We start from the raw sequence: 72,089 nt of genomic DNA, 5'->3' as shown, positions 1-72,089 counted from the left end.
CACTTAGGGTTAGATTACAAGTAGAGTGGTAATTATCGCTCCCGCTTATGCGCTTATTGTGCTCGATTTCAGATTTCTTTCATGTAATTAGCAAGAGTCCATGAGCTAGTGACGTATGGGATATACATTCCTACCAGGAGGGGCAAAGTTTCCCAAACCTTAAAATGCCTATAAATACACCCCTCACCACACCCACAATTCAGTTTTACAAACTTTGCCTCCGATGGAGGTGGTGAAGTAAGTTTGTGCTAGATTCTACGTTGATATGCGCTCCGCAGCAAGTTGGAGCCCGGTTTTCCTCTCAGCGTGCAGTGAATGTCAGAGGGATGTGAGGAGAGTATTGCCTATTTGAATGCAGTGATCTCCTTCTACGGGGTCTATTTCATAGGTTCTCTGTTATCGGTCGTAGAGATTCATCTCTTACCTCCCTTTTCAGATCGACGATATACTCTTATATATACCATTACCTCTGCTGATTCTCGTTTCAGTACTGGTTTGGCTTTCTACAAACATGTAGATGAGTGTCCTGGGGTAAGTAAATCTTATTTTCTGTGACACTCTAAGCTATGGTTGGGCACTTTATTTATAAAGTTCTAAATATATGTATTCAAACATTTATTTGCCTTGACTCAGAATGTTCAACTTTCCTTATTTTTCAGACAGTCAGTTTCATATTTGGGATAAATGCATTTGTTTCAATCATTTTTTCTTACCTTAAAAAATTTGACTTTTTCCCTGTGGGCTGTTAGGCTCGCGGGGGCAGAAAATGCTTCATTTTATTGCGTCATTCTTGGCGCGGACTTTTTTGGCGCAAATTTTTTTTTCTGTTTCCGGCGTCATACGTGTCGCCGGAAGTTGCGTCATTTTTTGACTTTTTTTGCGTCAAAAATGTCGGCGTTCCGGATGTGGCGTCATTTTTGGCGGCAAAAGCATTTAGGCGCCAAATAATGTGGGCGTCTTTTTTGGCGCTAAAAAATATGGGCGTCATTTTTGTCTCCACATTATTTAAGTCTCATTATTTATTGCTTCTGGTTGCTAGAAGCTTGTTCACTGGCATTTTTTTTCCCATTCCTGAAACTGTCATTTAAGGAATTTGATCAATTTTGCTTTATATGTTGTTTTTTTCTTTTACATATTGCAAGATGTTCCACGTTGCAACTGAGTCAGAAGATACTTCAGGAAAATCACTGCACAGTGCTGGAGCTACCAAGCTAAGTGTATCTGCTATAAACTTTTGGTATCTGTTTCTCCAGCTGTTATTTGTATTGCATGTCATGTCAAACTTATTAATGCAGATAAAATTTCCTTTAGTACTGTTACATTACCTGTTGCTGTTCCGTCAACATCTAATTTTCAGAGTGTTCCTGATAACATAAGAGATTTTATTTTTTAAATCCATTAAGAAGGCTATGTCTGTTATTTCTCCTTCTAGTATACATAAAAGTCTTTTAAAACTTCTCTTTTTTCAGATGAATTTTTAAATGAACATCATCATTCTGATACTGATAATGGTTCTTCTGGTTCAGAGGTTTCTGTCTCAGAGGTTGATGCTGATAAATCTTTGTATTTGTTCAAGATGGAATTTATTCGTTCTTTACTTAAAGAAGTGTTATTTGCATTAGAAATAGAGGATTCTGGTCCTCTTGATACTAAATGTAAACGTTTAAATAAGGTTTTTAAATCTCCTGTAGTTATTCCAGAAGTGTTTTATCTCCCTGATACTATTTCTGAAGTAATTTCCAGGGAATGGAATAATTTGGGTAATTTATTTACTCCTTCTAGACGTTTAAGCAAATTATATCCTGTGCCATCTGACAGATTAGAGTTTTTTGGGACAAAAATCCCTAAGGTTATGGGGCTGTCTCTACTCCTACTAATGTACTACTATTCCTACGGCAGATAGTACTTAATTTAAGGATCCTTTAGATAGGAAAATTGAATCCTTTCTAAGAAAAGCTTCCTTATGTTCAGGTAATCTTCTTAGACCTGCTATATTTTTTAGCGGATGTTGCTGCAGCTTCAACTTTTTGGTTAGAAGCTTTAGCGCAACAAGTAACAGATCATAATTTTATAGCATTATTTTTATTCTATAACATGCTAATAATTTTATTGGTGATACCATCTTTTGATATCATTAGAGTTGATGTCAGGTATATGTCTCTAGCTATTTTAGCTAGAAAAGCTTTATGGATTAAACTTGGAATGCTGACATGTCTTCTAAGTCAACTTTGCTTTCCCTTTCTTTCCAGGGTAAATAATCATTTTCGTTCCTTTCCTCACAACAAGGAACAAAAGCCTGATCCTTCATCCTCAGGAGCGGTATCAGTTTGGAAACTATTTCCAGTTTGGAATATATCCAAGCCTTATAGAAACCTATAGCCAGCTCCTAAGTACCTATGAAGGTGCGGCCCTTATTCCAGCTCAGCTGGTATGGGGCAGATTACGTTTTCTTCAAAGAAATTTGGATCAATTCCGTTCTTAATCTCTGGTTTCAGAAACATTGTTTCAGAAAGGTACAGAATTGGCTTCAAGTTAAGGCCTCGTGCTAAGAGATTCTTTTCTTTCCCGTGTCCCAGTTAACACAGCAAAGGCTCAGCATTTCTGAAATGTGTTTCAGATCTAGAGTTGGCTAGAGTATTTATGCCAGTTCCAGTTCTGGAACAGGGGCTGGGGTTTTATTTTATCTCTTCATTGTACCAAAGAAGGTCAATTCCTTCAGACCAGTTCCGGATCTTTCATTATTGAATTGTTATGTTAGGATACCAACATTCAAGATGGTTACTGTAGGACTATCCTGCCTTTTGTTTAGCAAGGGCATTATATGTCTACAATAGATTTACAGGATGTGTATCTGCATATTCCGATTCATCCAGATCACTTTTAGTGTCTGAGATTCTCTTTTTAGACAAGCATTACCAGTTTTGTGGCTCTACCGTTTGGCCTAGCCTCAGTTCCAAGAATTTTTTTCAAAGGTTCTCGGTGCCCTTCTTTCTGTAATCAGAGAATAGGGTTTTGGTTTTTCCTTATTTGGACGATATCTTGGTACTTGCTCAGTCTTCTCATTTTCGAAGAATCTCATACGAATCGACTTGTGTTGTTTCTTCAAGTTCATGGTTGGAGGATCAATTTACCAATCAGTTCATTGATTCCTCAGACAAGGGTAACCTTTTTAGGTTTCTAGATAAATTCAGTGTCTATGACTGTGTCCTTGTCAGACAGGAGAAGTTTAACATTGATATCAGCTTGTCAAAACCTTCAGTCACAATCATTCCCTTTGGTAGCTTTATGCATGGAAATGTTGGGTCTTAGGACTGCCGCATCAGATGCGATCTCCTTTGCTCGTTTTCACATGCGACCTCTTCAGCTCTGTATGCTGAACCTATGGTGCAGGGATTACTCAAAGATATCTCAATTAATATCTTTAAACCGATTTTACGACACTCTCTGACATGGTGGACAGATCACCATCGTTTAGTTCAGGGGGCTTCTTTGTTCGTCCGACCTGGACTATAATCTCAACAGATGCAAGTCTTACAGGTTGGGGAGCTGTGTGGGGGTATCTGATGGCACAAGGGGTTTGGGAATCTCAGGAGGTGAGATTTCCGATCAATATTTTGGAACTCCGTGCAATTTTCAGAGCTCTTCAGTCTTGGCCTCTTCTGAAGAGAGAGTTGTTCATTTGTTTTCAGATAGACAATGTCACAACTGTGGCATACATCAATCATCAAGGAGGGACTCACAGTCCTCTGGCTATGAAAGAAGTATCTCGAATTTTGGTTTGGGCGGCATCCAGCTCCTGTCTAATCTCTGCGGTTCATATCCCAGGTATGGACAATTGGAAAGCGGATGATCTCAGTCGCCAAACGTTGCATCCGGGCGAATGGTCTCTTCACCCAGAGGTATTTCTTCAGATTGTTCAAATGTGGGAACTTCCAGAAATAGATCTGATGGCTTCTCATCTAAACAAGAAACTTCCCAGGTATCTGTCCAGATCCCGGGATCCTCAGGCGGAGGCAGTGGATGCATTATCTCTTCCTTGGAAGTATCATCCTGCCTATATCTTTCCGCCTCTAGTTCTTCTTCCAAGAGTAATCTCCAAGATTCTGAAGGAATGCTCGTTTGTTCTGCTGGTAGCTCCGGCATGGCCTCACAGGTTTTGGTATGCGGATCTTGTCCGGATGGCCTCTTGCCAACCGTGGACTCTTCCGTTAAGACCAGACCTTTTGTCTCAAGGTCCTTTTTTCCATCAGGATCTGAAATCCTTAAATTTAAAGGTATGGAGTAAAGGTATGGAGATTGAACGCTTGATTCTTGGTCAAAGAGGTTTCTCTGACTCTGTGATTAATACTATGTTACAGGCTCGTAAATCTGTATCCAGAGAGATATATTATAGAGTCTGGAAGACTTGTATTTCTTGGTGTCTTTCTCATCATTTTTCTTGGCATTCTTTTAGAATACCGAGAATATTTCAGTTTCTTCAGGATGGTTTAGATAAGGGTTTGTCCGCAAGTTCCTTGAAAGGTCAAATCTCTGCTCTTTCTGTTCTTTTTCACAGAAAGATTGCTATTCTTCCTGATATTCATTGTTTTGTACAAGCTTTGGTTCGTATACAGCCTGTCATTAAATCAATTTCTCCTCCTTGGAGTTTGAATTTGGTTCTGGGGGCTCTTCAAGCTCCTCCATTTGAACCTATGCATTCATTGGATATTAAATTACTTTCTTGGAAAGTTTTGTTCCTTTTGGCCATCTCTTCTGCCAGAAGAGTTTCTGAATTATCTGCTCTTTCTTGTGAGTCTCCTTTTCTGATTTTTCATCAGGATAAGGCGGTGTTGCGAACTTCTTTTGAATTTTTACCTAAGTTGTGAATTCCAACAACATTAGTAGAGACATTGTGGTTCCTTCATTATGTCCTAATCCTAAGAATTCTAAGGAGAAATCGTTGCATTCTTTGGATGTTATTAGAGCTTTGAAATATTATGTTGAAGCTACTAAGTCTTTCCGAAAGACTTCTAGTTTATTTGTTATCTTTTCCGGTTTTAGAAAGGCCAGAAAACTTCTGCCATTTCTTTGGCATCTTGGTTGAAATCTTTAATTCATCTTGCCTATGTTGAGTCGGGTAAGACTCCGCCTCATAGGATTACAGCTCATTCTACTAGGTCAGTTTTTACTTCCTGGGCGTTTAGGAATGAAGCTTCGGTTGATCAGATTTGCAAAGCGGCAACTTGGTCCTCTTTGCATACTTTTACCAAATTCTACCATTTTGTTGTATTTTCTTCTTCTGAAGCAGTTTTTGGTAGAAAAGTACTTCAGGCAGCGGTTTCAGTTTGAATCTTCTGCTTATGTTTTTCATTAAACTTTATTTTGGGTGTGGATTATTTTCAGCAGGAATTGGCTGTCTTTATTTTATCCCTCCCTCTCTAGTGACTCTTGTGTGGAAAGATCCACATCTTGGGTAGTCATTATCCCATACGTCACTAGCTCATGGACTCTTGCTAATTACATGAAAGAAAACATAATTTATGTAAGAACTTACCTGATAAATTCATTTCTTTCATATTAGCAAGAGTCCATGAGGCCCGCCCTTTTTTGTGGTGGTTATGATTTTTTTGTATAAAGCACAATTATTCCAATTCCTTATTTTATATGCTTTCGCACTTTTTTCTTATCACCCCACTTCTTGGCTATTCGTTAAACTGAATTGTGGGTGTGGTGAGGGGTGTATTTATAGGCATTTTAAGGTTTGGGAAACTTTGCCCCTCCTGGTAGGAATGTATATCCCATACGTCACTAGCTCATGGACTCTTGCTAATATGAAAGAAATGAATTTATCAGGTAAGTTCTTACATAAATTATGTTTTTTACGTGCATCGGATAAGGTGCGTATTAGAAATAAAGAAGTTTTCGCTCATGCCCTTACTCCAAGTGTGCAAAAAGCAGAAGTTACAATATCTCGATCACGTTATTGTATTCTTCCTTAGACTTTAATGGAGCACAAAAAGCGGGAATGTTTCACAGTATGGTTGATTATTTTTAATAATTAAAAAAAATGAATTTTTTTTATATGTAATATTTCAATAACGTGCCTTAAGAATACTGTTTTCATTAACAGTAACCTGATCGCGTTAAGATCTAAATTGAGAAACACGATCCGCAAAACTCATATGTTCTTCACATTGAAAATAATGTAATTTTTATGATAAAATATATATTTATATATATATCTGATACTGTTCATGTAAAATACCTAGCTATACCTATATATCTAAAGGAATAGATATATACTGTATATATATATATATATATATATATATATATATATATATATATATATATATCTGTGTGTGTGAAGAACATTGGACTGTGAAATATGTACAGTAAATTTACAGTAAAACATAAATACACACATATACAGTATATATATAGAAAGAAAAACAAAATGCCAGCTCTACCTAATTTAATATTATATTGATTAACCTCTGATATATAAGTAGATGTATCAGGGGGTGCACAGGGGCATACAAATTAATATTGTATGGGTATCAGAAATATAAAGAAGGGGACAGACAGAATAAGATAGAAGAAAGTATGCCCTATGCCAGCACAAATCCTAAAAATAAAAAATTATATTGATAAGTCAGGAAAGCTGGATATCAAACCTGCAGGCACAGAAAGGATAAGCCCCTCTCCTATAAACATGTAAAAAATACTACTAATGCCATAGTACAGAAATATCAATTTATTACCTTATCATACTGAATTTTTAAACATCCTAAGAACAAGTAAATTAGTAGCAAAAAAGCTAAAACCTGACTATCATAAAAACCTGGTTACCAATGGCCATTGGAAAAAACATATATACAGTATATATAAAGAGAATGTGCACAATTCACAATGAGGCATTAATTTGATGTAAAGACAAGGGGACTATGTTCCAAGTTCAGAGTTAATACAAGTCTCAAAGGAAAAGCAGTCTCAAGATGTAAACAATCTCCAGGTAGTGACCAAGCAATAGTAGCAGTTAGCAAATAGCAGCAGTTCATGTAAGTAAAGCCAAGCAAGGGAGAGAGGTAGTTATACAGTAGTATTTTAGCGGTCAAGTAGTTAGCGGGGATACAGTCTATTAATATAGAAGCTGTTAGTCAATACTTCCAGGGATTCCTGGGAATGATCGTTATGGGGTACAACCTGCTGCTATTTGCTAACCGCTACTATTGCTTGGTCACTACCTGGAGATTGTTTACATCTTGAGACTGCTTTTCCTTTGAGACTTGCATTAACTCTGAACTTGGAACATAGTCCCCTTGTCTTTACATCAAATTAATGCCTCATTGTGAATTGTGCACATTCTCTTTATATATATATATATATGTTTTTTCCAATGGCCATTGGTAACCAGGTTTTTATGATAGTCAGGTTTTAGCTTTTTTTTGCTACTAATTTACTCGTTCTTAGGATGTTTAATATATCAGTATGATAAGGTAATAAATTGATAATTCTGTACTATGGCATTAGTAGTATTTTTTACATGTTTATAGGAGAGGGGCTTATCCTTTCTGTGCCTGCAGGTTTGATATCCAGCTTTCCTGACTTATCAATATAATTTTTTATTTTTATGATTTGTGCTGGCATAGGTCATACTTTCTTCTATCTTATTCTGTCTGTCCCCTTCTTTATATTTCTGATACCCATACAATATATATATATATATATATATATATATATATATATATATATATATATATATATATATATATGATAGATAGATAGATAGATATAGATATTAGGGTTGCATCAATACTTTTTATTTAAGACCGAGTACAAGTACCGATACTTTTTTCAAATACTCACTGATACCAATTACCGATATTTTTGACAGTTTACCAAGCACAATACAGACTAATTATTTAAGATCGCTTCTTTATAATTATGAACTGTATCTCAAAAGACATTTTGAAATTATAAAACAGTTTTATATGCTTGTTGTCACAAAGTTCACAGAACATGTTTATAAATAAAAATATTACAATAAAATATATTAATAATAACAACAATAAATAACAGCTGCAGCTGTATTGGCAGAACAGAAGTGAACAATTTTTAGTTAAGTCTCCACTCCAGCTTAAAATGAAATGGGAACATGAAGTTTGAAAAAAACGCCACAAGATGGGGTATGGGTAGGAATTGGAGGTATCGGTTTAAGTATCGGTGCATTTGCACAAGTACAAGTACTTATGCAAATACTTGGTATCGGCACCGATACCCATACTAGTATCAGTATCGGTGCAACCCTAATATATATATATATATATATATATATATATATACACACACATACATATACAAATCTGAGGACACACTAACCCTTACCCGTGTTAAACTTAATTGCACTCAAGTGAACGGCACGCGTTTACTTTTAAACTTGCAATAAACAGGCTACTTTCCACGCAGGCAAACATGATATGCCCAATATCGCTCGCACACAACAATTAGCGTGCCACTCGTAATCTAGCCCTTAATATTTCCTGCTTTTCTTTTTTCCTCTTCTACTTGGCTGCTGTTAATGTTGTATGGTTTTGAACTTACTTACACTTACCTCCCAACATTTCCAATTTGTCAGATAGGGTGATTTCTACTCCTGTACTCAGTAGCATTATGTAGAATTGCAATTGATATAGGAAAAAAAAGCCTCCCCTGCAAATTTTTAAGAAGCATTAAATAGAGTGTATGTGCATAATCAAAAAATGCATAATAAAATACACAATGTATTGGCCGTCTGAATTTTAAAAGAACAGTAATTATTTTTTCTGAAAATTTTCAAAATTGACTTTAATTTGCAGTCCCTTGTATCATGTGACAGCTATCAACCAATCACACACATATATGCATACACAATAAATTCTTGCACATGCTCGCTCAGTAGGAGCTGGTGCCTCAGAAAATATGCATATAAATAGACTGCATACTCTGTCTGATTCATCAAAATTAGATTTTGGGTTTAATGTTCCTTTCCAATTCAACTTATAGAGCATGGCTATCCAAACTTCATCCCACAGGCCACATCTGGCACTGTTAGTTTTGTAAATGTTTAATGTTTCTTATTCAGCAATTAACTCTGTGTATTTGTACCAAATTTTGTAAATGTAGGTTGTAAATCATCAAATGAATTAACAGAAGCTAATTTCCTGTACAATGTTAAACTAAAAATATTATCATAATCTAAAGTTATTTTGAGGCATTATCATTACCATCAGTGTGAGTAATATGGGCTCATAGTCAATCCCTCCATTAGTGGCCACTGATCAGCTATCTATAAAAAGTTTGGGTGCCCCTGCTATAGTGTATATATAATAGTAGATACTGTATATTGGATTCTAAAAATGCTATAGGAAATTCCCTACTTAAAGGGACATGAAACCCAAAAATTTTCTTTCATGATTTGGGTAGAAAATTCAATTTTAAACAACTTTCTAATTTACTTCTATTATCTAATTTGTTTCATTGTCTGGTTATCATTTGTTGAACTACTGGTTTCTAACTGAATACATGGGTGAGCCAATGACAATCGGTATATGTATGCATCCACCAATCAGCAGCTAGAACCTAGGTTCTTTGCTGCTCCAGAACTTACCTAGATAAACCTTTTAGCAAAGGATAACAAGAGAAGGAAGCAAGTTAAATAATAGAAGTAAATTGGAAAGTTGTTCAAAATTGTATTCTCTGAATTCTGAAAGTACATTTTTGGGTTTCATGTCCCTTACCTGATGATCAGAAGTATAGCAGAGGTTCGGGGTCGCGTCAAGAAGAGGACTGGATCCCAGGGCTGTGCTAAGAAGAAGTTTAGAGCAGCCGAGAATCCCCGGGTGCACTGTGTGCATTCTGATGTCAGATCTGCCTACAGAGGATTTTAGCGCACAGAGTCTTCAGGCTTCCTTTGCTAACTATGCAGATTGTCTGCCCTATACTAAAGGTAGCACTATTTGTGCCCTTTGTGTCAGAAGGGATATTGCGGCAGATTTGGCACCAAAGCTCACAAAGGAAGTGTTTAAAAGACCCCGTTAACTTTAATTGCTGCTTGGTTATTATGTATGGAATTCCTGACATTCTATAATTTGCAAGGCTTCTTTGGGCCTAGGGAAAACTCCCCCTGAGCACTTTGCTGCTCGGTCCACTTGAGCAGTTGCTACTTGGGCTTCTATTGATTAGACCACAAAGTGCATTCCGGGTTATGTCTCTTACAGGAATCCAAAGAATAAATACTCCCAAACTGTTATAGTACAGGTAAGTATGAGGCAAGAGACATTGGGTCTCTCTGTCTGAGAAATGTGTTGCTGACTTCTGACACAGTACTTTTGACTGCTCTTTTGCTTGCCCTTTTTCTGTAATGCCTGGCTGTTTTCGGATATCCTGGTATAGGACCCAAACTTCTTTGCTGATCATTCTTACAGACATTCTTTGGCTGCTGAGGTCCAGTTTTGCATTTCTGGTGAAGACCTTGGCCTGTTCCTGACTTCAGTCTTCAGCACATCTCCTGCAGATTTGTTTGCAGCTTTAAACCGAGGTAACCTTCTAATTACCTTATTTAATAACAAAGCCCATATGCATCCTGTGAAGATGCCAAACATCATTAGCACCCAGTCACAGCAGCTTACAGCTCTGGCCCACTCTGTGCAACAGAGTTACAGGCCTCCCACTTGAATTTACTACAAAGAGTTAAAGGACTCCAGGTTCAGTCACAGACCTAGTTTGCCTGTTGTCTCTGAAATGTAGCACAGGGACATCTGGCCTCCCAAGAGCCAAATATGCCACTAGCTGAGAGGTTTAGTGATGATAGATAACAGTTTCAAACTTTTATCAAGGCCTGACAAACCTTGTTTTCAGTCAAGCCTGAGACTTTTACGCTGCAGACTTTGTTAAAGTTTGCACTGCTATAGCGTCACTCACAGGCAAACCTCAGATTTGGACACATAATCTGATTCATTGGAATAGTAAATTACAGTTCTTATTACCTGAGACTCTTTAGTTAAAGTACTGAGTATACTTTATGATGATTCTCAGCAAACTTCCTTTGCTCCAGTTGCTTTAAGGGCTCTACGTCAAGCAACGAGGCCTGTAGACAAAAAGTTTGTGATTTTCGTTGCAATGCCAGTGATACAAACTGGAATGCTCCTACTCTACTGGATCAGTTTCATTTAGGCCAATCCGAACAACTAAAAGATTAATTTGCTAATGTGGCTCTGCCAGCAGACTTAGGAATGAAGATCTCATTAGTTATCCAAAAAGACAGGATATTTCCTTGCTAAACAGTTTGCTCCTTCTTCTCAAGTCTACCCTACTTCTACACTTACTGCCACTGCTAAAACTATATTGGAGAAGGAATCTATGTAGATCAGAGCTATCAAGAGACTAATTTCTTCCTCAGAAAGTTTGAAAAGGAAGGACTCTGAACTTTGTTATGCACCTCTTCTGTTCCTGTTACATCATACTTATCCATATATTTTTCTTTACAGTGGTCCACAAATATAATTATAACGAATATGATTGTTGATTCTGGCACAAGCAGGGCCAGTGCTAGGATTTTTTGCCACACAGGCGAGGATACATTTTGCCATCCTAGTTAAAGGGATATGAAACCCAACTTTTTTAGAGCATGACATTTTAAGAATCTTTCTAATTAACTCCTATTATCAATTTTTATTTGTTCTCTTGGTATCTGTATTTAAAGGGCCACTAAACCCAAAATTTTTCTTTCATGATTCAGATAGAGAATAGAAATTTAAACAACATTACAATTTACTTCATTATTTATTTTGCTTCATTTTTTAAATATCCTCAGTTGAAGAAAAAGCAATGCACATGGGTGAGCCAATCACACTGTGCTTCTATGTGCAGCAACCAATCAGCAGCTGGTGAGCATATCTAGATATGCTTTTCATCAAAGAATATCAAGAGAATAAAACAAATTAGATAATATAAGTAAATTAGAAAGATGTTTAAAATTGCATTCTCTTTCTAAATCTAAAAGCAGGAATGTAAAGGTTGGGCAGCGCTTGCTTATTGGTGGCTAAATTCAAATCAAACAGTGGTTGTGCTGCATAGCAAATCAGACAGTAGTTGTGCTGCATAGCTAATCAGACAGTAGTTGTGCTGCATAACAATTATATATATATTGGATTTGTAGCACTGGGGAAATAGAGAAATTTTACATTGAGAAAGTTAATATCCCAACAAAAGAAGGAAAGTTATGGATTACTGTTGTCGGTGAAAATTCACACACACACTTATACATACACACACACACACCCTCACTTACAGACACATTCACACACTTACACACTCAAACACTTACACACTAACACACTCACTTACACACACACACACACACACTCACTTATACACACTCACTTACACACTCAAACACACACAGACACTTACACACTCACACACTTATACACTCACACACTTACACACACACTCACTTACACACACTCACTTACACACTCAAACATTTACACACTCACACACACTTACACACACACTCACTTACACACACACTCATGTACCCACACTCACTTAAACACACACACTCACTTGCACACACACTTACACACACATATTCATAAACATATTTAGAGAAGGGCACTAGGACCATGTTACTTTAGCAGAAGGTAAAACTTACTTTCAGCAGCAATCATGTTTGGATGCCATAGTTTGACCCTGCTTATCAGACAGGTCCGGGGTCCCTGACTGACAAGCAATTATTTCTCCACTACATCTGTTTCCTCTGGCACATGTCTTATTGCAGGCTGTTTTGAACAAATTTGGCGAGTCTGGTTTCTACAATGTAAACTCAGATCAATAGAACTCAATAGTCACTCAATGATGTGTTTCAGTCAGATTATCATTTTACCCACCTGATCTGGACAACCACTACACCGGCTGGCATCCTCAGAGACACACTGCCCACAGACTTAAGTCCTGAATCCTAGATGACGAAATTGTGTTTGCCAAAATTGCCGCTCCAAAAACTTGCAAATGAGTCACGTGACTGCACTGACTGTGCAGGTATTGGGGGAAATTGAAGTCACATGATGACCAAGTGGTAAGGAGGGCGCCATAAGATGAAACAATTAAAAAACAAAAACAACAATGCAGCACCCCTAAATTCGAGCGCACATAAATGATTTTTCACTCTGACTTTGACTCATGCAGCATCACGCTGCTTCAATGCCGGCAGTCAGACAGATCCGGCGCCCCCCAGCTGAGGGTGCACTAAGGCGGCTGCCAAGCCTGCCTTACACAAAAACCGGCCCTGGGCACAAGTGGCTACTACCTTGACTCTACTATGGCAAATATGAGTAGAATTCCTCTGCCATCAAAATGTTCCCTAATTCAGTTGTTTGCTGTCAATTGCAGTCTTATGAAATTTGGTTAGGTTAAAAAGGAACTGTGCCATATTTTGTTGTTATGTTGTTCTGGTGGACATAAAGAGACTTTGTAATTTGATGTTGTGGTTCCCCTTTTAATTTGAGTCTTCCCTAGCGGAGACTGCATAGTACTTCAATAAACTGGGATACTGATAGCATAACTTTTGCTTCTGTCCTTACCTGTGACAGAGAAAAAGGGAGCAGATAAGCATTCTTCCTAGGCATCCTCATAACTGTCCAATTGATTTAGTCCTGAGAGCCTCAGTTTGATTTGGAATATTTCCTCTGTCTGTGCCCCATGATATAAATCATCTTAACAAATATATTGATAAAAAATTGGCTAAGGCATTTATCAGGACTTTTACTTCTGGAATATCATTTGTAGAAAAGAAGAATGAAGGTTTAAAACCCTGTGTGCAACTAGAGAGCCCTTAAAGAGATATAAAAGTGCAAAAATAAAATGGTGTAATATGTTAGAGCATTTTATTATTGCACTATTGTTTGTATATGACTGTGTTTAACCTATGCAAAGGGATTAAACGCATAGTTAAAGTCACTTCAGAGCAGCAATACTTTACTGGGAGCTAGCTGAGCACATTTCCTGCGGTACACTCCCTCTCTGAACCAAATTAAAGTTTCTACAATCCTATAATGTTCTTGTTCCCACTGATAAGAAGGCAGTACAGATGTTGATTGTATTGACTTATTTCTACATAAGTTTTATCAGAGCTTGTGCCCCCATTACTAATCTTACTAGGATTCAAGCTTCTTTTTTGGGGGGCACCAGAAGCACAATTGGCTTTCAACAACTCAAGGGGCACATCAGCAACTATTTTTAGTCAGCTGGAAGTTCAGAAGCCCCTCCTTCTAGAGGTGGATGCCTTAAATGTGGGTATTGATGATATATTGTCTCAGCGGATGGAACCTATGGATCGGATGTATACAGTTGCCTTTTTCTCTTTACATTTGTCATCTGCCAAAGAGTATTATGATGTGGGAGACCAAGAATTGAAGTGTGCATTGGAAGGGCGGAGGCACCTGTTGGAGGGTGCTCTTAATCCTATTATTATTTTCACAGATCACAGTAACTTTTAGTATCTTCATTCTGCAAAGAGACTTTAACACAGACAAGCTTGTTGGAAAAGATTTAACTTTATGATTACTTATAAGCCAGGGTCCAAGAATAAGTAAGCAGATGTTTTATCCAGAATCCCTGATGTTCTTCCAGATATGTCTATTCAGTCTGACACTATTCTGCAAAGTTGGCATTTTTTCTGACGCATCTCTCCTTTTCCTTTGTGGAAGAACTCTTTCAAGAAACAACAAATTAATAACTGTGAATAATATATCAGGGAAATGTCACTATGGAACTCCAGAACGGCTCATCTTACACTTTTGGTAACTAAGTATCACAAAACACACTCTTCAGTCAATTCATTTGCAACCTGCAATTTTCTCAAATTTTCCATATCTCTGTGCATCCTATGTGCCATTAAGTTCTGATCCCAAAGATCAGCCAGTTAGGCACGCTAGTAATATTATTCTTAGTTCCTCTGTGTGCAGTAGGAATAAGTTCCTTATTTTGCCAAACCTTAATGGTATCTCGACCCCTTGTAAAAAGGTGATCAATAATCACAAGTGGAAAGAAGGAGTAAGAAAAAATTAATTGCCACAGCATGTAAGGCTGATTAGCTTTCTTCTCTAGCTTTAATTATGTCAGTGTAATTCCATTTTACTTGGATCTCCTTGACTTGCTAGACAAAGTATTATTCAAATAGACTACTGAACTAATTATTCAGAACAATATATATATATATATTTTTTTTTAAACAGCTTTATTGTGATAATAAAATGGATATACAGTTAGTCGGAGATGCAGCTCCGGTAATGCATAATAGGACAATGGCTGTAGGTTTTATAATTAACAGTAGTAGAGCCCATGGCTCTTAAATATTGAGTAGCAGTTGCCTTTTTCAAAGTTTAAGCTTGACTTAATGTTCAATGGTACAGGCATACTGGTATGAAAGGTGAGTTGTTCTCTCCTGGTAAAGTGCTTTCAAGCAGTCGGTGGAGTAAACAAAACAAAGAAAACAAAGAAAACAGAAACAAAAACAGTTACAAAAACAATTGGTCCCGGTCCACCCCCACCCCAATAATAGGTAGTTGTGTCATCTGTTCTAGCTCCCATGTCTGTGTCTTATTTTATCTGAGTTATTGGTGTTACTCAGCAATTTCAGTTTTGTGTTGGAGATAGTTGAGCGGCGTATGTGTCCATTGCGTCGTGCTTAAGATAGTAATATTCTTCTAAGTCTACGATCTCAGAGACCTTCCGAACCCACATCTCTAGAGATGGTGCTTCTCTGTGTTTCCAGTTTTTGGCTATTTGGAATTTAATTCCATTGGTCATAATACTAAATAGTCAAATGTGTGGTTTAAATTTAATTGTGGGGGGAGATTTGTGTAGTAGCCACACCAAGGGGTCTAGCGGGAGCGAGGTTTCTATTATAGCCTCTATTTCGGTAATGACCTCCCTCCAAAAGTTTTGGATGGTGTTGCACCAACTCCACATGTGTGCAGTATCGCTGTTCACATGGCCACATCGCCAACATTTGTTATTTTGTGTATGGAAGCGATGTAGTTTTCTCAGGGTGAGGTACCATCTGTGTAACAATTTGAGGTTGATCTCTAGTATAGAGGATGAGATTGAGGATCTCAATGCGCTATAAAACATCTGGGCACTGGTTTGCGGTAAAATTATGACTCCTAAGTCCTGTTCCCAGCTTTCTAAGTATGAGGGAATGTGCCCTGGAAGGGGGGGGGGTGTTAAAATCTTGTATATGGTTGAAAGTGTGTGTCTCAAAGGTGGGGTTTGGGTGCATAGTGCTTCGAATCTGGTTAGTGGTCTAATCATATTGTTGTGGCCCTTGTGTGTTAATATGTAGTGGATTGCCTGTCGGTAGGTAAAACAGTTTTGAAAGCATACGTGTCCCTTCGAGATTAAGTCTGGTTGTGAGAGGATAGATTCGTTACTAGTCATTGCATTAATTGTGAAGTCCCTATTGGTTGTTTCCGCTGTATCTCGATGGGTAAAGGGTCTTACTGTGAATTCCCCATTTTCGATCATGGACGTCAATGGGGATGGAATAGATGAAATATAGTGTGTAGTATTTATAGTGTACTCCCATATTTGAAAGGTCTCCTGGATTATTGGGTTCTCCGTTCTATTTCTTTTGAGTAGGATTGGGTCACCCCAGCACAGTCTCCCCAGGTGTGCCTTGTTCATTATTAGGTGTTCCAGTGGGACCCACCTTTTGTGATCAAAGTGAATATTCCAGTCTACCAGCCTCTGGAGAAAGATAGCCTGGTGGTACGTGGTAAGGTTAGGAACTCCCAAGCCCCCCTGTATTTTAGGTAGCTGCATTATTGATTTATTTATTCTAGGTGGTTTTCTGCGCCAAATGAAGTCGCTAAATGCCTTTTGTAGAGAGGGTAAATAGGGTCTGGGTAGTGGGAATGGGAGGGTTTGGAGGAGGTATAGTATCCTGGAGAACACGTTCATCTTAATGACTTCTATGCGCCCCAACCAGGATAACTCCTTTGAGCCCCATGATGAAAGGTCTCTTATTATAGTTTGTTTAATGGGTACATAATTCTGTTGGTATATATCATCTAATGAAGGCGTGAGGTAGATTCCTAGATATTTCAGGGAACTGGGACACCAGGAAAATGGAGTTACTCTCTGGGTGGGTATTAATAAAGGATCTGGTAAGTTTATGTTTAATATTTCTGAGTTTGTCATGTTAACTACAAAGTTTGATAGGAGTTGGAATTTGAAGAATTCGGCTAGGAGATGAGGGATTGAATTGGCCGGGTTGGTGAGGGTAAAAAGCATGTCCTTCTATATCAACACCCGTTATTTGGGGATTCTTCCTAATTTTTACTGCCAGGGCTTCAATGACGCATGCGAAAAGGAGTGGGGATAAGGGGCAACCCTGGCGGGTTCCGTTAGAAATGGGGAATGGAGAGGAGAGAGTGCCATTGACTAAGATTCTTGCGGTTGGATGGGATTATAAGGAAAAAATTCTAGTAAGCATTTTCGTTCCCAGGCCCATTTGGGTCAGTGTTGCCCACATAAAATCCCAGGCAACACGGTCAAAGGCCTTTTCTGCGTCCGTGGATAATAGGACCGAGGGGATATTTTTAGATTTGACATAGTAAATTAAATTTAAGGCCCTGACCGTGTTGTCTTTCGCCTCCCAGCCAGGCACAAAACCGACCTGGTCGAGATGAACTAAGTCTGGGAGAATCTTGTTCATTCTCATTGCCAAAATTCTGGCGTAAAGTTTGACATCGGTATTTAGCAGCGAAATAGGGCAGTAGCTGTTAGGGAGATCTTGTGGTTTGTTAGGTTTAGGGATTAATATTATGTGGGCTTCCAACGCCCTGGAGGGGAAGGATTTGCTTTCATCCATTGATTGAATGTAGTTTAACATGTATGGATTCAGGATGTCTTGAAACGTTGTATAATATTTATGACTGAAGCCGTCCGGTCCTGGGGCTCTGCCAGTTGGCAGGTTCTTTAAGGCTAACTTTAACTCGGGTAAGGAGTTAGGGTCCTCTAATTGCTCTTGTTGGGAGTCTGTTAAATGTGGCAGTTGGAGTTCCCTAAGATAGCCCTCTATTTGTCGGGTTCTCGTCTCTTCCTGGTTTGTATGGTGACTATGTGGTTTTTGAATGTTGTATAGTTTGTGAAAGAAGGTTTGGAAGGTGTGTAAAATTTGTTTGGTTGAGCTCTGTGTGTGGCCTGAGCCATCCTTAACTTGCATAATGTACTTATTCAGAAGAATATTTGTTGTGTGAATATATAAAATGATGCCTGTACAAGGCTGCCATAATATAAACTGTAAATAACTGGCCAACTGACTAAAGCCTTTGCTAGGTTTGTACACTAACAAAAACATTTTGATCAAAATATTTCTATTCACTTTTACTAGCCTACCAGTTTTGCAATTTGTGTGCAAATTTTATTTATAGATATGTATTAGCAAGGTTTTTTTTCAGACCATACTTTATAGAATTTCAAATTAGTAATGGAGGCACAACAAGTATAAAAACCACATGTGGGCTAATGAAACAAATGTTTGTGTAGTCATGTGTGTAGTCATGTTCCCAGTTTTCTTAACTAATATTCCACAATAGTAAAGAAATCTTTGCAACAAGTTATAAGCTGTTACAGTAAAGCATTATAAATAATCTGTCTAGTAAAAAATTCTAATCAGTCTAAAATGCCCTAATCCTATTTAAACTTCTGAACAAATATTTCATTCGCTGTTATCTGCTCATGCATCTCTCTTATGGTTCATAGACTTTGTCACAATATAACAAGGAGGGCATATCGATTAATTCAGGCGATGGCTCCCTACTGTTCTCTTGATGCACTTGAAATATGTGACTGTACTTAAAAATGGATTTAGATTTATTAATCATGACCAGTGTGGTACATTTACCTTCCAACCACCTGAGTTCAGTTGGTCTTTTGCTGCGAGTCCAGATTTTGCAGACTTGCAGGGAATTAATATTGCATGATACAATTAGATGGATGTGCACTGCTATACTGCAGCAAGAAATAGCTGTGAAACAATGATGGGCTGTACTCCTTGATAAACGAGCCCCTCAGTATTTATAATCACTATGTCATCCATTTCCTGGAACTGAGTACATTATTTAGAGTAGAGGAAGTTTGGGAGGAATCTTTTTAATGTTTCTGTGCTATATTTTATAGTAGCTACAATTTTCCAAAAATATATTTCCTAACCAAATAATGATTTCTGCTAGACAATGCATCCACATATTTTTTGGTAAGCAAAATAAACCTAAATGTCCCTTCTAATTTTATTTAACAGTTTGCACAAAAGATTTTACTTGTGCAATTTTTGGGCAAGTGACTAAAATGTGCGCACACTTTATTCTTGAATGTAGTAAAACCTAAAAATGTTGTAAAGATAATAACACATACAGAAACACACACATAGACATTCACACACACATAAACACACATAATCTCTCCCATACACACCCTCTCACTCCCCCACACACACACCTCTCTCACACAACTCTCTCGCTCTCTCACACACAAACACCTCACACCTCTCTCACACACAGCCCTCTAACTCTCACAAACTACACCTCCCTCACACACACCTCTCTCACACAACTCTCTCGCTCTCTCACACACAAACACCTCACACCTCTCTCACACACAGCCCTCTAACTCTCACACACTACACCTCTCTCACACAACTCTCTTGCTTTCTCACACACAAACACCTCACATCTCTCTCACACACACCGGTCTCTCTCTCTCTCACACACACACACACACACCTCTCTCACACACATGCCTGTCTCACACAACTCTCTCGCTCTCTCAAACACAACAAACACCTCACACCTCTCTCACACACAGCCCTCTAACTCTCACACACACACACCTCTCTCACACACACACACCTCTCACACACGCCTGTCTCACACAACTCTCTCGCTCTCTCACACACAAACACCTCACACCTCTCTCACACACACACCTCTACCTCTCTCTCTCTCACAGTCACACACACACCAGTCTCTCTCTCTCTCACACACACACACACACACCTCTACCTCTCTCTCACACACACACACCGGTCTCTCTCTCACACACACACATCTACCTCTCTTTCACACACACACACACACCGGTCTCTCTCTCTCTCACACACACACCTCTACCTCTCTCTCACACACACACCGGTCTCTCTCTCTCTCTCTCTCTCTCTCTCTCTCACATGCCTCTCTCTTGCTCTATCACACAAACAAACACCTCACACAAACCTCTCGCTTTCTCACACACACATGCCTCTCTATCACACACCTATCTCTCTCTCTCTCTCTCTCTCTCTCTCTCTCTCTCACACACACACACACACACTTCTCTCTCACACAAACACCTCACACATCCCCACATCACCTCTCTCTTACACACACCTCTCAAACACACCCACATCACCTCTCTCTCACACACACAACTTTCTGACACACACTCCTCTCTCACACACACATACACAACTCTCACACACACACTCACCTTTCTCTCACACATACCTTTCACACTCTCATATACACACTTCCCATACACGCACATACCTCTCACCTCTATCACACACCCCTCTCTCACACACACATACACACCTTCATATACACACCTCACAAACAAATAAACCTCACATACCTCTAACACACCCTCATATACACACCTCCTAAGACACACACACACATGCACACACACACACACCTCCTCATACACACACACACATGCTCATACACACACACCTCCTCATACACACACACAGGCTCATACACACACACCTCCTCATACACACACACATGCTCATATCCACACTACACACACTCCCTCATATACACACCTCACACACAAATACACACACACACACCTCCTCATACACACACACATGCTCATATCCACACCAGACACACACCCTCATATACACACCTCACACACAAATACACGCACACACACCTCCTCATACACACACACACATGCTCATATCCACACCACACACACACCCTCCTATACACACCTCACACACATACCTCTTGAAAACACACACACAGCTCTCACACACACAAACACACTGATTTGTATATGATTGCCATAAGAATTTTAAATACAGACACTCGTTGTAAGACGATTTGGACGTAAGTCGGTCAATATATATGGCATGTAAATAATATGGTTTATTGTAGGGTGTGGGGCAGATATTTCATGATTAATAATAGCAATAACACCAGAGTTGATTTAAATACCTTTACTAATACAGTATCATCACAGTAGGAATAATAAAATAACATTTACTGTACTCTACCTGTACTGTGAAAATAATAAAATAACAATTACTGTACTGTACCTGTACTGTGCAAATACTATTATAAAATAACATTTACTGTACTGTACCTGTACTGTGCAAATACTATTATAAAATAACATTTACTGTACTCCTGTAGTACTGTGCAAATAATAAAATAACAATTACTGTACTGTACCTGTACTGTGCAAATACTGTTATAAAATAACATTTACTGTACTCTACCTGTAGTACTGTGCAAATAATAAAATAACATTTACTGTACTGTATCTGTACTGTGCAAATATTGTTATAAAATAACATATACTGTACTCTACCTGTAGTACTGTGCAAATAATAAAATAACAATTACTGTACTGTACCTGTACTGTGCAAATATTGTTATAAAATAACATATACTGTACTCTACCTGTAGTACTGTTTCTAATAATAAAATAACATTTACTGTACTGTATCTGTACTGTGCAAATATTGTTATAAAATAACATTTACTGTACTCTACCTGTAGTACTGTGCAAACAATAACATAACATTACTGTACCGGTAGTACTGTGCAAATACTGTTATAAAATAACATTTACTGTACTCTACCTGTAGTACTGTGCAAATAATAACATAACATTTACTGTACTGTATCTGTACTGTGCAAATATTGTTATAAAATAACATATACTGTACTCTACCTGTAGTACTGTGCAAATAATAAAATAACAATTACTGTACTGTACCTGTACTGTGCAAATATTGTTATAAAATAACATATACTGTACTCTACCTGTAGTACTGTTTCTAATAATAAAATAACATTTACTGTACTGTATCTGTACTGTGCAAATATTGTTATAAAATAACATTTACTGTACTCTACCTGTAGTACTGTGCAAACAATAACATAACATTACTGTACCGGTAGTACTGTGCAAATACTGTTATAAAATAACATTTACTGTACTCTACCTGTAGTACTGTGCAAATAATAACATAACATTTACTGTACTGTACCTGTACTGTGCAAATACTGTTATAAAATAACATTTACTGTACTTTACCTGTAGTACTGTGCAAATAATAGCATAACATTTACTGTACTGTATCTGTAGTATGCAAATACTTTTATAAAATAACATTTACTGTACTCTACCTGTAGTACTGTGCAAATAATAACATAACATTTACTATACTCTACCTGTACTGTGCAAATACTGTTATAAAATAACATTTACTGTACTCTACCTGTAGTACTGTGCAAATAATAACATAACATTTACTGTACTGTACCTGTACTGTGCAAATACTGTTATAAAATAACATTTACTGTACTCTACCTGTAGTACTGTGCAAACAATAACATAACATTACTGTACCTGTAGTACTGTGCAAACAATAACATAACATTACTGTACCTGTAGTACTGTGCAAACAATAACATAACATTACTGTACCTGTACAGAAGTTTGCAGGAACACTTATTTTACTTTAAACTTTTCAGAAAAAAAAGTAACTGAACTTAAAATTCTTGTAAACTTTTGCAGTTATATGTAGTGTACAGTAATGATCACTCTTGATTCATACTTGACTGCAAGTCATCAGAGTTATCATCTTGGTGGGTTGAGGCTGGAGAGGTTTCAGATGCAGTGTTCTTTTCACAAAACATGCTGAGCTTTGTTTGAAGCGTTTGTTTCTTTTTCTCCTCATAGATTTCACGATAGCCACGCACAGCATCCTGAATTTGACGGTCAACCTTGTTAAATCTTTCAACATTCTGATCCATGTTTTCAAAACAGGAAACAGCTTTATTTAGCAATGTAAAGCCTTCAGCCAACCCCTTTGCAGTGAATTTCTTCTCTGGCTCTTCTTCTTATTTGTCTTCTTCCTCCTTCCTATTTTCCTTCTTCTTCCTTCCTATTTTCCTCTGCAACTCTCTCTGCTTCCAGTTCTATTAGATCTTCATTTGAAAGTTCTTTTGACTCATAATCTAACAGCTCTTCTACATCTTCCACTTCACATTCCAATTCAAGATTGTTTGCAAGTCTCACAATGTTTTCTCTAATTTCATCGAGCTCTTCCTCTGTTTCAAATCTCTCAAATCTGTTCACATATCGTTTTAGGCATTTCTTCCAAATTCCGTTCATGCACTTTTCTGTTACATCCTCCCACGCTACTGCAATATTTTTTATGCACTGAAGATTGTTATAACATCTGTAGCAGCTATGGCTTGGGAGAATGTAGATCTGAGGTAGTATGCTTTAAACGTGGCAATTGTGCCTTGGTCCATCGGTTGAATGACTGGTGTTGTGTTGGGTGCCATATAAACCACTTTTACATCAGGATTAAGGTTGCTCAGGTGTGGTGGATGTCCAGGTGCGTTGCCTAAAATCATTAAAATTTTGAACTGGATTACTTTACCTAAGCAATATTCATGAACTTGGGGAATGAAACAGTTAACAAACCAGTCTTTGAACAATGCCTGAGTCATCCACGATTTAGCATTTGACCGGTAATACACAGGCAGCGTGCGCTTATTAATGTTTTTAAATGCACGTGTGTTTACTGAGCGATAGATAAGAAATGGCTTAAGCTTAAAACCAACAACGTTTCCTCCAAGTAACAACCTTACCCGATTCTTGATTGCTTTAAATCCTGGCATGGTTTTTGATCCTTGGTGAATGTATGTGCGCTCAGGCATCCGTTTCCAGAACAGACCCGTTTCATCAACGTTGAATATTTGTTCAGGTAAATACCCTCCCTCTTGGATTAATTCATCCAAAGTGTCAATGAACTTTGCAGCGGCTTCTGAATCTGCACTTGCTGCTTCTCCTGAAACCCGCACATTATGCAGACTGAATCTTCTTCTAAAAGGTTTAAACCATCCAGTGCTTGCCTGGAAATTCTCTTTGTAATCCTTGCCAGCTTTTTACTTTAAAGTCGTAAACAAACTTTTAGCCTTCAACTGAATTGTTAGAAGACTTATGGGTGTACGTTTTTGTATTTGATATTCTATCCACAACATTAATAATTTCTCGATTTCGTAAAAGGGCCCTTGATGTTGTTTTGTTATTATTGTTGATTTCATTGGTGTAGAACCTTTTACAGCTTCATGTATGCGTTTCTTGTCTTTAATGATCGTGGAAACTGTGAAATGCGACAGTTTCATATCACACGCGATCGCATTCACTTACCTTTGTCATACTGCTTTATGACTTTCATTTTTATCTCCAAATCAAGAGCTTTCCTCTTCTTTGTAACTTCTTTGCCGCTACAATTTACCGGCCTTTAGGACTGCGACATGGTGAGACCCATACAAAGGCTGCTGCTTACAGTCACTTCTGGTCGCACACAAGCACCGCCTTTGCGCACACAAGCACCGCCTTGCCTTTGCGCACATACGCAAATAAGCATCGCCTTTGGTACGACACATGATCGTTAGTACGAATGGCCATAAGTCACATAGGTCGTAAGTCGACGAGTATCTGTATATTAAAACAAATTTTTCTCTCCTAAGTTTTGAACAGACTTATCATTCCCTTCCATATTTGGATATTTCTGCATATTAAACTGCTGGGTAAATGCAGTGACAGAAAAACTAATAAAAGCAGCTTTGGCACAGTAAAATGGATTATCTTAAATTAATGAAAGGAACATTATAGCATTATAAGCATATGACTATTGTGATTCATAAGCTAATGTACATTTTCTTTGCATCAGATAAAAGGAACATCTTGAACCATCTTTTTGTGAAGATGTTACTTTTATCTGATGCAAAGAAATTGTACTTTGTTTTATGTAGTCATATGCTTATAATACTGTTCTTTTAAAGTGGTAGAAAGGTCAAAAATGAAATGTGCATGGCACGGTCGGCTCCAGAATGAATGAAATGGGGGGCATGTATGAGAGTCAAAATAAGAGCAGACCTACATATTCTGCAGGAAAGTGTAATATAGCAATTTATAGACATATATTTATATGATACAATCATATTCTTATCATGGTCTATTGTTTAAGGAAATGAGTAACTCACGATAGTAAGGTAAAATTAATAGGGTTAAAGTCCAAAAAGTCTCTAAGTAACTTCCAATTCTAATTAAGAGGTTAAGACACAAAGCTCCTTGCAGATGCGTGATGCGACCTCACAGTTCGGCAGCTAACTCCGCCCCCAGCATGCAGCACTACATAATTCATTATTTTATTTATTATTTTTAAACCGTATGATTATATCAATATTTTTTAAGGGGGCACAGCATTCCATTTGGGTGGGCATTGCCCCCCAAAGCCCCCCCTTGGAGCCGACCCTGGTGCATGGGTGCATTTCATTCTGAAATAAAAGCATTTTTGCTATATAATTTCATTAGTAAAAAATGCTTATAATAAGTTATTTCTGTTTTTCCGTGGCATACGCACTGTAGCTACTGTAGCTTTCAAGATGTTCTAAGGTTATGGTGTGACGCACTGTGAGGGTATCAAAAGTCTAACCTGATGGGCTGTGAGGGTATGAGAAGTCTAACCTGATGGGCTATGAGGGTATGAGAAGTCTAACCTGACGGGCTGTGAGGGTATAAGAAGTCTAACCTGACGTGCTGTGAGGGTATGAGAAGTCTAACCTGACGGCCTGGGAGGGCATGAAAAGTCTAACCTGACAGGCTGTGAGGGTATAAGAAGTCTAACCTGACGGGCTGTGAGGTTATAACAAGTCAAACCTGACAGGCTGTGAGGGTATAACCAGTCTAACCTGAGCACCTCTGAGGGTATAACAAGTCTAACCTGACTAGCTGTGAGAGTATGAGAAGTCTAACATGACAGGCTGTGAGGGTATAACAAGTCTAACCTGACAAGCTGTGAGGGTATAACAAGTCTAACATGACAGGTTGTGAGGGCATAACAAGTCTAACATGACAGGCTGTGAGGGTATAAGAAGTCTAACCTGACTAGCTGTGAGGGTATAACAAATATAACATGACAGGCTGTGAGGGTATAACAAGTCTAACCTGACTGGTTGTGAGGGTATAACAAGTCTAACATGACAGGCTGTGAGGGTATAACAAGTCTAACCTAAAGGCTGTGAGGGTATAACAAGTCTAACCTGACTAGCTGTGATGGTATAACAAGTCTATCCTGGCTAGCTGTGAGGGTATAACAAGTCTAACCTGATGGGCTGTGAGGGTATAACAAGTCTAACATGACAGGCTGTGAAGGTATAACAAGTCTAATCTGAAGACTGTAGGGTATAACAAGTCTAACCTGACGGGCTTTGAGGGTATGAGAAGTCTAACCTGACGGGCTGTGAGGGTATATGAAGTCTAACCTGACGGGCTGTGAGGGTATGATAAGTCTAACCTGATGGGCTGTGAGGGTATGAAAAGTCTAAACTGACGGGCTGTGAGGGTATAAGAAGTCTAACCTGACGGCTGTGAGGGTATAACAAGTCTAACCTGACTAGCTGTGAGAGTATTAAAAGTCTAACATGACAGGCTGTGAGGGTATGAGAAATCTAACCTGATGGGCTGTGAGGGTATAACAAGTCTAAGATGACAGGCTGTGAGGGTATAACAGGTCTAACCTGAAGGCTGTGAGGGTATAACAAGTCTAACCTGACTAGCTGCGATGGTATAACAAGTCTGTCCTTACTAGCTGTGAGGGGATAACAAGTCTAACCTGACTAGCTGTGAGGGTATAAAAAGTCTAACCTTACTAGCTGTGAAGGTATAACAAGTATAACCTGACTTGCTGTGAGGGTATAACAAGTCTAACATGACAGGCTGTGACGGTATAAGAAATCTAACCTGACTAGCAGTAAAGGTATAACAAGTCTTAGATGACAGACTGTGAGGGTATAACAAGTCTAACCTGACGAGCTGTGACAGTATAAGAAGTCTAACCTGACTAGCTGTGAGGGTATAAGAAGTCTAACCTGACTAGCTGTGAGGGTATAACAAGTCTAACATGACAGGCTGTGAGGTTATAAGAAATCTAACCTGACTAGCTGTGAGGGTATAACAAGTCTAACCTGATGGGCTGTGAAAGTATAAGAAGTCTAACCTGGCTGGCTGGGAGGGTATAACAAGTCTAACATGACAGGCTGCGAGGGTATAATAAGTCTAACCTTACAGGCTGTGAGGGTATAACAAGTCTAACCTGAACAGCTGTGAGGGTATAACAAGTCTAACCTGACCGGCTGTGACAGTATAAGAAGTCTAACCTGACTAGCTGTGAGGGTATAACAAGTCTAACCTTAGCAGCTGTGAGGGTATAACAAGTCTAACCTGACGGGCTATGAGGGTATAACAAGTCTAACCTGAGCAGCTGTGAGGGTATAACAAGTCTAACCTGACAGGCTGTGAGAGTATAAGAAGTCTAACCTGACTGGCTGTGAGGGTATAACAAGCAGGGTCGCCATCAGGGGGTGACAGGGGTGACTCCTGTCAGTGGCCCAACTTATTTAAAAAAAAACATTTTTAATTTTTTTTTTACATTTTGGCAGCCACCATAGGGTACTACAGCAGAGTGCTATGGAGTGTGAGAAATGTTATAAAGTAAAGCATTAGCATTTGAGAGGATTTCTGAGTGTGCACTAAACCACTATGCACAGTGTAAGACAGACTTGGCACTTAAGTTTGTACAGTGTGTGCCTGAGTCAGATGGAAGATCACTTTAATTTGCAGAGGAGGTAGGACTTACTAAGTAAATGTTTTTTATTTCTTTGTGCAATTTTGGATTGAAACTTCAGTGTGGTAGTAGTGGTATGGTGGGGCCAGGGGTCCATAAAAACACATTTATAAAAAAAACAATATGCAGCAGTGTATTTATGATTATTTGACAATGCTGTAGAAATTCTATATTTAAGCCATGCAGAAATGTTTCCTCCTCAATACACAAATGGTAGGTGCCCATTTGGCAGATATGATTTATATATATATATATATATATATATATATATATATATATATATATTACATTCCAGTTTACTGCCCCTTTATGCAAGGACTTTCCAGATGCAAGGAGGCATTTTATCTAAGATTTTTACATCTGCATAAAATGTTATACTCTCAGACTAAGATTGCTCAGTGTTTGAAATGAGACAGGTTAATTTAACACTGTTCAGTTTACACTACAGTTAACTTAATTTTGAAATACATACAAACAAGCTTTAATCTTGCATTTAACCAGATCTAATCGTATGAGACTGAGTACCACAGCTTATGGTTCCACCAAGACCATATAGAGTACAGCATTTTCGAAATCCATAAGTACAGATGACAGATGGGAACATTAGTACACCATATTTGAAGTGGTGCTCTTGGTTGGGGGGGGGGGGGGGGAACAAACACATGTCAACCTTTCAAAAGTACTTTTCTTCATCTAGCCATCTACCCAGATCACTTTTGAATTCACAGAATTATTTTTGTTTGCACATTTATAAATATGATTCTTTAAAAGTGATCTCTTAATTTCTGCAATTTTTTTTATCATGCAAGTCACACACTGTTGATTTAGGGGATGCAATATGAAGATATTTTACCTCCTGTGAGTGTTTCTGTGGGTATCTGTGTTTATGTCTTTGTGCTTTTGTTTGTGTATGTAGTTTTTTATGTTGGTCTCTCTGTGGGGGTAGGTGTGTATGTCTTTGTGCATTTTCTGTAGATGTCTGTGAGGGTGTGTGAGTATGTCTTTGTGCTTTTTCTATGGGTGTCTCTGTGAGAGTGTCTGTATGTATGTCTTTGTGTATTTTCTATGGATACCTCTGTGAGGGTAGATGTGTATGTCTTTGTGTGTTTTCTGTGGGTGTCTCTGGGAGGGTGGGTTGTGTTTATGTATGTATATCTGTGTTTTCTGTGGATGGCTCTGTAAGGGTGTGTGCGTATGCCTGTGTATTTTCTGTGGGTGTCTCTGTGAGGGTGTGTGTATGTCTGTGCATTTTATGTGGGTGTCTCTGTGAGAGTGTATGTATGTCTTTGTGTGTTTTCTGTGGATGTCTCAGTGAGGGTGTGTGTGTGTATGTATGTCTTTGTGTGTTTTATGTGGTTGTCTCTCTGTGTGTGTATGTCTTTGTGTGTTTTCTGTGGGTGTCTCTGTGTGTGTATGTCTTTGTGTGTTTTCTGAGGCTGTCTCTGTTAGTGTTTCCTTGGGTGTATGTGCAAGTTTGTGTTTGAGTTTGTGTGTGTGTCCATTGTCTGTTACTTTTTAGGACATTTTGACCTTACTACTGATTATTCACATCTTTCTACAGACTTTGAGGCTAATGAGACCTTTCCGGAAGTCACCAATCCACCATTTAACCTTTCAATTATTGTTTAGGCAGTTCAGGGCCCTTCCTTTAAGCCACTGCATGCTGTTGTCATCATTTAGTTGGTATCTTCCCTGACAAAAAGATAATCAGAACTCCATATTTTGTTTTGTAAATCTCCTTTTTTGACAACACTGTAGTCTACCTCATTACTTGTCAGGTCAATGTAAACAAGTGCTGAGTGTCTGTTTGGGTGACTGTGTCTAAGTGTGTTTGTGTGTTTCTTTGCGTGTCTGCTAGAGTGTCTATATGTGAATCCTTATGTGTAAGTGTGTGTTTCAGTGTATGAGTGTGTCTGTGTGTTTCTGTGTTTGTGTGTTACAACCTTTACAACATTTCAAAGTTTGACTACACTTAAGAATAAAGTGCATATACGTTTTAGTCATTTGTTTAAAAATTGCACATGGCAAAGGGGGGGGGGGGCCCTGGTCAATGCTTAAGTCAGGGGCCCCAAAATTTATAGTGGCGGCCCTGATAACAAGTCTAACATGACAGGCTGTGAGGGTATAACAAGTCTAACCTGATGGGCTGTGAGGGTATAACAAGTCTAACAGGACAGGCTGTGAGGGTATAACAAGTCTAACCTGAAGGCTGTGAGGTTATAGCAAGTCTAACCTGACTAGCTGTGATGGTATAACAAGTCTATCCTGACTAGCTGTGAGGGTATAACAAGTCTAACCTGACAGGCTGTGAGAGTATAACAAGTCTAACCTGACTGGCTGTAAGGGTATAACAAGTCTAACCTGATGGGCTGTGAGGGTATAACAAGTCTAACCTGATGGACTGTGAGGGTATGAGAAATCTGAGGGCCTGCAAATACAGTTTGCCAAGCAGTCACAATACTCCCCCTGGTCTTGTCTATAGATCAGCAGTAGCCTGAACACAATTTCCTTTTATTCATATAAGTGAACCATGGAGAATTCCTCAACCTGTAATCCTCAACAGTTAAAGGGACAGTAAATACCATAGAATGTATTTATAAAATGTTTAGTTATGCATAGTAGAACAATGTTGCTATATACTTTCGTTATTAACTTTTATCACCTTTTTGTAGAATTTTGCTCTGAAAATTGTGCATTCTCTAATTCACACTGTTACATATCTATTGGCTTTGACAGATAACAGCTGCAAAACAATGCAATTAGAACTAGCCTTGTTAGCTGCAGAGTCAAGCCTGGATTGGCTCCTCTAAATAAGGAAAGTGGTGGGTGGAGTGTATCGGTATGTGTTGCACATAATTTGTGTGTGTGTGTGTGTGTGTGTGTGTGTTTGTGGATGGATAGATAGATATATAAATAGATAGAGCGTTGCATAACAGAGTTACAATTGCCACAGTCAAGACAAGGAAAACAACCTGTCCTCACTAGGCCAATTGTCCCCTGTATCAACTTATTTCTCCCTATATCTGCTTTAGCTAGTTGATCTCCATACCATTAATTTTACAGGATGGCTTGGATAAGGGTTTATTTGCCAGTTCCCTGAAAGGATATATTTCTGCTCTTTCAGTTTTATTTGTTAGGAAAATTGCAAATTTTCCTCATATTCATGGTTTTGTCAAGGCTTGGGTTCATATCAAACCTGTAATTAAGCCAATTTCTCCTACTTGGAATCTTAACTTTTGAACCTATGCATAAGATTGACATAGCTATTTCACCTGTTAGGAGAGTTTCTGAATTATATACTGTTTCTTCCAAACCTCCTTATCTGATTTTTAATCAGGATAAGGTAGTCTTATGAACCACTTTTGATTTCTTGCCAAAGGTTGTTTCTTCTGATAACATCAGCAGATAAAATGTTGTTCCTTCTTTGTGTCCTAAGTCTGCTTTAGAAAGATCCTTGCATAATTTGGATGTTGTTAGTGCATTAAAGTATTGCATTGATGCAACTAAGGCCTTTAGACAAACTTCTAGTGTGTTAATTCATTTTTCTGGCTCTATGAAAGGACAAAAGGCTTCCGCTATTTCTTTAGCTTCTTGGATGAAACTTTTGATTCACAAGGCTTCTCTGGAGGAAGGTTAGTCACCACCACAACAGATTTCTGCTCATCCTACTAGGGTGGTTGCTACTTTATGGGCTTTTAAGAATGAGGCCTTAGTTGATCAAATTTGTAAAGCAGTTACTTGGTGTGCTTTGCATACTTTTAAGAAAATTCTACCATTTTGATGTTTTTGCGTCCACTGAGGCAGCTTTTGGTAGAAAGGGGCTTCAAGCAATTGTTTCAGTTTGATTCTTGCCTGTTTGTTTTTTTTAAATGCATTTTTAAAAAAAAAATAATTATATATATATATATATATATATATTTATATATTTATTATTTTTTAGGGTTGTGGATTTATTCTCTCAGTTAAAAATATGTTTTTTAAATCACTACCTTTATGTTATTTCTTGTGGACTCCACAGTTTGGGTATTAATTCCCATGAGTAATGGATTGTGGATTCTCACCACTTGTATGAAAGAAAACAAAATTTATGCTTACCTGATAAATTCATTTCTTTCATGGTGGTGAGAGTCCACGACACCCCACACTTTATATTTATTAAGGTTTTTGATTTTTTTTAAAGCACACTGCTCTATTTTTTGGCTTTTACTCTTTTTCTTACCTTACTTCTGCTTGGCTGTACGTTAGACCACTGGTTTTCAAACCTATCCTCAGACCTCCCTAACAGACCAGCTTTTTAGGATAACCTTGGATAAAATAACCATGTTTACTAATCAGATGATTATTTCATTTGTGCTCTAGTTTAGATATCCACAAAATCTGGCCTGTTAGGAAGGCCTGAGGACAGGTTTAAAAACCAGTGTGTTAGACTGAGGTATGTGTGAGGTGGAAGGGATTATATCGAGCTTTTGGGGTTTGGAATCTTTGCCTCATACAAGTGGTAGGGAAGGTAATTCCCATGAGTAATGGATTGTGGACTCTCACCACCATGAAAGAAATGTTATGTTTTTAAGGATATTGTATTTCAGCCCTAGCTTACTATTTGCTTCTTTCTCCTATTAAATTCATCACATAGACTGCTTTTATTCCATGCAAATGAGTTTGAGCACCATATTTCCATCTGTAAATACCATCCAATAAATGCTGTTTCGCCCACTTATTTAAAAAGCTTTTATTGTACATCATAAATTGGTCTGTGGATTGTATGTCTACAGTCTTATTGATCAGATGTAATGGGATAACATTACAATTTGCTCCACAATCCAGATGAAATCCGATACTCCTTCAATCTAGCCTCATAAGGACAAAGGGCTGTGTTGCACTGACTGCAGCTGGTTATTGTTGTACATTTAGGTTATGGATGCACCACCATTACTAATGTGGTCCTATAAAAAATTGAGAATAATGTGGAGGTGGGTAAAGTAAAATAAAACTAACATATTGTCAGTTGAACCTAAAGAAAATGTAAGATATGTGGTGAAGGGTAAAAAAGCACATAATAGAATATTTTAAATCATCTGATCTTAATTCCTGTGTTCCTGGTGCTTTATGTATATGAAGATGGTTATAGGTAGCAAGCCCCTAAATCAGCAGGGTCATAGAAATAAGGGATTCAAGTATTTAAAAGTAAAGGTAATCTATTTTAAAGAAATAAATAATATGTATTGTCTGCTTATGCTTCTTCAAATCTCTGAATAAATTTACTGTATTAAACTACGAGTGAGTCTTTAAAATGTGTGCCTAGGATTTGGGTGATGTCTTCGACTGTAGGAGTATGTGAATTTGTGTATGTATTTGTGATATAAATCGAATCTTTGTTGATATATGTCTATAGATTGATCCGGTGGGTAAAACAGACTAACAAATAATATTACTGAGCCAACTAAGGTTTAAAAGTGGATATTTAACGCTCTAACTCGAGCGTTAACTGCACTGGAAGTAAGCTTTTTCACGCTTCGAGTTGCGCTTGTATTACGAGTTGAAAGTAAACAGTTTTTGCTCGTGCGCTAACCAGGTGCACTTAAAAAGCTGAATGGAGCAAAAAAGTGGGAAAAAAAACTAACACCCTACTTGTGTGCAAACCCTATCGCATATTCTCAAGTGCGCTAACCCTACATGACAATATGAATATTTCCAATTCCAATGTTCTTCACATAGCAGAATATGTTCTTTTTATTAATTAAAGCAACCAATAAACCCAATCAAACCTGTAATTGGGAATATTAATACTATCAGAAAACAATATTGCAAATGCTCATAAAGCTCCCAAACAGATGGTAACTTTGTTGAAATATAGAATTTTTGCTTATGCAGTAAAAAAATAAAATAAAAAAATAAATTCTATTCTTCAATAAAATTATTTAATCATCAGAGGAGATGGCTGCACGTATGTGAGCTCTGGTCTCCCTGCAGGGCAAAAAGCAGCCTAAATATGTATGCAGATAACCCCAAATGTCTGGAAACGTAGTTATATAAGTCCCGGACTCACATATCCGACTGGGGACTAAATCGGAAAGAAATTGGAGAAGCAGTGCAGTTTTTGCAGCAACGCCAGCTTAATACACGGATATGAGCCACGCGTGTGGGCCGCAACTAAACACCGGAATGTACCGCTGATCAATCGGCCATACGAGGAGACACAGGTGCCACCATCAAGCGGGGGAGTGCTCAGATGAGCGGAAGGTGAGATAAGGAGATGTTATATATCAGTGAGCTGTTGGGGCTAATTTGAAATAAACAGTCACCTAAATGGATAAATGTGGCGTCCGCCATCTTTGATTCTCCTATAGAGCTTATGATATTTAATCTAGCATTGAGGCACCTTAAGAGCATCGAAGCTGGATGCAGGGACACCGCAAAAAAGTATGATGCATAACACCCTGCCAGTATATTGCAGTTGAAGCACACGCCATCACCAGCTTTTTATGTATATATCAATACTATTCTAATTTCCATGGAAAATTTACCGACAATACACACAAATCTGCTATGAGATACAGTTAATAAACTGGGAAGGGAGAGCAGCTTTTTCGAGCAGTATTAAAATTTATTTGGTGTTGGAGATTAAACTTTCTGTATAGCTATACACTGCACTGAGCATTCTGTTACACCTGCATAGTGGATTTCTTTGCGCTATAATATTCAACATGTCTCCTAGAAAAGGCAGCAAGTCAGAAAAAGCAACTAAAAAGCAGGATGCAGCTACTCCCTCTGTAAACAACTTTTTTAAGCAATTAGAAACTACGGCCCTGAAGATAAACCCACTAGAAGCCAGAAATGATGGCTCTTCCACACCATCAGACTCTGAGGGGGATTGCCCCGATTCAGCTGTTCAAGTACCCAGGGCCTTATTGGACTCACTGCCTTCTAAAAAAGACTTTTCCACATTAATTTGTCAAGTAAAACAATGTATTAGAGAGGAGATTTCTGAGATTAAAAAAGATCTCTCAGACATGGGTCAGAGGGTGGAGAAGCTGGAGGATAGTGCAGACCTCACCTACTCTAATATAACATTTCTCCGGTCTAAAGTTTCTTCTCAAGATGATATAATTTCACAAATGGAAAACAAAATAGATGATCTGGAAAATCGAAGTCGCCGCGGCAACATTAGAATCAGGGGAATCCCAGAATCTGTTACCTCAGCAGAATTAGAAGATTATCTACAAGGTCTTTTTACGTCTATAATTGGGGTTGAACCTGAAGCCACAATAGCTTTGGATAGATTCCACAGAGCATTGCGTGCAAAACCATTAGGAGACCAACCTCCAAGAGACGTCATTGTGAAAATCACAAGCTACCAGATCAAAGAAGAAATCATGAAGAAAGCCCGTCAGAAATATCCACTCAGGTTTAGAGCAGAACCTATACAATTATATGAAGATTTTGACTCCAAGAACCCTACAGAAAAGACGGGAATTCAAACACCTCACGGCAAAGCTGCGGCAGCTTAACATTCCTTACAGATGGGGTCACCCATTTAATTTGCAAGTACCATGGAAGGGTAGAAGATTGGTATGTAGCACGACGGAAGACATAACACGAATCTGTAAAGATCTGGGCATCATCCTTCCAGAAACACAAGATGAGACTCATCAGCCAGAATCAGCGGAAGCACATCAAGCACCACCACTCCCTCAAAGATCAGAATGGAGGAAAAAATCAGCTACAACACCTAATAAAGATCTCCAAGGTGCTGGACATTCAAAGTCCTTGGGAAGGTGAACTATTACAAGATGGTGAATGTTTTATACTTGTTTATTACTGAGAGTGCTTGTTAGCACTACAACCCCGGGCCCGGGCGCCCGCCTGTCCGGACCTCTGGTACTCTGTGATGGGGGGGTCTGGGCGGGTGGGGCCTAGTGTCCGGGGTCGGGAGAGGTGAACCCTGTCGGCAGCTGACAACTGTAAGTCTGAGTAAAGGGCTGGATGTGGTAAAGTATTTAATTGATAAATATAACTCGCCTCACTGTATGCTATAGATCTGTATTGCATTGCTGACCACTATGCTCAAGATACCTACTGTTTAAAGTTGTTAGTTACATTAAATCTAGTCCCCCTAGTTTACTATGTAAAGTTCAGTCCCAGGTTAATTCCAGGTTTTTCTGATGCAACATAAGATATACTATATGCATATAATCTGAGATACAATTGAGATGCCCTTTAGGGGTTGGTGTTCCCCCTTTAAAGAATGCTGTTTTTTGTTCTTTTTAGTTGCACCAGTTGTGCAAAGATTGTTTTGAATGTATTTAGTTTAATTTATATCTCTACACTCTGCCACTGGGTACATTTTCAATTTGAATCTGCAAATCACGCTAGGAGTCATAAGATAAAAGCTTTGTTAGTATTTATTGTACGGGATGCCAAACCTTAATGCACAAACTATACGGCTCATAACCCAAAATGTAAAGGGTCTTAACTGTCCTAATAAGAGGTCGATGGCCATCCGGGACCTCCGCAAAAGAGGGGGCGAAATACTATTATTGCAAGAAACGCACTTTAAAACTGGTAGTTTCCCTAAGTATTTTTCCTCACATTACACCCAACACTTTCATAGCACGAACTCCCATAAAAAGACTAATGGTGTTAGTATATTAATACATAAATCTATCCCATTTAAACTTCAGCATATAGACAAGGACAAGGAGGGTAGATATTTAGGCATCATGGGCCTGATGTATGGCAAACAGGTAACCATTATAAACTTATATGCACCTAACACAAGACAAGACCAGTTCTTCTCCCGCTTTTCCAACAAAATCGCTGGCCTAGCTAAAGGCCCCTTGATTGTTGCAGGAGACTTTAATATCCCCCTGGTACCTGCATTTGATAGCTCTAACCCCAGCGCACGACACAGTCCAAAAATGCTCCATTCCATATGGAAAGATATCAAGGAGCTAATGCTTCATGATACATGGAGGTACACACACCCACAAACTCGAGATTACACCTTTTTTTCAAACCCACAAAAAAGCTATTCTAGGCTCGATTATATACTGGTAGATCACATTGCACTATCACTAGTCAAAGGTGTCAATATCAAGCACACGGTGTGGTCGGACCATTCATCAGTTGAATGTTCGATGGCATGGCCTGCTATTCCCCTCAAACCTTTTACATGGAGGCTGGACAACTCGCTGTTGGCCGACCCAAAAGTAGTGGAGTCACTCGCTGAACAATTGGACACTTACTTTTCACTCAATAATACCCCAGACGTCAGTCCCACAACGGTTTGGGAGGCCCATAAGGCTTACATCCGTGGTGAATTTATTAAAATCAAGGCCCACAAACGTAAAGAATCTATTAAGGAATACCTCAAATTAGCACAAGAGGTCTCTGAAGCAGATCTATTGTTAAAACTCAATCCCGATGATAATGGCCTAGCCAAAGCTCTTCAAGAAAAAAGGGAGAACTTAAATACCCATTTACAACTGGAGTCACAAAGACATCAACTATATATTAAACAAAAATTTTATGGCGAAGGTAATAGAACGGGGAAACTCCTTGCTAGGGCCCTAAAAAAGCAACATGCAGGCTCATATATTCACTCTCTTATGACAGCACATAATACCACAATAGAAGACACTAAATCTATCAAGGAATCCTTCAAAGCATATTACCATAGGCTTTATAATTTATTTCCTAATAGACCCCATACCCCGCACAAGCTAAAATGTGAGAAATATTTAGAAAACATTCCCTTACCCAAACTCACTGATACTGAAGTATCCATGCTGGAGGCCCCAATCTCCAGTAGGGAGATTCTGGCAGCTATAAAGGAGATGAAGCCAGAGAAAGCTCCGGGACCGGATGGCTTTGGCAACCGGTATTATAAAATATTCAGGGCTCAACTTACACCATACTTGCTAACTATGTTTAATCAAATATCAGACTCTGTAGTATTCCCAGATACCATGATGCAAGCCCATATCTCAGTACTTCCCAAACCGGGCAAGGACCCTGTAACCCCAGCAAACTTTCGACCAATTTCCTTATTAAATGCAGATCTCAAAATATACGCCAAAATTATAGCAAACAGAATAAATGCAATTCTACCTAAGTTAATACACCACGATCAAGTTGGCTTTGTCCCACAAAGGGAAGCTAAGGATAATATATGTAAAGTACTAAATTTGATGGAATATATTAAAAAAACAGACACCCCCTCAATATATCTCTCCACCGATGCTGAAAAAGCGTTCGACAGGTTGGATTGGACTTTTTTACAAGCCACTCTTCAAAGATTCGGATTCCCTACAAAAATTATCAAAAAAATTCTTGCACTATACACTAATCCAACCGCCCAAATTAGGGTCAATGGGGACCTGTCAGATCCTTTCGAAATTCGAAACGGTACGAGACAAGGATGCCCCCTCTCCCCCTTACTTTTTATACTGTCACTAGAGCCATTGGCTATTCAGTTACGCAACAACCCTAAAATAAAAGGTATTACCATACAGGATCAAATATACAAACTGGCATTATTTGCCGATGATATTCTCATGACCATAACAGAGCCTTTACAATCACTTCCCTACATCCAACAAGAACTACAATCCTATGGGACAGTGTCTAACTTCTCGATAAATGCTAATAAATCAGAACTTTACCCGATAAATATTCCCGATGCAGAGGTGGGGGTGATTCGGGGTCTATACCCATATAAAATTCAGAGCCAAGCACTAAAATATCTGGGAATATTTTTATCCTGTAATAAAGAAATTTTGCGAAAACGTAATTATGGTCGCTTGCTGGATGAATTTGAGAGTCTAGTATCCTCCTGGCTTCCGGGAAAAAACATTTCTTGGCTGGGGAGAATTGCGGCCACTAAAATGACCCTGTTACCGAAAGCCCTATATGTTATGCAGGCATTGCCAGTCCCTGGTGTCACATCAGATATTAGTAAAATGCAAGCTATTATAGATGCCTATATATGGCATAGAAAACCTCCAAGAATAGCCAAGAGTCCGCTATATAGACATAGAGATGACGGGGGCATGGGAGTTCCAAATTTGCATCTCTATAAGTTGGCGATCACCCTAAATAGGGTAGTAGAGTGGTGCAGACAGGGAAATGATTTCTATAAAAGAAATGTCCACTTAGAATCACAATTGTTGAAAACTACCCAGATGGGGGGACTCTGTTGGGCACCCCAAAAAACCCCTATGGACATTTCTGCGGCCTACCCAATTATTAAGGAAACGTGGTCAGATTGGCTAAAAATCCGCAACAAATATAAGCGCATATCATCCCCTTATTCACCACTAACAATTTTAGACCAGAATAAAGAGCTTTCACCCTGTTTCTTGGGGACGAAGCAAAACTCACAGACACTAATAAAATTGATTGATCAGATCCCGGTTTTTTTGGTGACAGATCAGGGACAGATAGCGCCGAGAAACACTTTGTTGACACAAGGTCTTGCACATTTTAGCTCCTGGTTTGCCTATCATCAGGTTCGTCATTACATTTATACACATAAACACAAACAAGACATGCTTAGACCACTCACGACATTTGAACACCTATGCACGTCACAACAGCCCCCTAAAAAAGTAATATCTGTGATGTATAGAGATATGCTTCAAGCGCAATATTCTACTAAGCCTAATTATACACTTAGATGGGAAAAGGAGATGGGGAATGAATTCTCACAAAAACAATGGGCCAAATGGTTCCAGGCAACAGCGAGATCAGCACATTCAGCAACAGCACTTGAAACAAATATCAAGATTCTTACTAGATGGTATTTAACCCCCAGCAAATTGAAACATATGTTCCGCAACGCCAGTAATAGATGCTGGAGAGGCTGTGATCAAGAAGGTACAATGTACCATATCTGGTGGGACTGTAACGTAATACGCCCATACTGGACCCAAATATATGAACAAATTAGCAAAGTAGTAGGGATGGCCCTGACTCCCTCTTCTGAGGGTATCCTGTTTAATGCTGATCCACACATTACATGTAAAATTAGGAAGAGCTTATTCCAAATATTAGTGAATGCAGCAAAAAGGCTGGTACCTAGGTTCTGGAAGAAAATGCAGACACCTACACTTACTGATTGGTTGGTTCTGGTGAAAAACACTATGATACTGGAGAGACTTCATTACTTTAAACTGGGACGTCTAGATTTCTACCATGATATGTTACTTTTATGGGAACAATATACGTATGCTAATTGGGCAAATCAAAGATAATCTCCTACTGTGATGTAGTATGTTTAGCTGATGATAATCCTTTGGCAGAATACTTATCATTCCTATTACACTGTTGGTTTGTTTGTGGTTCTTTCTTTTGTGTTCGTTTTTCTTGTTTTAGTTTCCTAAATTGTATATATAAACTCCCACAGAGACAAGTTCAACGAGGGGGATAAAATAACTTGAATTGAGCAAAACTAGATACACTGTATGGACTACCATTTGAGCAAGGACAATTTTCTTGGACTCTATACTCGAGCCGTCCGCTTGAGTCATAATGGGAATAACCTTGAAGGGTATACATTGGTAACAACTTCGGCTATGTATTTGAGCTTTGTATCCCAAGACTGCTTTTCAATGTACAGTCATGATTGTATTAATCCATTCTTGTTATGTTATATGACTTTTTTTCTTTTTTGAAGCACAATAAAGGAAATTTGAAAAAAAAAAAATAAAAAAAATAAAAATTATTTAATCATAAATAATTACCAAAATCACTCTTTAAAATATAGAGTGATTTATTTGTTTGTTGCTTTGATTTGTTTGTTATTTAAATTACATCAACCTTAGTGAATTTGTTATACATTTGTAGACCTTATTGAGGCCCATTTATCAAGTTCCGAATGGAGCTTGAGGGCCCGTGTTTCTGGCGAGTCTTCAGACTTGTCAGAAATAGCAGTTATGAAGCAGCGGTCTAAAGACCACTGCTCCATAACCCTGTCCGCCTGCTCTGATGAGGCGGACAGGAATCGCCACAATTCAACCCGATCGAGTACGATCGGGTTGATTGACACCTCCCTGCTGGCGGCTGATTGGCCGCGAGTCTGCAGGGGCCGGCGTTGCACCAGCAGGTCTTGTGAGCTGCTGGTGCAATGCTAAATACGGAGAGCGTATTGCTCTCCGAATTCAGCGATGTCTGTTGGACCTGATCCACACTGTCGGATCAGGTCCGACAGACATTTTATAGATAGGCCTCATTGAGTACAGTTAATTTATTGTCCATGTCTTACATAAATATAGTTGTGAAAATACTGGTATATGCTAAAAAGTCCCAAACAGGTACCTCACAGTCTCTGCTGACACAGTTCATGATTCATCCTCTGACCATCTTTCTACCGTTCCTGAAAAGTGATAAACCTCATAAAGCCGACAAGCTCTTCCGATGAACAACACGCTCCAACGGCTATGGGGGGGTGTCTGCTATCCTTGCGCTCAGCGTCAATGGGACAAAGACGTTGTTTCACTTCTGTTACGCGTTTCAGCTTTGTGATCAGCCTTTCTCAAGGCTGGAGTGCATATTACTCACAAGATTTAAAGAGATACAAAAGTGTTTTGAACGAATTTCACAGCTATAAATGTCAAATATTATTAAAAAGATTTCTGAAATATCATGACATGTCCCATTAAGACATAATACTATATTCCTTTAAAACATATAAAGGCATATGAAAAACTGTTAATTTAATCTTGAGGAATAATGTGTTGCAAAAACATACAACATGAATTGAAAATAGTATAGTCAGGCTAAATGAAGAACAATTATGTAGGTGGTTTATTTATGATATGATATATGATAAGAATTATGGTTGTGTGCTTTCTTGAGAAAGCATATCTGCAGTTAGTGAGTGACTTTGTGTGAAAAAAAGATAAACAGAGTTTAGCAAAAGATCAGGATTCTTTGATTCAGTAATTTAAGATTTAAGATGTTTGTGGTGGTGACAGTCAGTAGTTTATGGTTTCTTTAGATATATTTATATGGCGAAACATCTTTGAAGAAGAAGTAAGGAAAACAGAGTCACGAGTGAAACAAGTTAGCATTTCATTAAAACGCTACAGAGAGGAAACATATTTTGATTTGATCTGTCAAGTTGGTTCTCAATTCAATTAAAAACTAGTTTATTAAATTGACTCTTGAGTAAGTTTAGGAAAAAAGGTTCAAAATGAATCACTGAGGTCCTCATCAATAAATACCCAAGACAAACAGGATTACTTTATAGACCTTCCTTGAGTCATTTGACCATCATCAAACTACTTTAGAAGTCATTTGCACATCATCAGACATCATCAGGCTTGTAAAGTCATCAGCTAAGGTACAACATTCTGGTTGATGACTTCAGAATGATTAACAGATTACCTTTTTGATTACTTCACATGCATGAACAGCCAGTGAATGATTCCAGAGTCATCTCATTTATATATTTCGGCCTGTGGGCATACTTCAGGATGACTTCTGTTGACTAGTCTGGAGTCATTGATTACTTCAGAATGACTCCAGGAAGATCATCCTTTTTGACTAGGGTAGTAGCAAATAGGGTATAGAAATAGATCAGGGCTTCCCTAACAGGCCTGATTTTCAGGTTATCTGCACTGGAGCACAGGTTAAATAATCAGCTGTAAACATGGTTATAAACCTGCTCTCATCCAAGGTAACCCTGAAAATCTGGCCTGTTAGGAAGGCATGAGGACAGGTTTGAAAACCCCTGCTATAGATAAAGGGATTTTGTAAAGGAGAATTTAGAGAAAAGGCATTAGGACCATGAAGGCAGATGAATCTGAGAGCCCATATTAGAAATTAGTTGTTTTCTATATCAAAAGCAAAAATGACGACAAAAGTGGGACTTTTCAGCGTGTTAAGGATAGAAACAAGATTGCAAGGGGTGTAGTAAAGAACTTAAAGAGACAGTAAACACCTTTTAATGGCATCATTTTTCTGCAGTCTTTCAATATTTTAACATAACAGCAGAGACTGAATACTATTAGAACAGATTAACACTTTGCTCATTTGTTTTTAAATGGTCAAGATCCATCCATCACTTCCTTATTTGGAGAAGCCCATTTGGACTGGCAGTGTTTACAACTTTCATTGTGTTAAGAAAATCTCCATTGTTTGGTTTCAGCACAAATGATAACACAAAAAACTACAAATTAAGGAACAGATATGTGGCAAGGTTAAACTTGTGATGCCAGCAATGTGCTCTTTTAGTACTGGAAAATCCATAATTTTCAGACTTAAATTACAGCAAAAGGGGGTAAATTAGATAATGAAAGTATATTGCAAAGTTATTTTACAAGGCATAATTAAAGCTACATGAAACCCCAATTTGTGGATGTAATTTTAAACAACTTTCTAATTTACTTCTACTATCAATTTTTTTTCCGTTCTCTTGGTATCTTTTGTTAAAAAAACAGGGATGTAAGCTCAGGAGCGTGCACGTGTCTGGAGCACTCTATGGCAGCAGTTTTGCAGTTATCCATATGCAAGAGCCCTAGATGGCCGCACTATCTCCTGCCATGTAATGCTCCAAACACCTACCTAGGCATCTCTTCAACAAAGAATAACATGGAAACAAAGGAAATTTGATAATAGAAGTAAATTTGTATTTATTTATTTTTTTAAACTGTATGCTCTGTCTGAATCATAAAAGAAATGTTTTTGGTCTCATATCCCTTTAAGCATTTTATATTAGAATCTTAAAGTGTTTACTGTCTCTTAAAGGGCAACATTATTGAAGCACCAAATGTCTAGATTTGCTACATTTTGCAAGTGTAAGTAATGTGATGAAATACAGACAGGCTGGATAAATCCAACCACTGTGGCCAAAATCTGACTAATAGGAAATCCAAACAGGACTCAATGGATTTATATTATTTTTCAAGTTCCTCCATTATATAATCAAACAATCTAAGTGGAAGAAACCTTTTTGTGAATGTTCATTCTCTGTTCTTAATGAGGATAGTCCTGGGGGGGGGGGGGGGGGGGTATAGAAACTGAAATCCTTCTCCTGGAATCTGCCTGTAAATTGTATTGGTTTAATATAAAAAATTAAAGCTTAAAGGGATAGAAAAGTAAAAAGTAAACTTGCATGATTCAGATAGAGCAAGTAATTTTAAGACACTTTTAAATTAACTTCTATTTTCAAATGTGCTTTGTTCTCTTGGTAGCACTTGTTAAAAATGAATACGCACATATCCTTCACTAGTGGGAGCTAGCTGTTGATTGGTGCCAGCACACATTTGTCCCTTGTGAATGGTTAACTAGATGTGTGTTTAGCTAACTGCCATTAGTGCAGTGCTGTTCCTTCAACACAGAATAACAAAATCATGAAGCAAATTTGGAGCTTCCTGTCCCTTTAAACTTGGATTCCCTGTACAATCCGTATATATGTCTGAATTCAAAATCTTAATGGCAACCAAAGTTTGTATTTGTGTGGCCTGTTTAGTTTTTTGCTACACAAGAGATAATTACTTCTTGCACTTTCCACCACTTTAATGGTGCCAAATAGTGGTTTTCCGGATGACTTGCAGTTCACAGAGCTGTCTCTGTTGGGGATGTTCTGCTCTCTTTAGATTCTGTGGACTGGCTATGCTGAAAGTACAAAAAGAAACATCTTTATTCTGCTAAATATTCCCCTGAGACTATAAGTAATGAATTCTAAAATCACAAAACAGATGAGATCCTTTCCTAATAAGTTCTGAGTCTAAGTCACTAGCTCAGGCTTTGATTCAGCTTAATTAGTACTAATATTTGTATAATTGCTGAAAAGTGAGGTCACACTAATGAAATGTATTGTTAGAAAACACACTTACACATTTTGTTAACATGTCTGTCATTTATAAAGGGAAATCCCAATACAGATTGGAAAAATGGGAAACATTTTTTGGGACAAATTCAACAAACCAAACAGATAGATAGATAGATAGATAGATAGATAGATAGATAGATAGATAGATAGATAGATAGATAGATATAAAGATAGGACCCAAAAGTTGTCTTTAGTGATTCAGACAGAGCACACCATTTAAAAAAAGTTTCCAATTTACTTCTATTATCAAATTTTGCTTTGTTCTCATGATATTCTGTGTTGAAGAGATACCTAGGTAGGCATCTGGAGCACTACATCAGGAAATAGTGCTGCCATATAGTGATCTTGCAAATGGATAACATTCTTGCAATACTGCTGCCATATAGTGCTCCAGCAATGGGTCGGCTCCTAAGCATACTTTCCTGCTTTTCAACAAAGGATGCCAACAGAACACAGAAGAATTGTTAATAAAAGTAAATTACAAAGTTGTATAAAATCACATGCTCTCTCTGATTCTTGAAAGAATAAAATTGGGGTTCATATCCCTTTAAAACCTTCAGGACTGCACATGTCACTCAACACACAGCGGTTAACATTTCAGGTGCAACATTTTGGAGTTGCTATTTGCCCCAGTGACACTGCTGGGTGTCTACTTTTCAATAGAATGAATAAGTGCAAAGATCAGGAGAACTGTGCAGGACACAGACATTATACAAATCATGAGATCTGAACAGTAAAGGAGCATAGCACAATGGAACACTGAGCATGGGCATTCTTCTTCCAATATCTAAGCCACCAAGTACACCAGACTTATCAGGTATAGTGCACCAATCAGGGGCACTACATATAGAAGGTGCAGTATGAAGCAGATACACGGAGCAGATAAAAGCAATGTATAGATAAGGGGCACTGCAGAGGTGATATTAGGTAGCAATCACAAAGTAAAAATACAGATATAAAGTATATTGTATTTTTTTTTAATAACAAATAACTGCACAAAGCAGTTTTTAGTTTTCAAATTTGGCGGGTGTGGGGTGTTAGAAATAAGACGGCAACGTAGCGTTGTATGAGGAACTGTTTGTTCCCTGTATATATATATATATGAATATGCTTATATACATATATATTTATGTGTTAATATGTGTATATATATTCATATACATATATATTTATGTGTTAATATGTGTATATATATTCATATACATATATATTTATGTGTTAATATGTGTATATATATTCATATACATATATATTTAACCTTTGATGCCTATCTTTACGCTTCTTACCCCCTTTGCTGCGCTAGATTCTCATGTCGTGTCTCACAGCAGGAGAACGGAGCTCCCGGAGCCAATGGAAGCACGCGCTATAGAGTGCAAAGCTTTCCTGCAATGCGAACATGAGCTTGCGTTCACATTGTGGACCACTTGAAATACCAGTGCACAATTGCGCTCCACTCTGGCCCATAGTGTCTGTGACATCTGTTCTTATAGAGTTTTATCACTTGGCAATACACTTTTCATTGACACCACAAGAGGAAACAGGATGCCAAAATCAGTACAGTTATCAGGATATAGAGCTGACACTTGTTAGTGACATTGCAGTGGAGTTTAGTCTGACTGTTACTAGGAACTACTTTTTGAGGCCTAAATGAAATCCCACTTTTGCACTTAATCTCCCCTAGCCAGTTACATGAAGTCTTCTTAAGCAATTAACTCTTTACTGACTTGAGTGAACAGACATTTACATACAGACATATCGACAAGTCACATGAAATTGGGTTGTGCCATTGCTATAAAATTCATTTAATGTGTTCAAGAGAGAGTATATGGTCTGCAAATGTTTGTGCACTAGGGGTATTGCCCTAATTAACAACTGTTCATGAGACGGATTGCTGTTCTTGTCGTAAATAATGACAACAGTAATAAGATCTTTTTCACAGCTAAACTATGATGAACCTGGCCTTTGCCTATGTTGCTTTATGCTTTCTGAGGTTTATAAAGCACAATAGCTATAGCAGTTATCTACTTACACCTTATCCACAGTGATACTTAAGCGTCACCATGGAGACCTTAGCTAGGCTGGCGAACACTCAAAGCAAAAGGAAATGCTAAGCTAGATGACATAAGACGATTAACTAAATGCTAGAGGATTATTCATATATTATGTTAATAACAGGAAAAGGCAAAAGTGAGGAAACGGATATAAAAGGAATGCTATCAGAAAATAATTAACTTAACAATTTGCAGCCACACAATTTAAATATATATATACAGTATATATATGTATAAATATATATATATATATATACAGTATATATATATATATATATATATATATATATATATACACACAGTTTTTACACCTTGCTCTATTGATCTATATAGCTATCAAATATTTAATTTTTCAGACCTGTTTTCACTCTTTAAGCTAATTTAATGAAAAATCCATCACTAACTTGCATTACATAATATTAATATTTTATTATTAACCTAACACTGAGCATAAAAACGAGGAAACATTTAAAGCCAAATTATAAGTGGAGTGCAAAATATCGCTTTCGCTAAATCAATATTTGCCCTCTACTTTGTAGTGCCAGCGCATGCAAATGTGTGCTGGAATTACAGGTGAGGGGCAATGCGAACGCGACCTCACAAGAGCACGCTTCCATAGACTCTAATGCGAGCCTCCTCATGCCGTCAGACACAATGAGAACTAGCTCAGCAAAGGGGGTAAGTCACGCAGGAAATATGAATGTATATGAATATGTGCATATGTGCATATATATTAATGTACACATACATACCTCCCTGCGGCAAAAGTGTGGTATGTGGTGGGCAGGAGCAGCGATGGGGCTTAAAAAAAATTATAAGACCAAAGTAATATAAATAAAATTCTAAATAAAGTCATAACTTTTAATACTCTTAGACAGCAAAGCAAACACAAGCTCAAATCACTGGTATAGCTACGTGAGCTCTGTATTTAATTAGCCTTTGCAGATACAGTGCTAAATATTTTTATCTTAATTGGACATTTAATAATAGATTCTTTAAAACTGCTCTCTGCTTTTTGGCCTTAAATCAGCAAAAATGCACAGTAACACAAGCTACACATATACATGTACACACACTTAAATACACAGAAACACACACTACATAGTATACACTTACACATGCAGATACACACACTACACAGCATACACTTATGCAATACACACACACTACATAGTATACACTTACACATGCAGATACACACACTACACAGCATACACTTATGCAATACACACACACTACATAGCATACACCTATACATGCAGATACACCCATTACATAGCTTACACGTAAACATGCAGATACACACAAACACACTACATAGCTTACACGTAAACATGCAGATACACATGCAGATACACACACACACGCACTACATAGCTTACACTTATACATGCAGATACACACAATAACACTACATAGCATACACTTATACGTGTAGATATACACACATACTACATAGCTTACACTTATACATGCAGATACACACACACTACACAGCATACACTTATAGATGCAGATATACACACACATTACATAGATTACACTTATACATGCAGATACACACACTACACCGCATACACTTATAGATGCAGATATACACACACACTACATGGCTTATACTTATACATGCAGATACACACACACACTACACAGCATACACTTAAACATGCAGATACACATGCACCCACTACATAGCTTACACTTATACATGCAAATACACACACACTACATAGCATACACTTATACATGCAGATACACACACACACTACACAGCATACACTTATAGATGCAGATATACACACACACTACATGGCTTACACTTATACATGCAGATACACACACACACTACACAGCATACACTTAAACATGCAGATACACACGCACCCACTACATAGCTTACACTTATACATGCAGATACACACACACATACTCTACATAGCATACACTTATACTTGCAGATACAACACACACACTTATACATACAGATACACACACTTATACATACAGATACACACACACACACACTACATAGCATACACTTTTACATGCAGATACACACACACTTATACATGCAGATACACACACACACTACATAGCTTACACTTATACATGCAGACACACACAAACACACACACGCACACTACATAGCATGCACTTATACATGCAGATTTACACACACACTTATATATACAGATACACACACACTACATAGCTTACACTTATACATGCAGCTACACACACACACACACTACATAGCTTACACTTATACATGCAGATTTACACACATACTTATACATACACACACACACTACATAGCTTACACTTTTACATGCAGATTTACACACATACTTATACATACACACACACACACACTACATAGCTTACACTTATACATGCAGATATACACACACTACATAGCATATACTTATACATGCAGATACACAAACACACACTACATCATATATGGGTATCTGTTATTCATTGTATGGGGTCCTGCGGTTGGCAAGCACATTAGCTGGCAGTCTGAGGCTGCCACTGTTTGTTACCCTGATGTTAGCACTGCTCATCAAATAAAACTGAAGGCATGCTAGTATTATCACCAGGGTTAGACGTCACCACTACCAGAGGTTAGAGGTCACAATTACCATTACATAGAGGGTATACAGCCTTCTTACTCCTGCTTAACCCACACACCATTCCTTTTCCACAGGGAATCTAACAGGTATCTAACCCAGGGAATCTAACAGCTATCTAACCCTGGGAAAGAAAAAACAGCTGCTTCTAAGTATTAGTCCAATAGAAAAAAAATTGTTTTTTTTTTTAATGCATGGGGCAATGTGGGACAGATGGCAGGCAACCCGGGACAGACCCCTAAAATCGGGACATTTGGCTGGTATTTGACATAAATGTATATGTATATAAGCATATATCAAAAATAGAAAATAGAACTGTACTCATTGGATTTTCAAGTGTTAAACATCCAAAGTTTAATACAAAAACAGTACTGTAACACTTGAAAATCCAGTGAGTGCAGTTCTATGTTCTATTTTTGATATTTCAATTTGTATCTGGCACTCTGGTAGCTGATCTACTGGAGTGAGAGTGCAGACACCCCTGGGAGTTGATATATAAGCATATGCATATATATTTAAAGGGAACACACAGTTCCCATAGACCACAATGTAAAGGCACTTTTTTTTTTTCTAACACCCCACAGCCGCCGACTTTAGCCCCCCCCAAAACTGCTAAGTGCAGTTTAAAAATAAAACTAACACTTAAGTTTGGGGACATTTGAGGGAGATCTGATATCAGGTTAATTTTATAAGTGCTGATTTGTTACGGCGTGCTCGCAGTAGCAATAACCAGCCACTTGTAATGGCTGGTTATTTATTGTGCACCGGCAAACGGGCAAATTTTTAATGCGGCACCTTCCCCCATGGCTTGCCAAAATAGTCCATCTAAGAGGAGCAATGGCGGTAGGCACCTTTCTGTTTCGATAAAAATGTATAAGGATATGGTGATTGAAACATATGTATGATTGGTTTTTATTTGCTTATCAGCTATATCCAGTGGTGATTCTAGAACTTAAAGGGACATTATACACTCATTTTATCTTTGCATAAATGTTTTGTAGATGATCTATTTATATAGCCCATAAAGTTGTTTTTTTTAAATTAATGTATAGTTTTGCTTATTTTTAAATAACATTGCTCTGATTTTCAGACTCCTAACCAAGCCCCAAAGTTTTATGTGAATACGCTCGACTACCTACTCCAGCTTGCTCCTGTTTGTGTAAAGGGTCTTTTCATATGCAAAAGAAGGGGGAGGGGGGGGAGTGTCTTATTTGTCACTTGCAGTGGGCTTTCCAGCTACCTTTTCAACAGAGCCAAACTGACAGCTTCTAAGTAAGTTTTTAAACAGTTTTATACTGGATTTTTATTTCAGTATCTGTGCATATTATTCTTTATAGTAGTGTCTATTACATGCAGTTATATGAAAATGAGTGTATACTGTCCCTTTAACATTTGGAGGGACTAACAAAAGTGGTAAAAACTTAAAAGACACAGCACACCTAAAATATGGAGCACCTTGGCACCACATGTGCTGCCCTTTGCAGCTCAATGGGGGTGCTAAACATGCGATTGGATGTGCATACTGCCCCCATAGTACTGCCACTGGCTATATCCCTCATCTGAAGTGTTAAAGCAACCCAATTTTGGCTATGTATTTAACCTATTTACACATAGGGTTTGATTACAAGTGAAGCGCCCCATTAAAAAGTGCCTTTACATTGCAGTCTATGGGGACTGTGTGTTCACTGTAAATATATATGTATATGCTTATATACATATATATTTGTTAATATGTGTATATACACATATAAACATATAAATATATATGTATATTTTCATATACATGTATATTTAAATTTTGCTGCCCATCGCTGTGTGACTTACCCCCTTCGCTACGCTAGGTTCTCAGTTGTGTCTCACAGCATGAGAACGAGGCTCCTACTGGAGCCTATAGAAGTGCGCTCTTGTGAGCGCAAAGCTTCTCTGCAATTTGCATGTGCTGGTATTACTGAGTGGAGCGCAAATATCACAAATAGCACAACCCAACTCACTGTTAAACCATTTACTAAAAGCTAGACAGGCACTCACAAAATATAATGTTGTGCTTGTTTTTTAATTTTGTATTTTTTTTAAATATAACATCCAAGTAATTGTAATTAAGAATGAACATTCTGATAATATTTTATTTCTGAACATGTTTTTATAATATTAAATTATTGTACAACCAATAAGCACATCAGTGGGTTAAAAAATACTGCAAATATGAAAAGGGTTTTTAATGGATTTGAATACTATCTGTGAGTGGTCTTAATGCAAAATTACTGAGTTTACACAGTTCAAAGCAATTTGAAAACCATTAGAAAAGCCTCCTTCTAACAGCCTAGAATGCATGTATATCAAATCTCTTGCCTAGTAAAAGTGACAAAATAATAACACATAATCAAGTCACGAGCGCTACATTGCACAGAATACAACAAACATAATTAGTACCTTTGACCAAATGACAGAAATGCAAAAAAAATCTTTATTTACATCAGTTTACTTTATGCAGCCGTATACAATTCTACTGCAGGTGGTTCATGTTTGCATTTACGGGGACATTTTGGACTTTATGGGCTTACTGAAGAGCAAGAAATTATTATCTTTATATTACCTTTATTATTATTATTATTATTATTAATATTATTATTATCTTTTTTTGTAATGTGCCATCAGATTATGCAGCACTGTGCACAGGGGGACAATAAATAGATAATAAATAGACAAGACAGGGGAAGCAGACAGTCTAAGGATTCAAATTTAAAATAACTCACACATACACATTATCATAACCATTACTTCTTACACTATCATATTTGAAATGGTGTCTCAACTAGATTAAGGGATGTGAAATGCACAGAAAGGAGGAGGGATATATAATTTGTCCTGAAAAAAGAGCAGTTCATATTTTTTAATACAATGGAATGCTTTAGGTGGGATTGCTTAATCTGTAGGTAATTTAAGTATTTGTGACCACAAGAAGGGGTGAGTGTCAAGAAATCGATGAGATGGAATAATACGCTCAGCAGACTCAGTAGTATCAGATTGTTGTGTATGAATACATGACAAGGTCTCTGCTTTGTCATTTTGAGATCCTGACCAATAAGTGATATGAAACTGGAATGACTTGACGAGGACGAAAGCATCAGGGTGAATAAATGTATTCTAAATTTATGTGGTCAGTATAAAGGGTAAAAGGATGTTCTACCCCTTCCAAAAGGTGTCTCCACTCTTCCAATGCCGATTTAATGGCCGATAATTCACAATGCCCCACTTCATAATTTACTTTAGCTGTGGTCAAGCATTTAGAAGAGTAAGCAATGGGACGTAATAAATTCTGGGGTGCTCCCACAGCATACTCTGAAGCATCTACCACTAATATATAAGGCAATGAAGGGACAGGATGAGCCCTGAATGGAAGCTTAAGGAAACAGATGCTTGAGTTTATTAAAAGCCATATCTGCTTGAGGATTAAAAACAGATGGTTCATGAGAAAGTGTAAGGGCTGTAAGAGGCATGATCAGATGTGAAAAGTTTCTGATACATGTTCGATAAAAATGTACTAAGCCAATAAAACAATGTACTTATTTCTTGTTTTGTAAGGACGACCAATCTTTGATTGCTGAGACCTTACGAGGGTCCATTTGGATACCTGTGGGTGAAAGAATCTACCCCAGAAAGCCTATAGTATGAAGGTACATTTTTTCCAATTTGGCATACAAATAATTACCTTGTAACCTAGATAGTACAATGGCCATGTCTTCAATGAAATTCTAAGAAAGATGAGTACACAAGGATATCATCAAGGTATACCACCACATGGGAATCCAACAAATCTCTGAATACATGATTAACAAAGGCCTGAAAAGTAGCAGAGCCATTACATAGCCCAAAAGGCATTAGTAAATACTTGAAGTGCCCATAAAGAGTTCTGAATGTCGTCTTCCACTGGTCTCCTTTAAGTATGCGTTCAAGATTATACACCCCTTGAAGAATAAGCTTGGGAATTTTATTTGCCCTACAAAGATGTTCAGTAAGCTCAGGTATTTAGGCAAAGGATACCTGTTTTTAATAGTAATGTTGTTCGATTGACGGTAGTCAATACAAGGGCTTAAGTAGCCATCTAAAATCCAAATAATTCAAATAATCCTTCAATGTGGCCAATTCAGGTTCCAGTAGTGGATAAATATAACCAAAAGGAATAGCTGCTTCTGGGATAAGATCTACAAACTTACTGAAAACATCTTGAAAAAGACAGATACGCTTCTGGAATCATCTGATTTTGAGGTATTGAAGCTAATTCAGGAGTGGGACTTTCAATTAACAAGGCACATTGTGCAAGACATTCAGGAGAGGGAAAAGATATAGTCCCAGAGGCCCAGACTATGACAGGATTATGTTGATGAAGCCATGGCAAACTTAACACCAAGAGAAACATAGGTAACTGCACCAAATCAAAAGACATGCATTCTTTTTGTCCTGGTTGTATATTGTGAGCAAAGAAATAGTCTGATGAGTGACAGTTCCAGATTTTGTGGAAGATCAATCAATGACCCATATAGGTACAGGAAAGGATTTAGACAACATTTGTATATTTCTGCTAAATTGATAAGTTGTTGATCTGAGTAGAAAGAAAGAGAGGCATTGAAATGAGTAGAATTCTCAGAAATAGAAGTCGCAAGAAGAGGAGACAGACAAAGTTGAGAATCCCTCAATAGATGACTTCTCAGTGGGCAAGATCGAATCAAGTGGCTAGACCTCACCCTAATACCAACATAAGTTCAACATACTTCTTCAAGACCGTTCTTCTACCGACAGAGGCCCCCTGGCAGTACAAATCTCCCCAGGTGTAGGCACAATTGCAGGTGCAGAAGTAACTGGTGCTTGAGGGCATTGAGCCTATCGAGCTGGTGGAGTCTTTGTACATAAATGTTGATTCCATTTCTCAAGTCTGTGCTCTCGTATCATATGGTCAATTTGTATGAGCAACAAGCAAATGCTTATAGAGAGTCAGGAGTCTCAACCTAAGCCAGTTCCTCCTTTAAAGTTTCAGAAAGGCAAAGGCAAAATTGGCTCTGAAGAGCCTGCTTCATTCCAACAGCATAACGCAGACCAACGGCGGAATTTAGAAATATAGTCCTCCACTGGATGATTCCCTTGTTGAAAAGAATGTAAATTAGTATCTGCTCTATATGCCAATTGGGGATCTTCTTTAAAAAAACATCCATGGCCCCAGAATATGAATCCAGTGAGAGAAGACAAAGATGATTAGTCTTAGGGTGTTGATGAGGCCAGACCATAGGATCTTCATCTAGTAATGTAATGACTCATGAACTTTGAGAAAACATGTGGCATAAGTAGGTGGCTTAAATGAAAACAGTAATTGACAGGAAGTCTTGAAACTTTAATGCTAGGCACCATTCCCAGAGAAACGGGCCTGGAGATGCACTTGCAGTTCAGGTGAGGATGCAACAATGGCCTCCCTGAACAAGTTGGCTAAGCTGAACCATGGGCTAAGCAAGTTAATCCAATTGGGAGTCGACTCTTGTGGCCTCAGACAACACTGATACAACCCTCCCTATTCCTGATTGCTAGTCAGCATCAGGTGGATTCCTTAATTGAGAGTGACAGCGACAATGGTACACTATGGCAACAACAGGAGCCGAGTATGCAAGAGTCAACAAAAAGCAGGATCAGATGACAAGCCACAAACAAATTGTAGACAGGTCAAGATGCTAGTATAAGCAGAGAATAACAATGCAAGGTCAAGAGGTTTTCCAAGGCCAGGGCAGGTGACTGACAAGGCGAGGTCACAAGACTATCCAAGGTCATGGCAGGCGGCTGGCAATGCAAGAACACAGGACTATCCGAGGTCAAGGCAGGTGGCTGGCAAGGCAAGGTCACAGGGATATCCAAGGTAAAGGCATGAACAGTCTAAAGTAATAACAACGATAGAGTGCAGGTAACAGGCTAAACAAACAAGTAAAGCATCAGTGAGAAAACGCTACTTATAAAGGTCAAGGGGCCGGTCTAGTAACAGGTATATGACATGCACAGTTACCTATGTAAGTGCATAAACAAAGTATTCTATTATGACGATCACCAGGGCGGCAATATGCGCATGCACGCAGAAAGCATGCATGAGTACAAAAAAGTGATATCTTAATCAATCGGTGACCTAGAAACATGTCTTCATGAGCGCACCTCATGAGCAGAACCATGCAACCACGATGCTGAGAGGCTGAAACCTAGTGACCTGGCAGGTAGATACCTGACAAGTAAATTGAAACCATCCAGACTTTTGTTTCAAAACTTAAAATCATTGAGAATGTATATTTATGCAAACTCAAATATTTATAGGTAACTTACTAATATTTAAGTATTATCATGTTTTTGCTTGGAGAGTTTTCACAGTTATTGTGTATACTTTCATTTGGTCCTTAAATAATGCTGTCTCTCTACACCTTAGCAACGCCAGCATATGTGTGTAAGGTTTGCAATATATCTTAATTTGTTTTTGTTAATGATCTCTCTATTGTATAGTAAGTAGCAATGCGATTTGTCTGTGATACAGATGACAAGGAGGAAGTTTGGGCACGTTCCAAATCCACCTACTGTGATAGGAAAGTACAAATGATACTGTTGCTGCAGTAAATAACTCTCACCGTGCAATGCTAAAAATACATTTAATGGTTCTCATCTAGCTGTGAAGAGACAGAAATCATTCTCTCTAAATTGATTTCTGTTTGAATTCTATTCTGCAATGCATTTTCAGGATCATGTAAGGACTAAAACCAGAATAAATGTAAGACAAAATGTTTTAAATGAAACAAAAAAAATAAAAATAATTAGTAGGCAAAAAAGAAAATATTTACAGTCTATATTTACATAAAAATTCTCATACATCGTGAAGCAAAAAGGGGCTTTTTTTTCTAAAATATTTTATTATAATTAGCATTCAAGTGACAGTAAACTCTATGGATATTATTTAAACCTATACACTGTGCACAAATCTAGGTTTGACTTAAACATTAATTCTAGCAAGGCCTAGTTTCCATTGCTGTTGTAAACTGTGTAAACTGGGGGTCACATAAAATACTGCCAAAGACATTAAAGGGGCAGTAAACTTACAAGCTAATGTTATATAATTCTGCAGATAGTGCAGAATTCTATAGCATTAGCTTACCGGCAGATTTATACACTAAAGTATTGCAGAGAAATTTTATGTAAAAGTTCCTTTTTCCAGAACGCCGCTCTTTGCTCTACTGAGCGGGTCTGGTTATTCCACAGCGCATCGCGGCAACACTGTCTAGTCACAGTGTGCCTGGTCGCACCATTAAAATTAATGTAGCTCGCTCCCGCTTTGGTCTAGTAGCAGGAGCGAGCTACATTCACTGCACTATGTGCAGAATTACATAACATTAGTTTGTAAGTTTAGCAGCAATCAAAACTATACAAAAGTGTGTTTTTTAATTAAAAATGTGGTTAAATTAAAGCATATTGCCCGTGTAAAATTCCTTTTTTTTTCTTCTATGACGATGCGGTGATACAGCTAATGCTTTCAATGGTAGTAAGCTCCTGTGCCAATTAAGGAAGAATTAGAATAAACGGAGCATGCACAGTTTGTCTTTAGAAATCTTTTACCATGCATGTGCAGTTTATACAGCTTCTTCAATAGGCCTGGGTAGTGCACTTTGCCCATATTCTCATAAAAAAAAAAAAATATGAGTTTTACATAGAGGCAGGCAGCTGCTTGAAATGTAACTTTAGCTGTTCTACTTATTAAATCTTCATATCTTCTAATAGATTGGAATAACTTAGAAAAATAATGTTTTAATGAAGAAATTCTGGTTTGGAAGTGGACCCTGATTGAAAAATCTTCATTTATTGTTTGCCAATGAAATCGCATTTCCGTTTTTGAACACTAGATGTCAATGTAATTGTAAAGATGTTTGTTGCATTCTAGATGGTTCTTAGCACAAATATGACCAGCCTTGTAGATCAGAATTGAACAGCAAAAAATAAAAGTAAAAATATATTTTATATGTTAAAAGAAAACTATCATAAGCAGTATTGGATCACACTAAGTGTAAAGTTTAAATGAATAAATACATATCAGCTAGAGTGATATGTAAAGCCTGCGAATAATATGCAAATGCATTTTTGATTATATTAGTTGTTTAAATATTGATAAAATTAGTGTCAACTTGTATCCTTCATGAAACAATGGGAGCTGCCATGTTATAACCTAGGTTTTCTTCTGTGCTGAGGCCAAATAGGGGCAGTTATAAATGAGACACTAGAATGTGCAACCAATAACTATGTATAATATAGCCGTCTGGAATTTGCATTTCTACTTCTGTTATGAAAGCTCACAATTTTAAGATCACAAACTCTTAATGTACAACAAAAGAGACAAAATAAATAATGAAGTATATTGCAACAAGGTGTGTAGTGTCCCTTTAATGTTATGACAATGTGGCACCCAAATCAAATCGATGAGTTTGTTGTGCAAATGTTTTGCTTTCAGATATAGTTTGGCGTTTGTTTTTTGTTTTGTTTGTTTGGCATCTGAATTTCATAGAAGAGAGGCTGTTTGATTTAGTTAAACTGTCAAAATGACATATGTAATATGCAACTGGACCATCAGGGTTTTACACATACTTAGGCCAAACAGAAAAAAAGTTAAGTTTTTCTCTTTCTTTTTCTTTCTTTCTACAGTATGATGTGGAAATGTTTCATAGTTTTGAATATGATTTGAGCTATATTGTCATCTTTTATTATTAGATAAAATAATTAAGCAAACACAAGCACCTTTTAAAAAGCCGTGCAAAACCTCAAAAGATGTCAGGAAAATGAGGTCAAAATGGGTTTTCAAGAATGTAATGCTGTTTATTTAGATAAAACTAAAATAAAAAAAATAGAAAACCATGAGAGGTTTTGGAATGTCAAATTTGAAAAACATAGTAGAGCACTTTGCAGCCTAGAATAGACTTTTGCTTACATTAGATAGTATTTTATCTCGCCCTTATTTCCTCACCACTCAGGAAAGACTTATAAACAATCTTTTACTTAACCTATTTTGTAAATTGAAACAACCACACACTAAGGGCCAGATTACAAGTGGAGCGCTAATTAACTCTCAAGGATTAACTGCGCTAAAAGTTCTGCTATTTTGTGTTTGTCGGGTTGAGCTTGTATTATGAGTTGAAAGCTAAACAAATGATCGCAAAAAGCCAAACTTAGAATATTGCATGCGCGTTCACTTATTCCTCCATTGAAGTCTATGGAGCAAAAAAAGTGGGAAAAGACCTAACACCCTACTCGCGCGCAAACCCAATCACATATTATCATGTGCGCTAACCCGACATGAAAATATTAACCCTTTAATGACAGAGGACGTACCTGGTAAGTCATAGGAAAAGCTCCCCTTAATGACAATTGACGTACCTGGTACGTCCTCTGTTGTTTGAAGTGCTGGAAGCGATCATGATCGCTTCCAGCTGCTTACAAGGGATTGTAGTGATGCCTCAACATTGAGCCATCACTGCAATCCCATATTTTACCCACCGATGCAGAGAGGGCCACTCTGTGGCCCTCTCTGCATCGGCTATTGCGGCTAACACATTCGTTGGTGTGTGGGAGCAACTCCTCTCAATTGCGTTGGCTGTTTTTTTTTATAAGTTGTAGCCCGATCGGCTCAAATGTTGCTCTGTCGGCGGTTGCGCCCGGGGGTGAGGGGGGGGTTGTGTGCGCGCGCGTGCGCGCGCACGCAACTTATGCACTACTGTTAAAAAAAAAGATGATGCAGTTGAAGGAAGGGATCTCCGTTGTCAAGTAAGGGATCTGGGAGGGGGAGGGATGTAGATTATTGAGGGGGGCCAGCTACACTACAGAAAACTAATGTTTTAAATAAAAAAGTTAAAAAAAAACAATTTTTGGGGGCAAATTGGGTACTGGCAGACAGCTGCCAGTACCCAAGATGGCGGCAAATAGGTAGGGGGGAGGGTTAGAGAGTTGTATGGGGGGATCAGAAAGGTTGTGAGGTAAGGGGGATCCATCACTGCAGACTGTATGAAGAAAATAATAATAAAAAAAAAAAAATGCTTTTTATTTCAGTACTGGCAGACTTTCTGCCAGTACTTAAGATGGTGGGGACAATTGTGGGGTGGGGGAGGGAAGAGAGCTGTTTGAGGGGGGTCAAGGGGGATCAGGGGGTGGGATGTGTCAGATGGGAGGCTGATCTCTACACTAAAGCTAAAAATTAACCCTACAAGCTACCTAATTAACCCCTTAACTGCTGGGCATATTACAAGTGTGGTGCGCAGCAGCATTTAACGGCCTTATTATTACCAAAAAGCAACGCCAAAGCCATATATGTCTGCTATTTCTGAACAAAGGGGATCCTAGAGAAGCATTTGCAACCATTTGTGCCATAATTGCACAAGCTGTTTGTAAATAATTTCAGTGAGAAACCTAAAATTGTGAAAAATGTAACTTTTTTTTTTTTATTTGATCGTATTTGGCGGGGAAATGGTGGCATGAAATATACTAAAATGGGCCTAGATCAATAATTTGGGTTGTCTACTACACTACAATAAAGCTAAAATTAAACCTAAAAGCTCCCTACAAGCTCCCTAATTAACCCCTTCACTGCTGGGCATAATACACGCGTGGTGTGCAGTGGCATTTATCAGCCTTCTAATTACAAAAAAGCAATGCCAAAGCCATATATGTCTGCTATTTCTGAACAAAGGGGATCCCAGAGAAGTATTTAACACCATTTATACCATAATTGCACAAGATGTTTGTAAATAAATTCAGCGAGAACCTAAAGTTTGTGAAAAAATTTGTGAAAAAGTCAACATTTTTTTTTATTTGATCGCATTTGGCGGTGAAATGGTGGCATGAAATATACCAAAATGGGCCTAGATCAATACTTTGGGATGTCTTCTAAAAAAAAATATATACATGTCAAGGGATATTCAGGGATTCCTGACAGATATCAGTGTTCCAATGTAACTAGCGCTAATTTTGAAAAAAGGTGGTTTGGAAATAGCAAAGTGCTACTTGTACTTATTGCCCTATAACTTGCAAAAAAAGCAAAAAACATGTAAACATTGGGTATTTCTAAACTCGGGATAAAATTTAGAAACTATTGAGAATGGGTGTTTTTTGGTGGTTGTAGATGTGTAACAGATTTTAGGGGTCAAAGTTAGAAAAAGTGTGTTTTTTTCAATTTTTTCCTCATATTTTATATTTTTTTTATAGTAAATTATAAGATATGATGAAAATAATGGTCCATTTAATGGCGAGAAAAACGGTATATAATATGTGTGGGTACAGTAAACGAGTAAGAGGAAAATTACAGCTAAACACAAACACTGCAGAAATGTAAAAATAGCCATTGTCATTAAGGGTAAGAAAATTGAAAAATGGTCCGGTCATTAAGGGGTTAAAGGGACAGTCAACTCCAGAATTGTTATTGTTTAAAAAGATAAATAATCCCTGTATTACCCATTCCCAAGTTTTGCATAACCAACATTGTTATATAAATACACTTTTTAACTCTGTGATTACATTGTATCTAAGCCTCTGCAGACTGCCCCCTGATCACATGACTTTTTATGTATTATCTATTGACTTGCATTTTTGCCAAATAGAGCTGTGTTGTGCACAACTTCACAGGCGTGAGCACTATGTTATCTATATGACCTACATGAACTAGCAGTCTCCTGTTGTCAAAAGCTAATAAAAAATCATGTGATAAGAGGATGTCTGTAGTGGCTTACAAACAGGCAGAAATTTAGAGGTTTAACTGTTATAAAGTATATTAATATAACAATGTTGGTTGTGCAAAACTGGGGAATGGGTAGTAAAGGTGTTATCTAGCTATCTATTTAAACAATAACAGTTTTGATGTTAACTGTCCCTTTAATATTTCACAATCCTATGTTCTTCACATACAAGAGATATGTTCTATTTATTCATAAATACATATTTTTATATATATATATAATGGTATTTGGTACAATATATATCCATACCTATATTTCTACATGATTATAGGTATGTGTATATATATATATATATATATATATATATATAATATATATATATATATATATATATATATATATATATATATATATATATAAAATGGTGTGTGTGTATATACTGTATGTATATATATATATATATATATATACATATCCATCTTTAGACATGTATATATATATATATATATATATATATATATATATATACAGGGAGTGCAGAATTATTAGGCAAATGAGTATTTTGACCACATCATCCTCTTTATGCATGTAGTCTTACTCCAAGCTGTATAGGCTCGAAAGCCTACTACCAATTAAGCATATTAGGTGATGTGCATCTCTGTAATGAGAAGGGGTGTGGTCTAATGACATCAACACCCTATATCAGGTGTGCATAATTATTAGGCAACTTCCTTTCCTTTGGCAAAATGGGTCAAAAGAAGGACTTGACAGGCTCAGAAAAGTAAAAAATAGTGAGATATCTTGCAGAGGGATGCAGCACTCTTAAAATTGCAAAGCTTCTGAAGCGTGATCATCGAACAATCAAGCGTTTCATTCAAAATAGTCAACAGGGTCGCAAGAAGCGTGTGGAAAAACCAAGGCGCAAAATAACTGCCCATGAACTGAGAAAAGTCAAGCGTGCAGCTGCCAAGATGCCACTTGCCACCAGTTTGGCCATATTTCAGAGCTGCAACGTCACTGGAGTGCCCAAAAGCACAAGGTGTTCAATACTCAGAGACATGGCCAAGGTAAGAAAGGCTGAAAGACGACCACCACTGAACAAGACACACAAGCTGAAACGTCAAGACTTGGCCAAGAAATATCTCAAGACTGATTTTTCTAAGGTTTTATGGACTGATGAAATGAGAGTGAGTCTTGATGGGCCAGATGGATGGGCCCGTGGCCGGATTGGTAAAGGGCAGAGAGCTCCAGTCCGACTCAGACGCCAGCAAGGTGGAGGTGGAGTACTGGTTTGGGCTGGTATCATCAAAGATGAGCTTGTGGGGCCTTTTCGGGTTGAGGATGGAGTCAAGCTCAACTCCCAGTCCTACTGCCAGTTTCTGGAAGACACCTTCTTCAAGCAGTGGTACAGGAAGAAGTCTGCATCCTTCAAGAAAAACATGATTTTCATGAAGGACAATGCTCCATCACACGCGTCCAAGTACTCCACAGCGTGGCTGGCAAGAAAGGGTATAAAAGAAGAAAATCTAATGACATGGCCCCCTTGTTCACCTGATCTGAACCCCATTGAGAACCTGTGGTCCATCATCAAATGTGAGATTTACAAGGAGGGAAAACAGTACACCTCTCTGAACAGTGTCTGGGAGGCTGTGGTTGCTGCTGCACGCAATGTTGATGGTGAACAGATCAAAACACTGACAGAATCCATGGATGGCAGGCTTTTGAGTGTCCTTGCAAAGAAAGGTGGCTATATTGGTCACTGATTTGTTTTTGTTTTGTTTTTGAATGTCAGAAATGTATATTTGTGAATGTTGAGATGTTATATTGGTTTCACTGGTAAAAATAAATAATTGAAATGGGTATATATTTGTTTTTTGTTAAAGGGACACTGTACCCAAATTTTTTCTTTTGTGATTCAGATAGAGCATGCAATTTGAAGCAACTTTCTAATGTACTCCTATTATCAAATTTTCTTCATTATCTTGGTATGTTTATTTGAAAAGCAAGAATTTAAGTTTAGATGCCGGCCCATTTTTGGTGAACAACCTTAGTTGTCCTTGCTGATTGGGCAGCACCAATAAACAATTGCTGTCCATGGTTCTGAACCACAAATTTGCTGGCTCCTCAGCTTAGATGCCTTCTTTTTTAAATAAAGATATCAAGAGAACGAAGAAAAATTGATAATATAAGTAAATTAGAAAGTTGCTTAAAATTGCATGCTCTATCTGAATCACAAAAGAAAAAATTTGGGTACAGTGTCCCTTTAAGTTGCCTAATAATTATGCACAGTAATAGTCACCTGCACACACAGATATCCCCCTAAAATAGCTATAACTAAAAACAAACTAAAAACTACTTCCAAAACTATTCAGCTTTGATATTAATGAGTTTTTTGGGTTCATTGAGAACATGGTTGTTGTTCAATAATAAAATTAATCCTCAAAAATACAACTTGCCTAATAATTCTGAACTCCCTGTATATATATATATATATATATATATATATATATATATATATATATATATATGTATATATATGTATGTATCTCTATGTTAAAGCCCTTTGGCTGCCTTTTTTTTTCTAACACCTGAGATCTCATGTCTTTAAAGGAACATGAAACCCAAATTTTTCATCTAAATCTTTCATGATTTAGTAAGAGCATGCAATTTTAAACAACTTTCTAATTTACTTCTATTATCTAATTTGCTTCATTCTTAGATATATTTGCTGAAAAGCATATCTAGATAAGCTCAGTAGCTGCTGATTGGTTGCTGCACATAGATGCCTCATGTGATTGGCTCACCCATGTGCATTGCTATTTCTTCAACAAAGGATAGCTAAATAACGAAGCCAATTAGATAATAGAAGTAAATTGGAATGTTGTTTAAAATTGCATTCTCTACTTGAATCATGAAATAATTTTTTTGGGTTTAGTGTCCCTTTAAGCCTTTATAACTTTTTTTGTGCAATATTTTTTTAATATTTTTTATTAGATGGTTTTAGTTTGAGTGTAAGTGTACTTTGTTATGTATTTGTGATGTGCTTTGTGCAACCTTTTTATTTCTCTAAATAGTTAACCATAGCTCTGAGGACATGGTAATCATTCTATCGTAAATTGCGATTGCGCTGAAGCGATTGTGTTTACTTTCAACTCGTAATACCAGCGGTAAACCCCTTATTGCTCGCGCGCACAGAATTATTATTATTATTATTATATTTTATTTATAAAGCGCCAACAGATTCCGCAGCGCTGTTCATAGGTAACAAAGATAAAAGGACAGTACAATATGAGACACCAGACAAAATTTAACAAACAAATACAGGAGTAATTGGGAGCCCTGTTCCCGTGGGAACTTACAATCTAAATGGGTAGGAGGGTGAGAAACAGGAGGTGGGGACTGCAAAGGTGGGAATGATGTTAGTGTGAAGTTAGATGAGGGCAACTATTAGGCAAGTGGAATTCATTAGCTACTGATTTGGTTATAGACTTCCCTGAACAAGAAGGTCTTTAGGGAGCGTTTAAAGGAGGAGAGGTTGGGGGAAAGTCTGACAGCACGAGGAAGTGCGTTCCAGAGGGTTGGTGCCGCACGAGAGAAGTCCTGTAGTCTAGCATGAGAGGAGGTGATGGTAGAAGAGGCAAGGAGTAGATCGTTGTTGGATCTTAGGGGACGGGCTGGAGTATATTTGTTGATGAGTGAGGACAGGTATGGGGGGGCTGCATTGGTAAGGGCTTTGTAGGTCAAAGTGAGAATTTTGAATTTAATTCTGCTGTGAATGGGGAGCCAGTGAAGGGACTCACAGAGGGGTGCGGCAGATACAGAGCGTCGGGAGAGGTGGATTAGCCTAGCAGAGGCATTTAGGATGGATTGAAGGGGGGAGAGGCGGGAGAGAGGAAGGCCAATTAGTAGGTTGTTACAGTAGTCAAGCCGGGAAATTACTAGGGAATGGATTAGCTGTTTAGTAGTTTCAGCACTCAGAAAAGGACGAATTTTGGAGATATTGCGTAGGTGGTTGCGACAGGATGAAGAGAGCAATTTGATGTGGGGTATGAAGGACAGATTGGAGTCGAGTGTAACTCCAAGGCAGCGGACAGAATGTTTAGTAGACACTTTTGTTAAGTCTCTTACTGCTCAAAACTCTACTTCAACAGCTTTCAACTCTTATGCTGGTCAGGCTTCCTTTTTATCCCTACAGGCTGTACAAAACTCAGGTAAAGGAAGCTACGTATATGCTACATTTAACTTGCTCTCAATGATCCTTCAACAAAAAATGTTCCAGGATGTACAAGATATGAATGTCTGCTTTGCACTTCAAATACATCTATTATGATCAATAACATCAACTACAGAAGAAGAGATCATTAACAGCAACAGGCACCCAACTGTAGAATACATTGCCACTCAGCTTTAAAGTTACCCAATATCGCCCTGCTTTTTAACCAGACTTTGCAAGACAATCACCAATGTCTGTGCTGATTTCTTAGTGCCTCCTTCTCGTACTCTTCTATTTCATATTCTTTGAGTGATGATTTTATATCTATGACCTCTTTCCCCCTAGAACCCCTAACTTGTGAGGGTAGCAAATACTCCATGTACTGCCATTTACAAGATGAAGTTATACCAACTCGACGAGAATATTTGTCTCACCACAGTGGTGCCTGGGCAGCTGGACTCACCTTCCTCAGAAAGAAAATACCCTGCTGGTGCCCACCCTGCACTCAGTTTTACCCTTTCAACATGACATACAATACAACGGGAAGCAGCCAGACATAAGAGTTATAAGCATTCTAGCCCATAAACAGAAGAATAATATATGCTTTCCCCATGGTGTGCTGAAGTGGCCATATTACAGCATGACCTTAACAAAATAAACTACTGAGCACTGTTTAGTTGATTACAGAGGCAAAGTTGATTTTTTTTAAATACTATAATATTTACATATATATGTGAGACATTGGCCACATGTTCACATTAGACCTAAGATCAGAACAAAGGTCCTGAAGTCCCTATGTCACCCAAAAAGCCACATTAGACCTTAGAACAGATCAATGGCCTTGCAGCTCCTCTGCCAGCCATATGCCTACATATAACCTCAGATAAGACAAAAGACATAACTATAAACCACAAGCTCCCATTATACATATATCTTAAAACAGTATATGTTAGTGTATACATAAAGGGGTATGTTTCATTAGTAGGTTTGTGGCATTGGCATTTATCAGCGACTCATCTCTTTCTTCCTTTTTTAAACATCACAAAAACTAAAACATTGAAATATTACAACCTCATACATGTGGCAACTCAATAACAAATTTCCTTTGTATACTGTTAGAATTTAAAACATTTGATATACTGCACTAAAAAAGGATATGCAATCCCAAAATTGTAAGGTGTTGCTTGCAGACTTTCAACCTCAATGAGAGTGAATGTAGGACCTTGACTTAGCTAAAATAACAGCTTTAATTAATGGTGTGTTTTATAGCCACTGGGGTTATTGTAGGGTATTGTCCAAAACAAGGGAACCATCCACTTACACAGATCAGGACAATTTACCATGTCTATTGTTCAGTGGTTGTCAGTTCCATATGTCAAGTCCCAGCCCTCTGTGTGAGGTCACTTTCACATATCCAACGTACGTTTTGCCAGTCATATCTTGGCTATTCTCCTTGGTGACATTGTAAATTGTCACGGTCTGTGTAAGTGGACGTTTCTCTTGTTTTGGACAGTAATCCACAATGTCACCAGTGGCTGTAAAACATACCTTTAACCCTTTGGCTGCTAAGCCATTTCCCACCTGGGTGCTAAGCTAGTTTTAAGCTTTTTTTATTTTTTTTTTAAATATATATTTTTTTTAACTTCTTTTTCCAGATCCCCAAGACTTATAAGCAGCATGCCCCCATCTCCCTATACTTGTCCCTTGTCAACTCTAAATAAAGTTGCGTGGTGTCACCATGCCAAACGTGAAGCCCCGGCGATGCCTTTCACTATACAGGCCAGATCGCCAGAGTGGGAGTCAGTGGGAGCCCCCAGATTGCCCTCAAGGTGGGTGAGTGCTAGCAACGACTCTGAGCCGTCGTCAACACCTGACTGGGACAATTTGCGATGGCTCAGAGCCGTCGTTAGCACTCAAAGGGTTAATAAAAGCTGTTATTTTTGCTAAGCCAAGTTATATCCACTTCTTTATTCCCACGGAGGGAGATCCGTTTGAGCTTTTACACTTTGAGCTTTGGTTTTAAGTTCAGGAATACGTGAGTATGATTCTAATGCTGCAGTAATATTTTATTTTTACTCTCTTGAAGGTTAAAAGTTTGCAAGCAACACTTTACCAGTTTGGGATTTCTTATCTTTGGACGTTTCAAAACTTATCCTTTGATAGTGCACTATATCACATTTTTGATCACTTACATTGTTTATTTATTGGGATTTACAAGTTATCTATTGTTTGTTATTTAACTGTTAGGTTTTAAAACTGGTCACATAAACAAGTTAATAAACAGGATATGACTAAAATGTTGGCTGCAAATATTCATCCAGCAATTGCTATAACAGAATATAACAAACCCTGAGAACAAGAAAGCAACACACCCACTAATTCTGTTCAAATTAGGTAGTGATTTTGTTTCAATGTTTTCTCTGTTATAGTTTGGTTCCAGTATGTGTGGTCTTAAAAATGTTTCTTATCATCTAGCATTCCAAGTATTTCTGTCTGCGCTCTGAATATTCTTTTCCTCTTCTCTGTGCTCCTCTTTGTAGAATATATTTTTGGGGGATCCACTTAGCTCCGATATATCATTATCATACTGATTTCTTCCCCTATGAGTGGAAGATTTGTGCTAAAACATTTACATTACAGTGTTTACATTACCACAATGAAAGATTATTAAACTCCTATCCTAATAAATCAGTTTGGTCATAATAGTCAAAACTGAAATGTGTGCATTTCACTTTTAAATAGAATAATTTTTCAGTATACTTGTATTGGCAAAAATGCTTTTAGTAAAATCGAACCATGTTTCTGCAGCATACACATTTAAACTAGTTTACTTAGGAATAAAAACTTTTTTTTGTGAAGGGGGCATTAAAGTCAATTTTAGCATTTAAGCCCTACATTCCAATATAGAATATTTGTATGTTTGTATCTGGAAAATGGGATACTTTGGAGAGGGGATGGAACGGAGTGTAAACAACAACATTTTATGTAATTTAGGCAATATTTACATGTCATTATACAGCTTATACATGTAACCTAAAGGTAGTTTCATATTATTTTTTATACTTTTGTATATATAGTATCCTCAGAAAGATAGTACAGTATTGTAATCAGAAAGGTTATATTTTATTGTTTTAAATAAATATCGACTATTTTTTGCATTTTAAAACACCAAAAAAAACTAAGGTGTCGGCAGAAACAATTGTTTTTTGTTTTTTTTTAAAAAAAACATTATTTAAATAGTTTGGATTTCAGATTAAGGATTTTGGAATTGTGGTTTTAAGGATTTGTATCTGTAGTATAAATACAATCAGTAAAAACATTTTTTGCAGTTAATCAGAGCTCTGATGTCATGCTAACCCGACTTGCGTTAAATTTGATTGCATTTAACTGAACGCACGTATTTTCAACTTGGAATACATGCTATTTCCGACATGCGCAAAGAGCCGCAAAATACCCTTTATCGCTTGCAACACTCGTAATCTAGTACTAAGTGTCATGCCTAAGGCTGGACCTTTGCTGATTTCAATCACTTACATGTATAATAGCACTTAGGCCTGACCTTTAGGCAGGACAAGAGGGTCACTACCCAAAGTGTTTATGTTATCAGGAGGTGTAATATAAAGGACACACTGAATGTTGGGACAGGTTTGGTCCATACAGGGGGAGGGGAATAAGAGGCTGTTTTGCCCAGGGTCAGGGAAATGCTAAGGGTGGCCCTAATGGAACTAAAAAGACCTCCCCCATATCCTGACTTGTATCCAGAAATAGAAGGCTTTGGTGTAATCTCAGATCCCCAGAGACTAGACATACAGTATATACTATGCAGTGGATTCAGGGCATGTGATGGGTAGAAGCTTAGCCTATAATTGCCAGGAGCTTGTTACAGTTTGCTATATATAAGTATGGATGTATTTAACAATGCAATACATTGTGCTCACATTGCACGACTGCACGAGAGGCATTGAAGTGTATCTTTCACTTCATGTTCCTGTAGTAAATTGTAGCTATAGAGAACTATGAAGTACCGGTAATATTTGATGTTACTTAGCTTTTTTACAACAACAACAAATAATTAATAGTAATATACTGTAAATCAAACACACTCAGCAAATTATTTATTTAAAATATGTGAAGATCTATCTTATAATGATGCTGATGTTATTCCATTGTTGCTGTTGCATCTCAAACTTGTCATTTGTAAAAAAATCAATAAAAAACTTTAAAAAAAAATATCTAGCTGTTTATGGAGGCGATGATTAGTTTCACTAAACCTGGTTTATGACTGAAACTTTTCAAGTGTTGTACAAATTATATTAATTCAGTATCTCTTAGAAGCTTCTTTGTTGTTGCTATAAACCGATATGAATTTAATCTATAATTTAATACTAGATTGTATATAAAGGTAATTGAAAATAAGAAAAAACATTTAAAAATATATTTTGCAGTTTGTCCTATTGCATTCAGCTAACGTTTCAAGGGACAGTCATTTTACAAAATAAACTATCATGATTCAAATAGGGCAAGCTAACCCTTTCTGTAAAAATAAATAAACTAATAGCAATAATAAAAAAAAATGATAATGATCATTCATTCTATTATCTTCTGAACAATTCACAAACTGCCTGTCTCATTTATTTTCACCTTTTCATTATCTGCTACTTTACTTTTCCAACCCCTTTATTTCTCCTGCTCCTGTACTCTGTTAAATTTAAAGCACTATCTCAAAGGCACTCAGCAATATTTGATTCACCCTTATAGAAACATAGAAACATAGCATTTGACGGTAGATAAGAACCAAAAAGGCCCAACAAGTCTACCCATTTTACATGTCCCTTTTTTTCTTAGGAAAGCCTTATGCATGTCCAAGGCATTTTTTAATTCCTTTACAGTCTGTCACCTAGATTACGAGTTTTGCGTTGCGGATTTTAACGCTGAAAAAATGGCAATTGCAGAGTAAAAGCAGCAACGCACTATTGGGAGTTGTGTTGGTATAGCTATACCGCAAGCATTGTAGCCTATAACGCAACGTCAATCCCGCACTCAAAAAAATGCACCGAAATTACAGGTTGTGCCGTGAGGCTAAAATGCTTGCAGTACAGCCTATACCAGTAGTAATATTGTAATTCACAGCGCTCATATAATATTTTCCAATAGCTACTGGACGTTAGGGTTCCTAGCTCCCCCTAAATATAAACAGTATGTAATTAGAGAATACAAGGAGCGCCTAGTAAAAGGCTAAGGAAATAAGTCTAATAATGCTAACAGTAAAAAAGCTAACAGTTAATTAAAATATTCAGCTGGTAAAAGATTATTTCTATTCAGTCAACATTAAAAACATATATTTATTCGACATAGGTTAAACAATATTGACTAAAAACATGGATCCATGTAACAAAAAAATTAAAAATAAAAATATATAGCAATAAAGTCTTCAATGAACAACGATTGGGTTAATGATGTTAACAATCAAATATAAATTGATAGATTGGGATAGGGATAAGTGTCTCTGATTCCTTGATATATATTACTCCTCTTCTTAATAAAAAATGGGACGTTCAAAATGTGATCTAGTAAATTTATTGAAAAAATTAAAAAATACTGTGTAAAAAATTACTGTGTAAAAAATTAATTGTGAAAAAATTAGTGGTTAAAAGTCGATAAAAAAGTGGTATAAAAAAATAAAAAAGAGTGAAAAGGTAAAAAATATATTGAAAAATAGAAAAAGGTGATAAATATCCTGAATTAATAGTATCCAATCAATGAGATGATAAAAAGATGATGAAAGTTTACAATGTGACTTGTTGCAGTGATGGTGTTAAATTTATTATGCTCCTCAATATGTGAATTTTGTGATGTGTTGGTGAAAGGATGTCCAGTCTTTATCCTAGACTCAATCCCTTAGTTATTCCTGTAGGTAGAAATGTAACATAGTGCAGTATTGCTACAAAAAATATTAATACAATTAGAATAATGCTCACCAATTATTGTCAACGTGTTTCGGCCCCTTTAGTAGGCCTTTCTCAAGACTGATCCATCCGGCGCGGTTCCATCTTTAAGACATCCGACGCGGAGCATCCTCTTCATCCGGAGTCTTCTTACTGAATGAAGGTATCTTTAAGTGACGTCATCCAAGATGGCGTCCCTTAGATTCCGATTGGCTAATAGAATTCTATCAGCCAATTGGAATTAAGGTAGAAAAAATCCTATTGGCTGATGCAATCAGCCAATAGGATTGAGCTTGCATTCTATTGGCTGTTCCAATCAGCCAATAGAATGCAAGCTCAATCCTATTGGCTGATTGCATCAGCCAATAGGATTTTTTCGACCTTAATTCCGATTGGCTGATAGAATTCTATCAGCAAATCGGAATCTAAGGGACGCCATCTTGGATGACGTCACTTAAAGGTACCTTCATTCAGTAAGAAGACTCCGGATGAAGAGGATGCTCTGCGTCGCATGTCTTGAAGATGGACCCGCTCCGTGCCGGATGGATGAAGATAGAAGATGCCGTCTGGATGAAGACGTCTGCCCGTCTGGAGGACCACTTCGCCCGGCTTGGATGAAGACTTCTCCCGGCTTCGTTGAGGACTTTGGCCCGGCTTGGATGAAGATGTCTCCCAGTAAGTCGA

This window comes from Bombina bombina, chromosome 4 (genome assembly GCF_027579735.1).
Source record: "Bombina bombina isolate aBomBom1 chromosome 4, aBomBom1.pri, whole genome shotgun sequence".
NCBI classification, from domain to species: domain Eukaryota; kingdom Metazoa; phylum Chordata; class Amphibia; order Anura; family Bombinatoridae; genus Bombina; species Bombina bombina.
This window is presented reverse-complemented; position numbering follows the sequence as displayed.